The sequence below is a fragment of the Quercus lobata genome, chromosome 9, assembly GCF_001633185.2.
Source record: "Quercus lobata isolate SW786 chromosome 9, ValleyOak3.0 Primary Assembly, whole genome shotgun sequence".
Lineage (NCBI taxonomy): Eukaryota > Viridiplantae > Streptophyta > Magnoliopsida > Fagales > Fagaceae > Quercus > Quercus lobata.
Genome location: NC_044912.1, coordinates 4,780,812 through 4,852,371, shown reverse-complemented (window position 1 = coordinate 4,852,371; position 71,560 = coordinate 4,780,812). Strand labels below are relative to the sequence as shown.

The window sequence follows — 71,560 nt, the reverse complement described above, 5'->3', positions numbered from 1 at the left end:
AAATAATAGGCTAATTGAACTACGGGCCCGTTCGAGGAGAAGTCATAGCCCAAACATTATTTAAACCCAATTGCGGTAAAAGAAGCCTGTCCGAGGAGTAATTCCTCCTCGGACATTACGAAGCCTGGATCAAAAGCTCGCCCCAACCATTGCAGTTCGTCCTCCAAGCATATAAAAAAGAAGAAAACCCAAAATATCTCACGAAAAGCTGCCACCACCACATTAAATGTGTCACAACCACTCTCTTGGCCGCATTAATGGGGAAAAGACCCCTGAACAGTGCTACCTTGGCCACTGCAACTCACAAAGGAGTGATAAGGGTGTCTGATAGGACAGGTGCTCAAGTGGGGGTTTAGATGATCAACAAGTGTAAGGTTCAGATAATAATAAGAGACCTATATAATGTAGAGGAGTCCCTCAAAGAAGAGGACGAAAAAATGTATGATCTGTACCTAGGAAATATAGTCTTTGGTTAGATATCCATTTTTGTGTTCTTATTTTCTGCAATAATATTGTCCATGCACCAGACCGACTAAGTTCACTGAGGCTAAGTTCTTTGACCCATCCTCTACAAAGATTTATTGTGTGTTGCACCTTGGGCCAAGGCCTGATCAGTAGGATTTGGACCAGAAAAATCGTGCAACTACAATTGGCGCCGTCTATGGGAAGAACTATAGTATCAGTAAACACGACGGTTGAGCATGGCAGAACTGGGCCCACCCCTTGAGAACCCTCAACAGACGAAACCTGTCGAGTCCCAAAGGCAAATCAATCCCGCCAACCCCGGAAGTAGGAGAAATCGCGAGGGAAGTATACATACTACCCAGACAAGCCAGAGTCACACCCAAGGAGGTAGTCACGTATCCCAAAGGCGAAACAGTCATCAGGCCATGCAGCGGGAAATAGATGACCTGAAAAGAAAGTTGCGACGGGCGCAGCAGAACCGATCTCCCTCCAGTTCAGGTGTGTCCTCTAATGAAGAGGACATAAGTTATTGACGGAGATCGAGAACACCCCCAAGCGAAACTTTTTCTTATGAGAAAGAACCTCGCCCCGTACGAAAGTGTGAGAACCCGTCCAGTAAAGGTTTAGGAAACGATGCCATGAACAAGGCCTTAGACCAGATTTCGAGATCACCTTTCATGTACAGAATTGAAGGGGCTAAGCTGCCTTGACGTTTTAATCAACCGACGTTCGCCATGTACAACGGCCGAGCAGATCCGGTGAAACATATGAGTCAGTTCAATCAGAAAATGACCATTTACTCGCAAAATGAGGCCCTGATATGCAAGGTCTTCCCGTCCAGTTTGGGGCCAATGGCGATGAGATGGTTCAACAGCCTGAAGTCAAACTCCATCGGATCATATAAGTAGCTTACACAAGCTTTCTGCTCCCGTTTTATTACAAATAGCAGGGTCCCCCGACCTCTGAGCTCGTTATTATCTTTGTCTATGCATGAGGGAGAGACCCTGAAGGCGTACTCGGATAGGTATTAGAAGATGTATAACGAATTAGATGAAAATCATGACGATGTTGCTATCAGCACCTTTAAGAGCGACCTCCCCACCGAACATGGCTTAAGGAAATCTCTTACTGGTAAGCCAGTGTCTAATGTACATCAGCTGATGGATAGGATTGACAAATACAAAAGAGTAGAAGAAGATCAGCTGCAAGTAAAGGGAAAAGAGAAGGTCATTCCCCCCAAAGCAAATGATTTCAGGACGGAACGGTATAACCATAACCAGCCGAGGAGAGATTTTTCGCGACAGGCTGGATAGAGTAACACGCAAACGGTGAATGCCGTATTCAGGGAGCCAGTACAATAGGTGTTGGAGAAAGTAAGGACCGAGCCCTACTTCAGATGGCCGGGAAAGATGGCTGGAGACCCTTCCAAATGTAACCAGAACCTGTACTGCCACTATCATCAGGACCATGGGCATACCACTGAGGATTGCAGGAATCTATGAAATCACCTAGATCAGTTGGTCCGAGAAGGGAAGTTACGTCATCTTCTGCACCCCTCGAGTGGCCATCTTGGTCAAGCAATGCAAGAGCCTCGAAAGGATGTGTCCTTAAGACCCCCCACCGAAACGATACATGTCATCCTCGCCGCGCCAGGAAGAACTGGGCCGCCACTCTCCAGGGTACTGGCAGTTGATCGGCTCCCCTCCGAGGACAGGCAAAGGGAACCCAAAAGGTCAAAAAATGGAAGCTCTTTGATACTAGGATTCTCGGACGAGGATAAGAGAGGAACTATCCAACCTCACGACGATGCCTTAGTAGTTACGTTAAGAATCGGAGGTTTCGATGTGAAAAGGGTATTAGTAGACCCAGGAAGTGCGGTAGAGATAATGTACCCTGATCTATACAAGGGGCTGAACCTGAAGCCGGAGGATGTGACAGCTTATGACTCCCCCCTTATCAGCTTCGAAGGGAAGACTGTTACGCCAAAAGGGCAGATCAGACTACCCATACAAACTGGATTGGAGGTGGTGGAGGTAAATTTCGTCGTGGTCGACGCTTACTCACCCTACACCGCGATAGTTGCCCGGCCATGGATCCACGCCCTAGAAGCCGTATCCTCCACACTTCACCAAAAAGTAAAATACCCATCCAGAGGACAAGTAGAAGAGGTTCGTGGAGATTAGACCATGGCCAGGCAGTGTATGGTGGCCGCCATCTTACATCGGTCCCATGCCGAGTCCTCGGCCCCTGAGAGCTTATAGCAACCAGCCACCTCGGCAGGGCAAGACGATGGGCTAGCCGAGGAGATAAGGTGTGAAAGTTTAGATAAATTCGCTGTTAACAGCGATCCGGAGAAATTTTTCCAAGTCGACTCCGAGTTGCCTTCTCAAGAAAAAGAGGAACTGGTCGGATTTCTCAGAAGAAATGTCGATGTGTTTGTATGGGACGCCTACGACGCCCCGGGAGTTGATCCTAGCCTTATTTGTCACCGCCTGAATGCTAACCCCTCTTCCACACCAAAAAAGCAACCACCCCGACGCCCCTCAAAGGAACATGCTAGTGCCGTAAGAGACGAAGTGGCGAAACTGAAAAAAGCAGGGACTATTAAAGAGGTCTTTTACCCCGAATGGTTGGCAAACACAGTGGTGGTAAGAAAGAAAACGGGGAAGTGGAGAGTCTGCGTGGACTTCACGGACCTAAATAAGGCGTGCCTAAAGGACCCATTTCCCTTACCTCGAATCGACCAATTGGTGGATGCAACCATGGGTCACCCTCGAATGAGTTTCCTAGATGCCTTCTAGGGCTATCATCAGATACCCCTTGCGTTAGAAGACTAGGAGAAGACGGCTTTCATGACGCCCATCGGAAACTATCACTATAAGGTGATGCCGTTTGGACTAAAGAACGCAGGGTCAACCTACCAAAGAATGATGACCAGGATGTTCGAGCCACAGCTGGGCAAAATAATTGAGGTTTACATAGACGATATGGTTGTAAAGAGCAAAAGGGTGGTCGAGCACGTGAAAGACCTTGAAATAACCTTTGCTATCTTAAGGGAGCACAAGTTGCGGCTCAACGCGTCCAAATGTTCATTCGGGGTCGGGTCTGGGAAGTTCTTAGGGTATATGGTAACCCACAGGGGAATCAAAGTAAGTCCCGATCAAATCAAAGCAATTAACAGCCTACAGGCTCCTCGGAATCCGAAAGAAGTGCAGAAGCTGACTGGCATGATCGCAGCTTTAAACAGATTCATATCACAATCAGCAGATCGGTGTCGACCTTTCTACCTCTTAATAAATAAGTGGAAAGGGTTTGAATGGTCGGAGGACTGTGTTCGAGCTTTCCAGCAACTTAAGGAATACCTATCACAACCACCCATCATGTCCAGCCCTGAGGCAGACGAGGTGTTGTTTGCATACGTCGCTGTAGCTCCCCATGCTATAAGCCTGGTACTGATACGGGATGATAATGGGGTGCAGCGACCCGTTTACTATGTGAGCAAGTCATTACATGAAGCCGAGGTGCGATACCTACCTTTGAAAAAGGCAATTCTGGCAATAGTGCACGCCACCCGGAAGCTCCCTCATTACTTTCAGGCTCATACGGTCATCATTCTAACTCAACTTCCCCTTCGAGCGGTGCTTCGAAGCGCCGACTACACAGGAAGGATCGCCATGTGGAGTGCGCTTTTGGGGGCCTTTGATATTAAATATATGCCCAGATCCTCCATCAAAGGTCAGGTCCTCGCAGACTTGGTCGCGGAGTTTGCTGAACCCTCTATAGAAACAATAACCGAGAAGAAATACATGGATGGAAAGTCGGTTGGTACAATTTCAGCAGGGGGGACCTTGCATTGGAAGGTCTACGTGGATGGCGCGGCCAACCAGAGAGGATCTGGAATTGGGATAGTTTTAATATCGTCGGACGGTGCAGCTATTGAAAAATCACTAAGACCCTGGTTCTCGGCAACGAACAACGAGGCCGAGTACGAAACCTTACTTCAAGGGATAACGATGGTTCAAAGATTGGGCGGAAGGATAATAGAGGCATTCTCGAACTCTAAATTGGTCGTCGGCCAAGTGATGGGCGAGTTGGAAGCCAAAGATGCTAGGATGCAAGAGTATCTAGGACAAGTCAAACGCCTACAATCGAGTTTTGAGTCCTTCAATCTGACGCACATTTCCATGAGCGTAAACACCCATGCAGACTCGCTGGCCACTCTCGCCACGTCCTTTGCGCATAATCTGCCGCGAATGATCCTTGTCGAAGATCTAGTCCAAATGAGTCCCATTAGAAGAAACCCGGCCCAGGTCCATCAGATCAGAAAGAGTCCCAGCTGGATGGATCCCATAAAAAACTTCCTCCAAAACGACGTCCTACCAGAGGGAAAATTGGAGGCCGAGAAGATACGTAGGAATGCTCCTCGATTCTGGTTATTGGAGGACCACAAATTATATCGGCGCTCCTACTCTGGGCCATACCTACTCTACATACATCCAGAAGAATCCGAGTCTTTACTTGAAGAATTACACGAGGGGATTTGTGGAAGTCACACCGGAAGGAGGTCGCTAGCACACAGGGCACTCACCCAAGAATACTGGTGGCCGAACATGCAGAGAGAGGCCCAAGAATATGCCAAGAAATTTGATCAGTGCCAGAGATTCGCCCCAAATATCCACCAACCCGGAGGGGTCCTCAACCCACTCTCTAGCCCTTGGCCGTTCGCACAATGGGGTCTTGATATTGTCGGTCCCTTCCCCAAAACTGCAGGGAACAAGCGATACATAATAGTCGGAACCGATTACTTCACCAAATGGGTGAAGGCTAAACCTTTGGCCAACATCAGGGACGTGGATGCCCAGAAATTCATCTGGAAGAACATTATAACCCGCTTCGGAACTCCACACACACTCATTTCGGACAACGGTCTCCAATTCGACAGCAAGAACTTTAAGGAGTATTGCCGCGAGTTTGGGATCATTAACCGATACTCCACTCCCGCCTACCCCCAAGGAAATGGGCAGGTCGAGGCCGTGAACAAGGTCATAGTAAATGGACTGAAGAAAAGACTGGATGAGGCAAAGGGGAGATGGGTAGAAGAGCTCCCACACGTCTTATGGACCTATCGGACAACGCCGCGACGGTCAATCAGGGAGACCCCCTTTTCGATGACTTATGGGGCTGAGGCCGTGCTCCCAATTGAGAACAACTTTCCCACACTGAGGTCTAACTCATTTACCCCAAGCAGTAATGACGAGCTATTGGGAAGGAGTCTAGACTTAGCCGAGGAAAGAAGGGAAAAAGCAACGATCTATATGGCCTATTATCATCAGAAGCTGAGACAAGGATATGATGCCAATGTTAAACTACGACCTTTAGGCCTGGGTGATCTCATGATGAGAAAGATTCTCGGCAGCGCAAAAAACCCCTCTTAGGGCAAGCTAGGGCCCAATTGGGAAGGACCGTATCGCATCACGTCTGTGGCCAGGATAGGCGCTTATTATCTAGAAAATTTGGATGAAAAAACTGTACCTCGACCGTGGAATGTAAATAACCTAAGAAGATACTATTATTAATGAAAATGGCTTTGCCCATGTTTTATCTTGTGATTATCCTGTGCCCACTGGTCTATTTACAACTATTCATAGTTTTAAACAGAATCTAACTACTGCATGGCTCCTCGGACCACAGACTTAGGGGAAATTATTACTTATGACAATTTATCCAAGTTTTAAACAGAACCTAAGTACTGCATGGCTCCTCGGACCACAGACTTAGGGGAAATTATTACTTATGACAACTATTCATAGTTTTAAACAGAACCTAAGTACTGCATGGCTCCTCAGACCACAGACTTAGGGGAAATTATTACTTATGACAATTTATCCAAGTTTTAAACAGAACCTAAGTCCTACATGGCTCCTCGGACCACAGACTTAGGGGAAATTATTACTTATGACAATTTATCCAAGTTTTAAACAGAATCTAAGTACTGCATGGCTCCTCGAACCACAGACTTAGGGGAAATTATTACTTATGGCAACTATTCATAGTTTTAAACAGAACCTAAGTACTGCATGGCTCCTCGGACCACAGACTTAGGGGAAATTATTACTTATGACAATTTATCCAAGTTTTAAAAAGAACCTAAGTCCTGCATGGCTCCTCGGACCACAAACTTAGGGGAAATTATTACTTATGGCAACTATTCATAGTTTTGAACAGAACCTAAGTACTGCATGGCTCTCAGACCACAGACTTAGGGGAAATTATTACTTATGACAATTTATCCAAGTTTTAAACAGAACCTAAGTCATGCATGGCTCCTCGGACCACAGACTTAGGGGAAATTATTACTTATGACAATTTATCCAAGTTTTAAACAGAACCTAAGTCCTGCATGGCTCCTCGGACCACAGACTTAGGAAAAATTATTACTTATGAGAAATCATTTCAAGGCATGCGCGCGGTCTAATATCATTGCAACCCTTATTCAAATTCGCTGCATGGCATCCTCTCTATCTCGACCGTTTACATTTATTTATATCGTCGCAAACGTTAAATAAAGGGATGGTACCATCACACATACATAGAAAACACAACATTCTATATTAATATTCCGAGGTCAATACAAAGAGAGGTCCTTACAAAAGAACACAAAAACATGACGACTCTCATTTAAAAAAAAAGGGGTACAAAAATTAAAAGCCTAAAAGCTAAGCCTTGGCAGGAGGATCCTTCTTCTGCTCTGGCTGAGGAGGAGGAGCCTCGGAGTTAGAGTCCATGGCGGGATCCTTCGCTTTATCAAGCACAAGGACGGCATCAGGCGCCGCCAAGTCCTGCTAGCAAGCTGCTTGAGCGCCGTCAGGATTCTCTCGGATCTCCTGAGGATAGAAGACGTTCTCAGGCAGTCTCAGCGCCGAATCCGCAGGAATTCCTGCAGCATCAAGGGCGTGAGCCCATGAGATGCTGTAGTATTCCCTACACACCTCGGGAATCTCCTCGGATACCTTGGCCTCCACTTCTTGGATCCCGAGCTGATGAGAAGCTTTCTTTTCAGCCTCCGCAGCCTCTCGGATCAGCTGGGCCTCTTCTTTGACCCGTCGTAGCTCATCCTCGGCTTTTTCTAAGGCAGCCTTGAGATCCAGCACTGCCTGCTTCTCGGTGGCAAGGTTGGTCTGAGTCACGTACAGCTCTTTGTGCTGATCCTCTCGGCACTTTTTAAACCAGCCTCTGCACTCTTGCGCCGTTTCTCCGATTCTTTGAACTTCTCTGTAAGTTCAAGGTGATCGTGCTTGAGGGACCCCAAGGCCTTCTCCATCTCCGTCCGAGACTAGGTCTCAGCATCAGCCCGACTGCGATTATCACGACAAAACTCCTCAGCCACGAATACCTGCTGAGTAATCTGTTAACAAAACAAGATTGGTTTAGAATTCAACAGGGTTAAATAAATTAATTTAATAAAATAGTAAAAGGGTCACTCACCATGGCGAGATCCCTTTTGAGGGATAGGAAAATCTCGGGCTGAGAGAACCGCCTGTAGGCCTCCATATCCCGAGGAAGGAGTAGGGGTTGCTCCAAGGCATTAGCTACGTACCCTGCTCGGCCCCGGTTATAGTCTCGGATCGATGCATTGTAAGGGATAGCAACCCCATCTAGCTCCAGCTTGGGACTTCATGTGCGTGGGGTAGCGCGCACCTCCGCACGGTTCTCCTCATCCCGGCTTTCCACGGAGTCACCCCTTCTGCTCCTCGGCGCTCGGGTAGTTTTTTGCTGCTTGGCCGGTTGGGCAACCACCTCACCTTCCTCAGGAGCGTCAACCGGCCTTTTCTTCTTTAGGTCCGGGTTAACCTTGAGGCCGAGGTCCGAAGGAGCCTGAAGGACCACAAGAGGAAAGGTCTGGGCCTGCGACTGAGTTGGTCCCTTTGATGACTGACCTTTCAATGATTGACCTTTCCCTCGGGAGGCCATCAACTCCCGTAATGTTTTTCCCTTACTGGCCATGGGGTCTGTCTCTTCGTCCGAGGAGTCGTCCGAGCAGGCTATGACTAAGGGAGTGCCAACTGTGGAGTTTCGATCCTGCTCTCCTTCAGGATCCGAAAGCTCAATCAAGGGGGCTTGCTGAACCTCCTCCTCAAAATAAAACTAGTCTATCTCTTCCTCAAGGGAAAGACGAGATGATTCGGTTCTCCCTTCAACCGGAACGACAACGTCAGGTAGCACGACTGGTGGAAGATCACGTCGAGCTAAGAACCCAGGCTTAGACACGTCAATCCTATCCAACCTCGGACTGCCAGCTCTTATGGCGTGACCAATAGCTTGGAAAGAGCGGCTTAAAGGTTGATAGCCCAGAACCAGATGAGCTACACGTAACTGTCCGTCCGCAGTAACGAAGATTTCCGACCTTAGAAGGTAGTTCAACGCCGGCACGTTCACGTGGCTTAGCCGAGGAGCGACATGAGCTTTATCTGCAAACATCCAAGAGGATTAGAATTAGTTCACGAAATTTTTCAATTGTAAAGAAAGCCAGAAAAATAACCCCCCAATACTAAACCCTTTCCCGAAAAGGATTGGCCCTAAAGACGCCGCACCTGGGATTCCTGCCCAAGTTGGACAATGAATACCATCGCTCCACTCCCTTGAAGCAATAAGGAAATCCTCCTTCACGGTCTTATTGGATATTGGGAGACAAGAGATCAACCTAACGACCTCGGATCGGGATTTAAGATAATACCCTCCTCTCTCGACGTGGTGACACTTGTACAAATGAACCACATCGTGCCAGGTAAAGCCTAGGTTCATCCGCTCGTTTAGGACATCTACACAGCCTAGTATCTTGAACATGTTTGGGGCACACTGATACTGCGTCAACTTATGGTTGTACAGGTAATCCCTTGTAATCCTACGCATGGGAAGTGTCATCCCTCCCTCTATGAAAGCAATCATGGGGATAACAACTTCTCCCTCGCCTCTATCTGTCAATACTCCTTCAAGAGGACAGTACTGCAGCCCCACCCTTGGGGGAATGTGGTATTTTGCCCTAAAAGCCTCCATAGCAGTCGGAGTATCTACTAGTTTTTTGAATCTACCCATCTGAGCTGAACTAGAGGAATGAAAATAAAGACCGAGGAGAAAAGTAAAATTTGAGGAGGAAATCGAAACAACGAGATGAACGAAATTTACTGATACCTTCACAAAACGCTCAATAAGATGCCTGGAAATCTCTCTTGGAGGAGACGCTTCACGAAAAACGACTATGGAGGCTTAACGGATGGAAATATTCGTAGATCTCTGGAGTTCGATGGAGTTCTCTGGAATCCTCTGGAGTTTATGAGATGCCGGTAAAAAGAAAACTGAGCCTCTCTGACGTCTTATATAGCCAGGAAGAGAGAGAAAAGATCGCTCTCGCCTAAAAGTTCGAGAAAAAATGCTGGCCATCCGATCTACGCCTCATCATTGGATGAAGGGGACATAAAGCCTCCAGGAGTAAATGGCCGCGCCTCGTAAATTGTAGCGCGTCCAAAGTAAGTGCCCGCACTCGTGCCCCTAAGCCTTCTTACTTCCATCCTCTCACTAACATCAAAACCCCGCTTTTCTCCTCGGAAGGAGATCAAAAACCGGAGTTTTGAGGGGCTATTGTGGGGCCCGGCCCAAAATAATAGGCTAATTGAACTACGAGCCCGTCCGAGAAGAATCCTGTCTGAGGAGAAATCATAGCCTAAACATTATTTAAGCCCAATTGCGGTAAAAGAAGCCTGTCCGAGGAGTAATTTCTCCTCGGACATTACGAAGCCTGGATCAAAAGCTCGCCCCAACCATTGCAGTTCGTCCTCCAAGCATATAAAAAAGAAGAAAACCCAAAATATCTCACGAAAAGCTGCCACCACCACATTAAATGTGTCACAACCACTCTCTTGGCCGCATTAATAGGGAAAAGACCCCTGAACAGTGCTACCTTGGCCACTGCAACTCACAAAGGAGTGATAAGGGTGTCTGATAGGACAGGTGCTCAAGTGGGGGTTTAGATGATCAACAAGTGTAAGGTTCAGATAATAATAAGAGACCTACATAATGTAGAGGAGTCCCTCAAAGAAGAGGACGAAAAAATGTATGATCTGTACCCAGGAAATATAGTCTTTGGTTAGATATCCATTTTTGTGTTCTAATTTTCTGCAATAATATTGTCCATGCACCAGACCGACTAAGTTCACTGAGACTAAGTTCTTTGACCCATCCTCTGCAAAGATTTATTGTGTGTTGCACCTTGGGCCAAGGCCTGATCAATAGGATTTGGACCAGAAAAATCGTGCAACTACATATAAATATTTTTTTTGTAGAACTCCGAGTGTGTTGTGTGCCTTAGAAGCTATAGTATATATATATTAATATAAAATGAAAGCATTGGACTATTGTTAATTTATTGTAATGTTGTCATATGAGCTTTTGAAAGCACAGACTTTTATACATTATAATCTATATATAATAAGAGGTGAAGCTGAGAAAAACTTAAATTAGAATTTTAAATTATTTATTTTTAAAGAGTTTTATTTCTTAATTTTAGAATCAAACGTAAGATTACATTATAAATATTCATCTAAGTGAGTTATTTAGTGCAATGATCAAAGAGTTTAAAATAAATGAATCAAAAAAAAATGTTTCACAATAATTTTTTTTTTTTAAATGGACAATTTACATTTTATACTTAATAATATCCTTACAAATTTTTTTAAAGAGTTAATAAAATATAAAAATAACTATTAATAGTATTTAAATTATATATAAATTATATTATGTATCTTATTATATATTTTTAAGTATATTCATGCATATGCATGGGGTTACAAGCTAGTTTTTAAATAATACTAAACTAAATGTTAGTTTAAAATAATTAGAACTCGTCATCTTTTTAGGTAAAAGAAACTCCAACAATAAAAGAATTCTAATTAAATTAGATTTTTTTTCTTCTCTAAATAAATTCTAATTATTATTATTTTTTAAAATGCAAATTCTAGTTATATTAGGTGTAGAGGTAAGGGACCAATATCATATATTGGGTTTTGGGCTTCATCTGGGACATTGACAAGTCCAAGGAGGGGTAAATAGTTGTTAAGGGATTCTCAATTAAAGCCTCATAAGCAGGGAATGAATGGAAGATTATCCGAATACGACGAATGTAGCTCAAATGTGTACTTTAGCAATTAGAGTGACCCTCCAAAAGGCCTTAGCGATAGAGATGTGCATCATGAACATACGAGAAAGAAGGAAACTCAAAATATCTAAGGAAAAGCTGCTGTCATCGCATTAAATGCGTTGCAACTATTTTTCTAGCCGCATTTATGTGGAAAAGACCTCTAAACAGTACTACCTTGACTTCCACAACTCATAGAAGGCTGAAAGGGGTGTCTGATGGGACTGACACTCAAGTAGGGATTCAGATGATCAACAAGTGTAGGATCAAGATAACCCAAAAGAAGCTATATAATGTGAGAGACCCTCCATGAGAAGGGGATCGGAAAATAGAGAGAAAAAATACTATAGCAATCTAAATCATTTTGATATCAAAGAGTGATCATTATATACAGGTTTAACCTCCTTGGACTAAAAGTCTATTGATATTAGCATCCTTTATTTGTGTTTGACTGTCATACAATTCAGCACTAGCCGTTGTCCAACTCATTAGAACCTAATTCTTTGACTCATTCTCTACAAATTCATTGTATTGGATTCATTGGATCAAGACTTTATGCATTTTGAGTTTGGGTTGCAAATTGTGACCATACATTAGGTAAGTTATTTTCTACAAAATTTCTAATTTGACTTTCTATTTATTTTTACTTATTAATTTCATATGCATTTGAAGTGAATATTATTTTCAAAAATTATTCTTTTCATAGTGTGAGTTAGTAACTAGCCTATATAATAATATAAACATAAAATTTCATTTAACAACCTCATAGGGTACGCACAATAAACGTGCTTTTTTTTTTCTTTTTCCTGTGTGTGGATAATTCTATAAGTAAGGAATCTGAAATGTTGAACCATAAATGCCATGAATGCATTAAGCGGTGTTAACCAGTTAACTAATTAAGTTACAAGGTTAATTATTGACTTTTATTCCCTTTTTAATACCATACAATTTACACACAAAATGACATATATAAAGTTTAAAGACTCTAAATATGTGCATGTTAACACCTGAATTACATGTTTAATATTATTGTTTTTCTTAAGACCAACCAAAAATAGTAAATTTATTCAAAATGGTTGCATCCAAAATTTAGATAGAAAATCAGAAATTATGGTTTGAGGGTTTGATATCCTTATGAAGCAGGGGAAGGATATCCTCACTAGTTGTCAACCTTTGAACTATGTCTCCATCAAAATAAATAAACAAATAAAATAAAAACAGAAACCATTGAACTATGTCATTCCAAATTTTTTATGTGGACAATAAGGAGGTTCTTACTTGTCAGCTTTTGGACCTCAGCGACAATTTATTTTTTTATTATTATTTATAATAAAAAAGTTGTGCACCTTAATTTACAAATATTGATTGGGATTTCCAGAGCCTTCACAGTCGCATGTCCCAATTGCCCAAAAGTGGCACGACAAAGGGCATTAAGAGACAAGGATATTTGTTTAGAGGCTTTATTTAGAGCTATTGCAATTGAAATCTTCTAGACATTTTGACAAGTGAGGTAAGTCTCGTGATCCAGCAACAAATGAAATCAAAATATATATTTTTTTATAAAAATTTAATAGATGATGAATTTTTAAATTTTTTTGAAAAATAAAATCCGGAACAAAAGACTAAAAATAAAAAAAAATAAAAAGCTTTAGCTAGGTATCAGTATTCAGTAGCCTTGTTCGAAAACATTTTAAAAACTCATAATTCAATGGAGTTGCCATAAAAAAAGTTATTTTATCTTTAGGTTTCTTTCTCTCTTTTTTTTCTTTTCTTCTTTTTAAAAGTAGATTCAAATTTAAACTTGAGCCATGTTGAACCCAAACAGAAGACAAATTAATCAACCGATTATTTAGAGTTTTTTTTTTTTTATTTATTTAACGTATAACTCCTAATAATAGTAATACACTAAGTAGAATGTATAATTTTTTATAATAAAAAAAAATCACCTTAAAATAGAATGTATAATTTCTTAAAACATCTCATATTTTAAAGCAGAATTGTACATTTTAACCTAATAAATAAATGCACATGTTAACGGATACCCTAACCCCTAAGTGCATTTGTTAATGACAATTTTAGGAAAATATTAATATTGCTTTCATAGAAAATGTAAGGACTCAATTTGTAACGATCCCAAATTAGTATTGGGTTCGAATATTAATGGCTCAAACAATAAATTTGTAAAGCGTGGATGTCAAAGAACTAGGTTAACTCCAAAAGAAAAATGATTAAATCTTACGTTTATAGATGGATTAGCACTGATATAACAATCAATTTCTCCTTAAAACAAGTTCAATTCTTTAGTTCATAAGGTTTTCTTCTAAGTACTCTTTGTTCAGAAGTTCCGATCCCCCTCTCTCAATGTATTCTTTCATGTTATATACTGCCCTCTTGATGTCATCTTCACCACACACGTGTAGGTTGGGTTCGGTGGATCCCTTTCTGTCCCATCTAACACCTTCTGGAACCTCCAACTAGCAGCTGTAAGGCTGCTTCATCATTGTTCAAGCATCATCTCCACATTAATGCGGCCAGAGTGTTGGTTGAGAGGCAATTAATGCGGAGACAGCTGTTGTCAAAAATATTTGTTTACCTTTTCTTTCCTACCCTTGGTCCCGTGTCCCACCTTCAGTGGTAATGTAGCTCTGAGGCGTACATGTAACAATGTGGCATTCAAGTAGTCCTCGGATTCATACTGTCGAGATGGATTTTATTCTCGGACGAGTACTGAACTCACCTCACGTGATATCTACTCTCCTTTTCATTTGGTTATCCTTATAACTTGATATGGGCCTCCTCGGACGATTTTACGTCCTCGGATGGGCCATAAGCCCAGTTAACACGATTCTAATGATTTATTGATTAATTGGCCCCCACAGAAAATAAAATAAAAAAAAGTTGTCAAAAAATCAATTATTTTTATCTTTTTCAATAAAAATTTCTAAAAATATTTTATACTAAAAATAGTTTCTAAACCAATACTATACGAACCACGGCTATTGGCCTGTACCGAGCTCATGACACGTTTCCTGGATGGGCCCATCCCACTCTACTTACTAACCGAGCACCTAGCCCATTCCCTAGACGGACCTAGCCTGAGCTCACAACCTAATTGAACATCTTCTATTATATCAAGATCAGGAGATAATACCTAGGGGGAATCCACCTGTCGAGCATCAACTGGCGCTTGGTGCAAGTCCCAAGAGGGTCATATCAATCACAAGTGGTAGGCCCCATCTAGTAAAAAATATAGCACAGAGGGGCCCACCAACATGGGGAATAACCCCTTCATCATGATGACCCCAATAAAGGGAGTCTATAAATAAAGACCGACAGGTAGGAGGCAAAGGGTTGGGAAAATTGGGAAAAATTGGGGAGAGAAGCACAAGAGTAGCAAGGAGATATACATCCCAGGAAGGAGGAAGTCCAGTCCGGATTTCATAAAAAGGGATTAGTTACACTGTGACCATCTCGAGAAGGGTAGGAATTCGAGAAAGGAAACCAGACAAAAAGAAAAACCTTCGTTTGTCTCCTACAAAAACTTGCATCACCATCTTTGGGGCCTCCCATTGTTGGATATTCCTGACCTGCAACACAAGTAAATTGGAGACCTCAGCCCAAAACCTTCATCACATTGGGCTGAGCCACCACAAATACCTTTCTGTTAACTTTTTCCATAAATAAAATAAATTGATGAAATTAAGTTAAATAATGCTAGAGATACGAATTATTTTACAAACTACTAATGTGGTGAGTAATAATTGGTAAATGAAATAAGTGATATTAATGGTGTTTCTAAATGAAAACCAATAAGAGATTGGTCATATGAACATTTTGTAAAATTGTTATAAAATAGTTCGTGGTTGTAGCATTACTCAATTAAGTTCATTCAAACACATGTTACATTGATAATTTTTGTTTTGTTCAATTGTGAAATTAATATTGATCTAAAGTTGAACCTGATTAATTTGAATTTTTGATAGATGTAAAATCAATTTCTAATTTCCTATTTATAATTCTAAGAAAATCACATGAAAAGAGAGAGAGAGCCTTAAAAGGGACAATCAAATGCAAAAGTATGGATTCTAAAAGAAATCCTTTGAGACTTATTGTGGCGAATTGACTATCCATAATCTATTTTATTGATAATAATCTATAATTTTTTTTTTCTCATGAAATAAATTTCTATTGATAATAAGAAGTAATTATAGTAGGTTATCCAAAGAAGCATTAAACCATGCACGTAAAACAATAAGTGTTAAATTGATAGTATGTCAATTTTGTATCGTATCGAAGAATACAAATCATTTGTACCATATTTTGTAGTTTATTTTATATTCCATCAATCACAATTTTATCATATGTTTATTATAAGGACCAGATTTAGTTCCTTAGCCCAAAAGGTGGATGGATTTCGGTCCAAAAAGCCTAAAACAATGAATTTGTAGATAATGAGTTAGAAAACTAGGCTTTAATGAATTAGACAAACATTAAAGTAGATCCAGATGACAAGTGAATGAAATTAGATAGGTTTATGCTGATGAAAATCGTTCTCGGCACAATCCGAGGAGATCAGTTCTTATATATTTCTTTCGGATTTGATTACAAAACTAGCTCTTGATTGCTACAATGTTTCTCTCTTTATTTCTCCCTCTCCATTTTGATTGCTTCCTCTTCTTTTATACCATTTTCTCTTTTCATCTCTGCTCTCCACGTGCAGGCCAGATTTGTTGATCTTGATACTTGTCCCATTAGCCCCTTTCCAAAATCTTTAGGTAGTAGCTGTAAGGCTGAAGGCTACTGTTCAAGTATCACCTCCACATTAATGCGACTAGTGAGTTAGCTGCAAAGCATTTAATGCGATTGTAGCAGCTTTCTCCTTAGATATTTTAGGACTCCTCCCTATCAGATGTCTCTGCAATGCTTATCTGTCCCAACGGAATTTCCTAGAATGTTACCATGGTCGATAGACTACCTCTTCGAATCTCATCTTTGTCCAGCCGAGAATGCATTTATCCTCAGCCCACCTTCTTGAACCATTATGACCAAAACTAACCTCTTTGTTCATTAACGCAGTCTCTTCTAACAAAGATTTCTCCTCCTCGGACAAATCCTAGTCCTCGGCTTAGGCCACAGGCCTAACATACAAATAAATAATGAACTCCTAGACCCAATATCTCTATATTTATTTATTTTTTTTTTCATTTTAAATTTTGACTATTTTATAAGGAAAGTTAAACAAATACATGACAAGTTATGATTAGTGGAATCTAAGTTGTGATTAGTAAAATATAAAGTGGAATACAAAAAATGATATAGAGAATTTGTATTCGTTAGTGAAGTTCAATGTGTGTACGATTATGTGCAACAAGTGTGAAATAAAAATTAAGTCTTGTTAATGGGTGTCATTATGTCATTTAATAATAGACAGTTATAAGAAAATTTTAATGCTATACTTATAAGAAATATAAAAAGGTATAAAAAAAAATCTTTTTTTTTAATAAAAAATTTCTAAACAAATTTCATAAACAAATATAGAAGCTTTTAATAAACATAGCTCGTTTGTATTTTATCCCTCAAATGAAAAATAAAAATAAAAAACTGTCCTAAACAATTTCTCCCAAGTACCCCACGAACTCTATTCGGTTTTTTTTTTTCGAGTTGACATCAGTTATATATCCTCAAACACCAGCAGTAAAACAACAGAGAGACAGAACTACATACAGACTTGAAGACTTGTCTCTGTGTGTGTGTGTGTGTGTGTGTGAGAGAGAGAGAGAGAGAGAGAATTGAAAGTCTTCCACAACCGTTGAAACTTTGAATCTAAGCATTAAATAAGGTCCTCAAAATCAGTTGGCTTTGGTTGTTCACAATCACAGTCTGTTATTACTACTAGAATTTCTATTTATTCTTTTTCTTTTGCATTTAAAACTAGCACTTGTTTCTTTCTAGTTTTCTCTCTCTCCCTTTTACCTACTCTCTACCTCTCTCTCAACAACTCTCATCTTTGGCACAACAGAGTGAGCAACGAGCATACAAATGTTAAAAAACACCCCATTTTCCAGGCACAGTTTGTGACTTTCTGACACTTTGGTCAAAATTGGCTAAAAACTTTTCTGGGTTTTGTCTGAAACAAGTTTTGGATAATGGGTAATCGTTTTATTTGCATGGCAAAGAAGGATGTGAAAGAAAATGGATCCAGAAGCAAAAGAATTGGCAGGTCTCAGAGGAAACTATTGGCTGAGGAGGAGTTCTTGCACAAGCAAGCCTTGTCCATGGCTCTTCATCAGCACCAGTTGTCTCAGAGGTTTGAGGGATCCATGTCAAGGAGAATCGGGTCCACCAGTAAGAGACGCAATCTTGGTGATGAATCATTCTCAAATGGAAAGCAGGTAGGACTTTAATTTGATTGAAGCATAAAAAAGAAAGAACTGATTTTGCTCTTTTTCTTTTTCTATTATTTTTTTTTTTGTCTGTCTATGTGTTTTTGTGTGTAATCATTCTGTTAGTTACAGTTTTTGATGATTGCATCCGTGAAGAAAAGTGGGTTTCATGATTAAGATCTGTAAGCTATAGGTTAAAGTGAAAAAGTGCTTAATTGTGCCTTGAAATTGCAGCAGTCAATGGTCCAAGTAGGAAAAGCTGTGTGTATTGTTGGGAAAAGGTGGAAGAAAAGAAAGAACTTGATCTATTATTCACTGGAATAATTAAAAAGTGCATCTGGAAAAGTATGAGTAGCAATTTTTTAATACCAAGGCAGTCTTTTTTAGCTTTAATACACTTATGTTTACTCCCAGAAGAAAAGTGATGTTCCAAGACTCACTTTTTGTTATGATCCATGCTTGCTTTATTAAGGATTGAGTTCTCGTACACACTGAGTTTTGTAGTATTTTAATTGGATTGTGACATGGCAATTAGGATGGAGATGGTGGTCCATGAAACTTGGTAAAGTGATTAGCAATTCACTTTTTTTATGCATCTAAATTTTATTAATGGCACAAGGAATAGGAACTGTGCCAAAGCTGTGGAGGGAAGTGGAAATTGTGGTTGAGATGTTATAAATCTTGAACTTGAAGTTTCTTCTAATCATCCTATGTATAATCGTGATTCCAATCATCCAATTTGAAAGTTCTGTAACAGTGATATTAAAAAGCTGTTTTTAGAGGGCAAAGCAGGATTTAGATTTGTCTCTGGAGCTGATAAACTTTGCAATATATGTTAAACCGGACTTTTTTTGTGAACATTATGGCAAAAGATGGTGGAATTGCCATGAGTCGTGGTCATACTTTCATCTATTTGCTTTGATTTGGGTCCCCTTTTGCTGTTGGTGTATCATAGAATAACTATCTTTTTGAAAGTGCGCTTAATATATGTGTTTTCTTCTTGAATGTTGTTAATCTTGACCTTGACTGGGTCTGTGTCTTATGGAACAAAACTTGGTCATTATCACCATTTTTTTTCTAATTTAAAATGCTGAACCTTTGCATCATTCAGGTTTTTATACAAGAGCTCCTCACTTTCCTTTTTTTGTTGCTTATACACCCCCTCCTTTTTTTCCCTCTCTCTTGCCGCAAACAGGTTAACATGAAGCTATATTTAATTGTATTTCATATCTTTTACAGGTGCCAGAAATCCTAGGGAACATTCAAACAAAAAAATTTATTCTTATAAATGGAGAAGGCTTTGGAGCATGGTGTTGGTATAAAACTATTTCTCTGCTGGAGGAATCAGGATTGCTTCCTACTGCCTTGGATCTCACGGGTTCTGGTATTGATCTAACTGATACAAATTGTGTTGCCACATTGGCAGAGTATTCAAAGCCATTGATTGATTATCTACAAGAGCTTTCCGAGGATGAGAAGGTGACTATACATAATTTTATCATCTTGAAGCACTTTGCTGGCTTTTGTTTCTCCGTATTTAAGGATCTATGTGGTCCTTTTGCAGGTCATTCTGGTTGGTCATAGTAGTGGTGGTGCATGTATTTCTTATGCATTGGAACATTTTCCGCAGAAGATATCAAAAGCAATTTTCATTTGCGCTACAATGGTATCTAATGGCCAGAGGCCTTTTGATGTCTTTGCTGAAGAGGTATGTAATCAATATAATTAACATATTATGTTTAGTGGTAAAAAACAGAACTATGAAGAATTGTTGGTCCTGTAAGGAAACTATGATGAATCAAAATTATGCCACCACTTAGGATCCCATATAACTAATATGAGTTCTGTCAACTGAATTCATTATTAATGTTGTTAAAGGATTATAATTATTTGTTCCATGATTTCCTATGCACCCTCACACCCAATTCAAGTCGTGTCAACAGTGTTTGTATACATGCATGTTTAAGTATATATATGTATACATGCAAGCACATTTTTTGTGTAACCTATGTTGAACAGCTATAAGGCAATAATTGTGTCTTTCTTCTTATAACACAATACAGTTCCATCTTTTCCTATTATTGTGAGATGTGATGTTTTCATCCACTCAAATTGATTTGGTTAAGAAATGAAATGAAATCCCTACCCCTTGGAGGAGGTCTTAGGAGTTCCACCTTGCCACTTGGTGGTGCTGGCATGGGATTGGAAAGTGAGCAGTGGAGTCATGGGCTCAGTTTATACCATAACTGTTGACTGCAAGAAATAAAACTATGTCTAAAGGATTCCCCCCCACCCCATCCCTCTCAACATCCTAAAAAAAAAAGGTCAAGGCAGTTTATGTCTCTGAGCTATGTGTTGCAGTTCTTTCAGGCAGGTATCATTGCTCTAACATAAGATATTTGTATTACAGCTTGGTTCTGCAGAACTTTTTATGAAAGAATCAAAGTTTTTAATTCATGGAAATGGAAAAGACAAACCTCCTACGGGATTCATGTTTGAGAAAGAGCAAATGAAAGGGTTATATTTCAATCAGTCCCCAACGAAGGTATGGTACAATTCAAACATATCATTTCATCCAAGATCTTCAATCTCTCTCTCTCTCTCTCTCTCTCTCTCTCTCTCTCTCTCTCTCTCTCTCACACACACACACACTAGATATATATATGTATGTATGTATGTATGTATGTTTTTTTAAAAGGTCGTACCCGATGCACAAAGCTTACACTTTTGTGGGGCCTAAGAGAGGTCATGATATTCAGCCTTACCCCCTTCTTTTTTTCTTTTTTTCTTTTTTGAGGCTGATTCTAGGACCCGCCACCTATCGCTTTTGGTGAAAGGCACTTGCTAGTGCACCAAGGCCCAACTTCTCATTATAAATTTTTTTTAAAATAAATTATCATCCACATTGTTTTGTAGATGTGATTTCTGCTTTATCATTTCAAAACTGATGTATATGAAAATTTAAGGTTAGAAACCTGTTTTGACCTGTTGTATACTATTTCATTTGTCCTACTCTTTTCCCTTCTTTTAGCTATAGCATGGTCGTTTTTACTCAAATCTCCAGTGGCTGAATTCATTAGAGTTTTTCTAAGGAAAATTTACTTGACTTCCTAGTTATTCTGAATAGACCTCTCAATAATTTTCTTTGCGGAAAACTTATTTATTTGTAGTCCAAAGCACAGTTGAATTATTCTTCTACTGATTGGTTTGTTGGTACCAAAGATCATAGAACACTTTGAAGCACATTTCTACATGTGCAACCTAGCAAATGATCTGGACAGCATCTTTCTCAATATATTCCCACTTACTGTTTTATTCTGAAATTCGTATGTGTGTCTTCTGTTCATCAGTTCTATGTGCACTTTGATATGTTGTTAAGTTCATGTCTTGTTTCCTGTTTTGATCCCATTTACTTGACTTTTAAAGCTTAGGAGACCTAGTCCAGTGAATGTCCTTTCTTAAGTCTTGCCCATGAGTATATGTTGTTGGCTGTCTCATTTTAATTGAGTGCTTGTTTCATTCAGAGCCAATTTCAGACAACATTTTTCTCAAAAAGCTTTTAATCTTCTCACAAGCTAATTTTCTGAGTCCATTTTCCTTTGTGAGTTGTCTAGGCATTTGCTTGGAACTGTTTTCTTCCTCTGTTTGTGCCTCTTTTTTTTCAACTCTATATTTACCCTAATATATCAATTAAGACAACATGATTCTCTGCTTAATTTTTACACAAATTTACGGCAATTTTTTTATCCAAGGGACTCACCTGAGAATATGTCTTGGCTCATATATTCATACTGGATTGTGCAATCTATTAAATCTTTTAGACAAGGTGTTTCTTATATATTGTGAAAAGTAGTGAAAGTTGTATATGATGTTTGATCCTACTTGGTAATTATTTCTTGTCAGAGAAAAAAAAATTGGTTTTCTTACTTGGTAGTCAATTGGTAGTATTCCCTACCAAACACACATAAGAGAAATTTCTATTTTCATTATTTTGTTTCTCTTTTTAGTTAAATATATCCTACTGATATACAAGATAAATTTCACAATGGACTGTGATTCACTCCAGGATGTTGCATTGGCCATGGTTTCCATGAGACCCACCCCACTTGGTCCTATCATGGAGAAGCTGTCATTATCCCCTGAAAACTATGGAACAGGCCGGCGGTACTATATTCAGACTCTGGATGATCGTGCACTTTCACCAGATGTTCAAGAGAAGCTAGTGAGAGAAAACCCACCAGAAGGAGTTTACAAGATAAAAGGCAGTGACCACTGCCCATTCTTCTCAAAGCCACAATCACTGCACAAAATTTTGGTTGAAATTGCGCAAATTCCTTAACTTAATTATCAGGAAATGTTTCTTTTCTTCTTTTTCTTTTTTTTCCCCCCACTTCTTACAAAATGCAAAAGTAGTTAATTAATTACATGACTTTACAATTGGAAAGCCATTGTTGTACGTAGATCATAGGGGCCCTGTTTATTGCTATATTCTGCTTTTACCGTTTTGAAATATGGATGGAGGTAAAAACGTATTAGCTTATTTTTCCAGACACAAATGGAATGTCATGTTAAATGTGGTTCGAAATGGGTTTGGCTGCAATTTGTGAAAATGAGACCATCACTCACGAGCCTCCGGGCTTTACTCGATTGAATGATATTCGATGAATTGCCAGTCTCCCTTTCTTGCCCCAAGCGAAAAGGAAAAGGTCTCTGCTCAACAATTTTTCCTATCCTGCAAACATGTATGCCAGCTCTGCATATATGCTCTTCAATATCTACATAATGCTGGGTTTCAGCGCATGCGTCTCACAGTCAATAGTTCACAAATCTGAACGGTATCCATCAGATGTGTTATTGAAAATACTTAAGTCCGACTATGATCAAAAAAAATCTTAAGCACATCTTATAACTTTACGCAAAATGTGCAAAATAATATTATTTTAATAATTGGCATTTAAATTAGTATTGTTTTAAAGTTACTTTAACTGGCATTCAGAATCCTGTTTTAAAAACAAGGTTTCAAATTAAATGGTGGCAACTTAAGTAAATGAAAACACCATTTCAAGTCTTGAAAACATGATTTTGAGAATATATATATATATATATATATATTAGATTTCCAAATAACTTCAGAACAGTTCCAATTAAAAATTATTAACATAGCATTTTTTTTTTTTCCAAATTTACTTCAGAACAATTGCACAGACATTTGACTGATGATGCAAATAGGTTGTAAATCACCCGCAAAATCAAATTGTACATTAGAACATGCTTGCCATATTTCCATACCAAAATAAGTCAAAACAACACCTTCATAATCCATCCAAGTTCTTTGGTTACTATCATCATATGATACATTAAGGTGAAGACAGTTCTGACATACCGTCTGGGTCAAAATACCACAAATTTTCGTCTTTCATACCACACACTATTACTTTTCCTTTTGAGATATGCGTCAGAATAATGAAAATTACATAGTGAAGAAATCAAATCCTTCTCCAACTTGGGTATTGCGTCACTTGGATATGTTAACTCGGCATTTTTCTGAATGAGCATGCCTGTACTTTTCCCGTTGGGGGTGCAAATCAGGTCCCTGTACCGTAAGAAATTTCCACAAGCATAATTGGTCTACAATCAAAGAATTTTCTTATTGTCAGAATGCATTCCACATCTAAAAACTTTCCAGCTAAATATCTCAAGGCATATATATACACGTACCCTACAATTGGCAAAACCATAAAATCATCTTTCTGGAATGTCGTCTATACGATGTCTTCAATGGAGGCCTTAGCCTGTGGTAACAGATACGGTCCTTGGACACATGATGAATTATTGCTCTTACAGAATGCCACACACCTGTTTAACAGCCATCAATTTCTAAACCATTACAACAACTATGATCAATGTTTACATGACATAAATAAAGCATCTTACACAGTTATAAATCATGGTGCAGTTGATCATATTTCTTGAAATTATGATCATGGTTTCTGAGTTTCTCTGAGATTTGAGATAATTAGAAGAAGAATCTTTTTGAGCAAGAAAAAACCACCAACCACCCCCCCCCCCAAAAAAAAAAAAAAAAAAAAAAGGCAAATAAAGGGAAAGACTTACCAAATTTTAGTATTCTAAGAACCTGAAGATGGCTTCTGCACCCAAACTTGTTTCTGTAAAGACAAGGGCAAGGGGAGAAACTTAACAACTCAAAATAAAGTGAAGTAACACAGAAGATTATGTTACAGTTGATTTGGCAAAAACTATGCAGACCTCATGAGCACTATGGCCACTAACACCTCTTCTAGAAGATTTCCCCTCACTCATATTAACAGAGCCATCATCCTTCGTTATGTGGGCAGCTCCACGACGGCCAAAATGTCTTTGGGATCCTAGGAAAATTCAAACATTGGGTAGCAGAATAGCATTAGTTTAAAAAGAAAAGTGGGGGAGGGGGAGAGAGAGAGAGAGCAGCTCACACCACATTTCAGTCCTTGAATAAAAAACTAACCATTCTCAACAGAATTATTACGTCCACTCATAGTGGCTGTAGCCTCTGCATTCCTACTTCCATAAGAAATATCTTTCATTTCTCCACGGGAAACTGGAAAACGAAGGCAAACAGTCAGTTCCTGGTCCCTGCTTAAGTCCTAACAGCTGCATTTGTGATGAATGATTTGATACTAGAGTCATGGTTCCCCAGCATAGCACCAGTATTTTATGGCACTCAAAAATCCATGCACTAAGATTAGTAGTACCTTCAACTGAATCACATTGTGATTGAGTAGGATGCAACATGGAGGATGACAAGTTCTCATCACTCGTATGTGAAACATCAGATCGGCGAAGAGGAGTCCAAACACCACGATCAGGTCTATCCCTGTTTCTTGTACGTTTTTCTTGCTTCTCACTGACATTACCCAAACCTTGCAAGTCCTTTTTCGTAAACTTATCATCTGCAGTCCTTTTTGTATCCCCTTCAGAACCAAAGGAGTTTGTCTCATTTTTAGCTACAAGACCATTCGGCCCTAAGCGTGCATTGACTGGCCGTGGTGGTCGCTTACCACTTTCTGAATTCAAGATTTGAATTTTCTGATGAGGCTGAACTGCTGTTGAAGATTGACTATGACGAGCATCACTATTTAAAAGTACGTTTCTAATCAACCTCCCACCAGCCTCCCGCCTCTGATTCTCTTTTGGCACAGTTGAAGATGGAGAATTACCAGCCGGCAATGTTACACCCTGTTGTAACAAACCCTCAGGAACCTAAGAAGTGTCATAAAATACATTGGACAATTAAAACATGTAATATTAAGACAATCAGTAACGAGATTTTGAAATTGTAAAAGAAATTTACAACATAAATGATGGCGATGACCAGTAAAGTACAAAGAAATAAAGAACAGAGGAGAAAAACATTACGTTAGATACTCCTCGGTCTTTCCCTTTTAGAAGCAGATACTTCTTCTTTACAGAGTCAGCAGTCACAGGGATTCCAGAAACAGAACCTTCAATGGTGAGAGACAAAATCCAGTTAACATATGTGAAATATGACAGAAACAAATATATATTCTTTTTTTTTTTTTTTTTGCTGAAATATATCAGCAACATCACATGTTTGCATCCAATGAAAAATGGTAACCTATTCCCAGTTTTAATTAATCAACCTACATACACTTTTTGATATATACAAGCATAAATATGAATGGTTGCACCCCAGACATGCTCCAACGTACACACTCCGAAAAACACACATGATAAAGTAAAATCACAATGGACCTAAAAACAGAGAGGAAAACCCAGGTGGCCTATAGCCCCCCTTGGCCCACTACCATGACAGCCAGTACCAGCATCTATAAAAATTCAGTAGCTTGGCAAACACATCAGTAACCACTTAGCATGTCCATAAAAGCAGGAAAACATTGAAAGGAATGTAAGCAGGTCTTTTTCGGTACTTGTTTAGTGCAGCCTATTGTCTTGCACTGAAGTTGGTAGTAGAAATTATATATATATTTGGCAACAGATAAAAATGACACTGTAACTGAACAATTCACGCTTAGAAAGATTCATTATTGGCAGGAAAAGGAAAAATTTACCTCTCTCATCATATATTTCTTTTCCACTTGAAGTAGTTGCTTGATCCTCTCGCCTAGCCACTACAATGAAATTTGACTTGTCCTTTTGAGTGGTATTCTTGGCACTTTCCTTCAATATATACTGTCAATCAAACAGAAAAAGTGAGCAAATTAACCATGTCTTTCAGTTCAAGAACAAAGATAATGCATGTGCACAGAGTAACACGAAAGCATTGGGAAACATAAGGACAGCAACCACAATATTGAAATAATCGACACAGCTGCTAGAAACTGACATTATCCAAAAGAAAATCACTAAAAGACAAGTTCCAAACAGAAGGGGGTAAATGATAACAATAAGATTATCAAACATAGAGATATTATTGATTTGTCCAGAATGTATTTGTGCTAAATCTTTCAATTAAGATAAGCAACTTCCAACCCTAACAATTGGAGATAACTTACTTAAACCAGTGAAGACTTCACCCTGCTCAAAAGTATACAGAAAACATAAACAATAGAAAAATAAAATTTACCAATAAATAACCCAAATAATATCATATCAGAAATAAGAATGGGATAAAAATTAGCATTATTTTACTAGAAGTAATGATCAAAGCAGATCATTTAGTTTTAATGGGATGCAACACCTATAGACTATCTATTCCTTCTTCCTTATCTTGGCCTCTGCAATTTTGCTATTGCTTGTTTACTTAAATCTTCCATTTTCACATCATCTCTTACAACTCATTTCCTAACTTTCGCCTAGTGTATCATAATTTTCTGTCAAAAGCATGCAGTTTCCTATTTTAAGAAGCTTTCCAGCATCACTTCAGGTCTGACCTGCATGAATTCCACTACAAGAGCTTAGGAAAGATAGCAGAATGCAACATGGGGACTCAAAAGGAAGACTTGACTAATGATAAACAAGAGGATTTTTTTTTTTTGTTTCTGCCGAGAGTCTGTAGAACCTTGCAGTTAAATTAAGGAATAGGAGGCAATGGAAATAATCAAAGGACTGTACTCAAGATGTTGAAAACAATGCTGCTGTGAGCCTGTGAAACACAATGCATGCTTAAACTTCTGTCACTGTTGAAAGGATGCACAAGCTAGCTAGTTTACTGGTACTGCTACTGGAAAACAAAGATTGCATAAGTAAGCATCCTAAGATACAGGCGAGATTAGGGACAATATTCTAGTGGGGGGGAAATTTGAGCAGGATCCTTGGGGGGAATATCACCGCAAGAGTTCACGATGATGTACCGGCTTTAAATGGAATACTGGCTCAAACTTTTCTTAATCAGCTTCAAGCAATAAAAGAATACTTTTATTAGCACAGCATGAATGATGAGATACAAGGAGATTGCATAACAATCCAGTGTTCTACTTCAATTATTCATTGGTATATATATAGGAATAAAAAAATAAACCCTCTATATGCTAAGCTAGAGATATTCCACCAAAAACAAAAGATCACACCCAGCCACACAATATGAATGATGATTTTCTATGAGAGTTTGGATGAGAAATACAGCTTATCCTTATATTTTTGACACACTGGGAACAATACAGACAAGTTGGTTGCACTTGAAGTGATGAAAGTAACAAACACGTCAAAAGTAGGAAAATGAAACACTTTCATGAGTGATTAAAAAATGTTAAAATATCTAATCGAGAATTTTTACGTTTCTCACACAAACATGCCAAGAGTATGAGAAAATTGAGTACATAATTGAGCGGCAAACCTTTTTCTTCTCAGAGCTTCGTTTGGTATTAGATGAGCCAGGCTTGCTCGTGGATGCAGCCCCAGTTCTTCTCCTAATCTTGCCACCAACTGATGAACCCTATCAACGATCACAAAATTCAATACAAAACATGAACTCATAGATTCAAAATGATAAAATCTACCTTATAACAAGGATACCTATATCTTTATATATATATATATATATATACACTCCTAATACAAAAATAAAAATATTCCATTATTAATATATATTAAAAAAAAGGATCTTAATTTATTATATATAAAGGCCAAGAAAAAGAAAAAGGGGGGGGGGGGGGGGGTTACAATGAATGCAGAATAATATCTTCAAAAGTTACACTACATAACTCACATATAAACTAGATCTTTTAAATCACCAACTAACTAGCCAATGAGCCACACAAACTGGCTTATGACAATCCAATATGGTTTTAGAAAAATGAACAAACAAACTACATTTCAATTAATTGCCATGTACTACAAATGAAGAGAAATTATGAAAGGACATTCTAAAACAATCTTTTCATAAGGAAAAATAAAGTCAATGGATATAAAAAGTATATGCTAAATAGCTTACATTAATAGAATAGTCTCAAGACCTCAAGAAATAGTAATATTCTTTTCTTTTTGTTGTACCACATTAAACACAAGTACTCAATCTCAATGGAAATCTCTCAAATTTTTCATAATTTTTTTTTGATAAATAAAGTAATTCATTGAAAAAAAAAAAAACACAATGTATACAGGACGTATACTAGAGACCATCAATCATGGTGTAGAGTACAATGATCAATGAAATCTAAAAGAGAAGAAAAAGAATAAAAACCCAAAGAAGGCAGCCAAGCAAAAAGAGAAGTAGGAAAAAACATCTTCAGTTCTGGAATAGTTCTTTCTTGGTCCTCAAAGCTTCTAGCATTTCATTCACGCCATAGGCACCACATAATGTAATGAGGGACCGCTTCCCATATACTTGCATAATTGCATAATAGGGAGGCTTGAACCTCTGACCTTGGAAATCTCTCAAATTTTGTAATATTCTTCATACCACCAAGTTCCTAAAAGATTTTTTTTTTTTTTGAGGAAAAAATATTGCTTTCAGTAAGCGAGGGCTTATCAGAAACTTGTCTAACATAAATTAAAGATAGTATAGTCTAATTCACCTATAAATTTAACCATCCACGTATTTAATCTTTCTTTTTCTTCTTTTTTCAAAGATAGAGATTGTCATAAAAGAACAACAAAAATAATCTAATTACATCACAAAATCAGTAACAAACAACTCTGTTGAACTAAACCGCAATAAAAGAATATCTTTCTTTAAGATAGACAGTCAAGGTAATGAGGAGAAGATATGAAAATATATAACACATTACCTGGACTCCACTCTCAACGGCTCGTTTCTGACGAATATATTCCATAAGTGGCGTAACAATAGGAGCTTCTTTTGCAGCACCTAGAAATAAGTATGGAGAAACTCATAAATCTATAGGAAAAATATGTCTCTTAAACACAAATAATTAGTTGTGTCCACTATTCGTTATGACCAAACACACAAATTTACTCCACAACATTTGGACACAACCTTATGTGGCACCAGGGTGGCATCAAAATAGGAAACTCAAATCATTACATGCAATAGGCACCATGGTGGCCTAAAAAATTAATAAATAAAGGGAGCTTGGGCGCAACAAAGTTATGGGCCAAAATTATACACGTCTATATTCCAATATGAGATTATCTAACTAATACACACACACAAACATGCAAAGTCATTAAAAATAATTACAAACCAGCTTGCTCTGCTTCTTTTCTTTCCAACTGTATTTCTGCACTAGGTAGATGCTCAGCCGGCTTTGCAATAATTTTGAGGAACTCTAGATAATCAGGATCTACTTTCATAAAAGAAAAAGGTAGGTATTAATAACAAAATCTAGTACAATGGTATTCCAAGTAAAAGCGAATGCAAACTGAACAAATACCTTTATATATGGTCCCTTCACGACCATCCTTCTTAGTAGTTGACTTCGGGGCCTTCTGTGAAGGAGCATATTCAACTAAAACCTTATACTGAGCACCTGAGATGAATGGCACAGTTTAAACTTTTGCAAAAAATACTATAGATTCTAAAGTAAGATGAGTACGATATAGACATTGCAGTTTTTACCATTATCAAGTCTCCCCACAATCATATAAACACAATATTACAGTATTGCTTATACAAGAGCATAACTAGCTAGGGAACCCAAATCTTAACTTTAATTAATTCATACAATGATATTCACTGAATCAAACCACTTCAACAACATAAAACGCATCTGTTTGTGAACTTGTAATGTAAAGAATAAGGCATGTCATTATTAGTTACCCTTCTCATTAACAAAAACATGTCCATCAAAAAACTCTGCAAACTCGAAAACATCTTCAGGCCTCTTGAAGTCTATGTAGGCTCGAGAATACCTCTGATTCTTCAGGCTGCAAATTTTTTTAACAGAAATTCTTCAAGTTAGAAAAACCATTAACCCATGGATAAGTGCCTAAAAATAGAAGAAAATAAAAATAATATAAACAATTAACCCATTAAGTTATAGTGAGCTTAGAAAAGTAGTCTCTCTAGTTTCTTTAAGTCACAGAAAGTAAAAATTAATCTAATATGCAACAATGTGATTCTTTAATTGTCCCTGAATACTCTATCAGCAACCATGCAGTGCATACAACAACAAAGCCTTAGTCCCAAATTTTTTGGGATTGGCTATCGATCCTCAACAGATTAGTCATGCCACATGTGCATGCACATTTTTTTCATCGCAAAAAACCTAGAACATTTTGAATACACACCATAACTCTACACGACTTCCTGGTTGAAAACAACTCTGTAATCCTGATTAATGAAGTACCTAACAATCTATGTTTCATTCTATGAATCACATACAATATATTTTTTTTAAAAGTCAAATTATAAATTTACCTATAAAAAGAAAAAAGACAAATTATAAATTTGCACGAACTTTGGTAGATCAAATGTGAAATAACTCAATTGAAAATGTTGATTTTAATACACGCTATAACTAAATTTCATTAACTCTATGAACGCCAAAGGTCCAAAACGGATTATAAACTTACAAAACATGCTCCATTTGCATTAACATTAAGTATTGCAACAAGAACTATACTTTTGATGGATTTTTTTATATAAGCAACCAAACAAACTTTACCTATTGAACCAGACCTAATTTTGCTATCAAATTATAACTAAGCGGAGATTTTCAATTTCTAAAAAACCAATCTTCAACAAACCTCATTACTCATAATATCAATTCGATTTTTCCCTAATTTCTCTCACACCAAACAAAGCCTTAATTCAATTCAAGTACTTTTTTTTTTCTTTTTAAATAATAAGCAACCAAACACACTTTACATATTGAGCCTAATCTAAGTTTTCTATCAACTTATCAAATAACTAGATTCGCCGAGCTTTTCAATTACTCAAAACAGTTCCATTTTTCTCTAATTTTTATCCTCTACCAAACAAAGCCTTAGCTAGACCTCTAATTCAATTTACTTTTAAGCTCCGTTTGGCAATTTATAACTGTTTTTTCTTGCTTTAAAAGCAATTAATAAATACTTTCAGAAAAATCGCTACCTCAAAACGATAACCAAATACATTCTACCATTAAAGCACAAATTACAAAAAAACAAAAACATAAATCAAATCCTTGTTTATTTATTCAAGGTACTACGAAACAGAGCGTTGAGATAAATAGAAAAAAAAATTAATAAAAAAAAAATTGAAAACCTGTATTTTCCGGGACGGAAAAAGAACCAGTTGTAGCGGCCGGAGAATTTTTCGTCGATGTTGACGGAGAGATCGGAGTGCGTGAGCGATGGAGGGAGGTGCCGTACCACCACCTTCGTCTTCTCCGATGGCTCTTTCATCGATTTCGTCCCCAAATCTCTCTCTCTCTCTCTCTCTCTCTCTCTCTCTCTGTTTTCTTTTTTCTGTGTGTGTGTGTGTGTGTTTGTGTTTTGGTTGCTTTCTCTTTCTATAGAAAGAGAGAGGAAAGAAAGAAAAGTTTGGTTAGTTTTGGGGAATTTTATTGGGATTGGATTTGTTGTTGTATGAATGAGGAGACTGAAAGAAAAGAATGATGGCAATTTCGGCTTGGGGTGGACCTGAATTGGGCTATAAGCTGGGAAGGCCCATGAAATTTTTTTTTGCCTTTTATTTATTTATTTATTTATTTTTAAAGTTTTTTGAAACAAATTATTAATTTGGTACTTTAATTAATAGATCAAATTTCATTTGATTGTTCAATTATTAATTTTAAAATGAACGGTGATTGATGAAATTGAATCAGGAAATTGATATTATAGATAGGGGGGCCAAATTGAACTTTTATCAAGTAGTTGAATGACCAAAATGATAATAATTAAAATTAAGGTTTGAACTTTATTTGATTGAAAATGATTAAGTCATGTGTCGATATCTCAACGTTTATTGAGTGGCTTTTTATGAGACAACTAGAAAATTTTATGAACCAATAGTGTGGTATATGAAATTTAAGATATTTAGATTTATGATATGTTATTTAAGCTTATTAAATTCGCCACTCGAGCGTGTCACGAAAGATCGTTTGATAAATTGTTGGACCAAAGTTTTTTTTTTTTAAACAAATTATTCTAATCTATATATATAATAATAGGTGAAGCAGAGAGAAAATCCAATTAGATTTCAATTGGATTCTCAATTTTGCGCCACTTGTCCTAACCAAAACTCAAAAAAAAATTTAATTAGATTATAAATTTGACTTCAATTTTGTGTCATGTATCTTATCTATATATATAATAATAGGTGAAGCAGAGAGAAAATCCAATTAGATTTCAATTGGATTCTCAATTTTGCGCCACTTGTCCTAACCAAAACTCAAAAAAAAATTTAATTAGATTATAAATTTGACTTCAATTTTGTGTCATGTATCTTATCTATATATATAATAATAGGTGAAGCAGAGAGAAAATCCAATTAGATTTCAATTGGATTCTCAATTTTGCGCCACTTGTCCTAACCAAAACTCAAAAAAAAAATTAATTAGATTATAAATTTGACTTCAATTTTGAGTCATGTATCTTATCTAAATTTTCTAATTGTTGTGTCCAAATAAATGATGCATTAACATTTAACACAAAAGCCAATAAAACCACAATAATAATGCTCATTGGCCTAAGCAAAAACATCTTACCTGCACACTTTCATGGAGATTATAAATTGGACTCCAATTTTGTGTCATGTATCTTATCTAAATTTTCTAATTTTTGTGCCCAAATAAATGATGTATTAACATTTAACACGGAAGTCAAGAAAACCACAATAATAATACTCATTGGCCTAAGCAAGAACATCTCATCTGCACACTTTTATGGGTGATCTCAATAGAGTTTGGAGCTCTTCTAATCCCACAACCAGAACCAAGGAGTCCAACGAGAAAGACTATAAAAGTAAAACATCATCTCCTCCTAATTCCATATCTTCATCCCATGTCTCCTCCTCTCTCAACCTCTACCAACTAGATCCACACACTGCCCTCTCCTCCTTACGGATTTTTTAGAGCAAGGCCGGGTTCAAACACAATGTTCAATCCCACTCTTCCTTGCTTCACACTCTCATACATTAGCGCTTCATTGGCGCCTCCAAGAAGATTCCAAGCTCAATGATTAGTTCTTATTTTTTAATAGTTTTTAGTGTGTCTGGATTAAGATTTTGTTAATTTGTTAAAAGTGACAAAAATATAATCATATATATTATATTAAATTGAAGTTCAATTTTAGAATTCAAATTGAATCAAATTGATTTCTAATTGTAGTTTAATTTTGTGCTATGTGTCCAATTTGATTTTTAAATGTTGGTGTTAAGTTACTTCCATTCATAATGCTCATTGTGGAAATTGAATTTACTAAGATAAACATCTTATCATCACAATTGTTAATATATCCGTGCGTAAGCACGGACTACATGCTAGTATTATTGAAAGTCAGGCACGTAACCATTATGCTAAGTCAAGTTGGACATTCTCTGGTTTAGTATTTATATTTAATTAGCTATTTTATATATAACTATTATAAATTTGTAGTCACCCAAGCATAGTACAAGTGATAATAAATATATACATATACAGCTATCAAGCTTTTTACTAAAAAATATAAAGCTTCCAGTGTTTTAAGCGAAGAAATCTAGGATTTTATATTCCCCACCCCCGATTATAGATGTATAATAATAGAAGAAGTATCGAATCTTATCATATAGAGTTGGACTACAACGAAATAAATTAATCATTATTCTCTATCTATATCTAATTAATCTATATATATAATAATAGGTGAAATTGAAAGAAACTCAAACTGGAATTCCAAATTAGAGTTCCAATTTTGCACTATATGTCTCAAATTATTTATTCTTAAAGAGTTTTATTTCTTAATTTTATAATTAAATATGAGACCACATCATAAATATTCATCCAAGTGAGTTATTAAGTACAAAAACAAAAGATTCTAGAATAAATGAACTGTAAAAAAAAAAGAGCTTCACAATAATTTTTTATTTTTTTTAAAACATGGACAATTTACATTTTATATTTAATAATATCCTTACAAGATTTTTTTAAGAGTTAACAAAATATAAAAATAATTATCAATAGTATTTAAATTATATATATAAGAATTATATTATACATCTTATTGTATATCATTAAGTGTATCCATGCATCTTATTACAAAGCTAGTTTGATCATAATGTTTCAACTTCAAATTTTATTTACATTATTCTCAAAATTTAAAAAGACTTCCCATTTAAAGCTCGAATTATGGATTGGTTTGTTTAAGGGCACAACTTGATCCATGGCTCCAAAATGACTTGGACAGTGGCCCAATAAGCCCACCACAATAGATTTGTTAGAGAATGGGTTGAATATTGATCACTCAATAAGTTAAAGTTAATCACAATGAGATAAGAAGCAAATGATATGACTAGGGCAACAAATTATGAAAAAAGAGGTTCCTTGGTCAAGCCCGAGGAATGTTTATTTTATATATGTGTGTTTGTTTCTCACCTATACAAATATTTTAGTTCTTGGTTACAAAGTCCTCTCTTCTTCCCTCTTTTTTTTTTTATCCCCACACATGGATCTTAATTTTTCTTTTATATCTAAACACAAATCATCCTAATCCTACACTTGGAGGGATGAGATTGCCTTCTTAGGACTTCTATCTCATCCGGAACATATTAGTAAGTTTTTATTCTGCAATCTTAGTTATGCCACCACTATTTATGGTCATTTCCTCATTAATGTGGTCAGGGGAGTGGTTGTCTTGTATTTAATGCGGAGGGGATGGCTTCTGCACCCTTCTTCCTTCATCCTTCTCGTATTTTGGGCCGAGTGATGTTTTAACTTCATGCGCCTCACATAACTAATGCTCATCCTTAAAGTCCGAGGCGTATCCTCGGAAATAATCTTGGCTGCCCATTTAAATTGGATTAGGGATCCTCGTTCTCACAATTTAGATCCATCACCTATCTGTTTATTGATTTTGTTTTTTATTTTTTATTTTTATACTTCTGTCAACTAAATTTGATAATACTTCAATCAATAATATTATGTCAATAATCACAATAAATGAATAAAATTGCAAGCAAATATAGTAGGTAACCACTTAATTGCATTCAATTGAATAGATCAAGTTCTCTGTTGCATCACAATGACTATTTATAATTTACTCATTCGGTTGTGGAACGGTTAATTCACTAATATTGTCCTTAAGTCATGGGAACAAATTCTTAATATTCTCCAAACATTTTTTTTTACTAAAGTTTAAGCCAATAGCCAATAGTTTTATAGTTTGACTAATTGACACCTCTTGAAATTTTCAATAGAAACATTCAAGTTTCAAATCTTCCCACCCTAACTATTAAAAAAACTAAAATTTTTAAAATTGATATTAAATTATGAGATCAATCTAATATACAATTTAAAAAAAAAAAAAAAAAACTAATGCACCATACATAGAAGAAAGTGAAAAGGGAAAAAAAGTAAAAAGGAGTACTATGCTTTAGGAAAAATAAAAATAAAAAGAGTGTTTATTAATTTTAAACTCCAAATGATATTTGCTCAATAATGAAGATAACTTTTCTAATCTTAAATAAACAGAAAAACAAAGAAGAAAAGAATAACTTAGTTTTAAAAAAATAAATAAAAATTCTTTACTTATCTTTTTATTATTATTTATTATACCTTTAATTTTCTTGGTTGAAAAATACTAAAGCCGTTCATCAGAACTTAGCCCACAAGTAAAATAAGGTCCCACCTAAAAATCAAGGTTCCATATTTCACTCCAACACTGCCTTCCCAGTTACCACATCGTACCTTATCCACACAACACAACCCCTCCGTGCGCTTAACAAGAGTCCTATGTTTGTCGTATCAACGAAATTTCATTATATAAAAATCACAAATCCAACTTTACAAGTCTCCTCCTTCAATTAATAATATTCACTTTCCTCTCTCTCTCTCTCTCTCTCTAGCTTCAGAGTCCCTTGCCCTTTTAATTTCTCAGGTAAGAAATTCTACACTTTGGGTATTTCTCTTTGCATTAAATTTATAGAGAAAAATGAAATTTTTTTGTAACAAAAGAATGGGCGTTTTGAGTCTCAGATTTGTTTTGATTTATTCAAACTAGTTTTTTTTTTTTTTTGGGGGGGGGGGGTTATTTTCCTTGGTTTTCTGGGCAACCAAACAGAGGGCTGTTGAATTTCCTGTATAGTTCTGTGGGTTTAATCTGATTTGATTGCCTAATTATGAAATTGTGTGGATATTTATTGCTGATCAATACTGTTCTCTGTGTGTGTATTTGTTACTCTTTTGGAAGGTTTGATTGCTTGTGGCTGATCTTAATTTAATTGAAATCTTAGCTTTTTAAAAGTGTGGGATTTGGTCATTGAAAGTTGTATTATTTGAAATTTACCTGTTGATGCACTGAAATTATTTGGTGGTGCAAAAAGAAGATATTTTTAGGAGGAGAATGGGGTTTTAGTAATTGTATAATTAGCCCAATAAAGAAAGAAAGAAAGAAATAAAAGGAAAGGAAAACTAAAGGGTTTTGTGCTTTGATTGAATATATGAATTTGATTGAATGAATTCAAGTATTGTATATTGGAGGAGCTTAAACTTAATGTGATTGTTCATAAGATTGGTATCTTGTATGACCAATTGATAACTAGAGTTGCGTTGGTGCAGCTGACCCCAAATATGTTCTTTGATTGTACATTTTAATATTACATTTTTTACTAGGGATGGAGACAGGAATCATGGTATTAATACATACATATATATATGTGTGGGAAAACATACAAATTTTTCTAAACTCTTAACGATTATACAAAAGTTGTCTTGTTTCTATAGTTATGTACAAAAGGATCCAACAAAATAACTTAAGCATTGATAATCAAAGTTATGCTTGATGAGAATCTTTCATAGAATAACATTCAACCATTATGATCTCCATAGTGAAATTCTTAGCAAATTTCTTTCTAATATAAATTACCAATTTGTTTGTCAAAAGTGAATACAAGAATCAATGCTACTAATGAACTCTTCAAATAAAAAAAAAAAATATTGGGGGGTCATGGTCCTCCTCCCCCAAAGGATGAACGTGTCTCCGCCACTATTGTTTATTGTAAGAAATTGTTTCTTTTTGTGGTTTCTGTTAATGGTAATCATCAGAGTTATTATTAGCATTGTTTTGAAGCTAGTGTGAGCTGAATAGCAATTATCATGAGTGGACACCATAGATCTCAAATCCTATCATGTTTATCATAAAAGGAATATATAACTTCTGATTGAGATAAAGTCAGTTAACAAAGTATCAGTGCAGGAGGTAAAGGAAGGGATGTGCACCTAGTACTGAACAAATCTGGAATTTAGTTAAATTCTAGTCCCCAAATTGGCCTTTGTCTATGCCCCCTACTCCCCTTCCCCACCCCCCCCCCCCCCACACACACACACACACAAAAACTATATATATGATAAGATATTCCGGAAATCTGAGATGGAGAGCAGACAAGCCATAGAATGTTACAGATGCCATACTATAAATATACAGTTGTCTAGAGTTTTAATCTTGTTGGCATAGATGCAAGTGATGTCTATTATTATATATGTTTTTATTTTATTTTATATAATAGAGAACTCAATGACAGTTTACATCAATAATTGCCTGCAGGTTTTCTGATTTTATATAATGGGTGGGAGTGTAATAGATGATGACTGGGAGCTTACCTCCCCATCCAATGGAGTTCGAACGGTGGTTTTAGTTGGACGTACAGGGAATGGCAAAAGTGCAACAGGGAATAGCATTATTGGGAAAAGGGCCTTCAAGTCCAAGGCAAGCTCCTCTGGTGTTACAAGCACTTGTGAACTGCAGAGAACCGTACTGAGAGATGGACAGATTGTTAATGTCATTGACACTCCTGGTATAAATTTACCAGTTTGTATTACTAAATAACGTATGGTTTACTGTATTTGAGAGCTATGTTATTCGAGCTTTCCTCTCCATATTTGTTGATATTGGGGTACACAATGACTAATGTGAAAATCATTGCAGGGTTGTTTGATTTTTCTGCCGAATCTGAATTTGTTGGCAGAGAAATTGTGAAATGTATTGACTTGGCAAAGGATGGGATCCATGCAGTTCTAATAGTTTATTCAGTTAGGACCCGCTTTTCACAAGAAGAGGAAGCTGCACTTCGTAGCTTGCAAACTTTGTTTGGAAGCAAAATTGTTGACTACATGATTGTAGTCTTCACTGGGGGGGATGAACTTGAAGATAATGATGAGACATTGGAAGATTATTTGGGTCGTGAATGCCCTAAGCCTTTACAGGTTACTTTTAGAGCTGTTGATAACTTTACTTCTTAAACTTTGGTTTAACTTAGGCTTGCCTGTTTGTTGAGTTTTTGTTTTTGAGAAATGTAGATAGACTCATGAAATACTTAGCTTACTGTAACTAGTTTGTATCAATTAGCACACATGTTTTTTGGCTGAACACCTTGGAATTTTATGCCTCTTCTGCTTGACCGTTTCTGTCTTGAATGAGAAGGCTCACATATGCTAATTGTATGTTTGATTTTAACATTTATACAGGAAATCCTTGTTTTATGTAAAAATCGGGTTGTGCTTTTCGATAACAAGACCAAGGATGAAAGCAAGAGGGTTGAGCAGGTTCAGACACTTCTTTCACTTGTAAACATGGTTATAGCACAAAATGGTGGACAACCATATACAGATGAGATATTTGCTGAACTGAAGGTCATTGTTAAGTTATTTCTCACAGTTTCATCAAAATTCCTATGAAAGTTTCATTCTAACAAATTTGATCATTTAACAGAAGGGGGCCATGAAACTCCGCAATCAACAGGAACAGGTTGATTCTCTGAAAGGTTACTCGAAACGAGAAATATCAGAGTTAAAGGATAATATGCATCGTTCATACGAGGAGCAGCTCAAACGAATTACTGAGATGGTATCTTCAATGCTCTTCTATTTTACATATTTTTGCCACCTGCATCTGTGTCTTCTTACACTTGGTATAATTTTGTCATCAATGTGTAAAAATAAGAACCTGGGTAAGGACTAAGGAGTGCACTGCTGCACTCTTGATCCATGACCGTGGAAGACCACCCTTTGTCAATGCAAGGTTCTTTTTGTACTTTCTAAGAACCCATATCTTACCTTCAGCAAAAATGTCTTATCAGGCTTGATTAATTTATGCAGAAACATACTTATCCAAAAAAAAAAAAAAAATTATGCAGAAACATATTTTGTTCTTTATCTGCTTGTTAGACATGAGTGTGAAGCTGCTTAAGTTAATATGATTTTTTCCTTCATTTTTTACATGATTTGGTCACAACTCAATTAATTAGTAAGAGACCTTTGATATAGGTAACAACTTGTTTGTAACTTTTGTTTTTGAATTTTTCTTAAACTCTTGCTCAGCTGGCACATCCTCTCACTATAAGTGCTAGGTCGAAGGTGACCATGACACCAATAAAAAGAAATTGTATGTACATGAGGTGTATATAACAGAATAATTGCTGAATCCATCCCTAGCCAATATAGGACTTAGATGAATTCACCAAAACATGTGCTTCACTTTGTTCAGGCCCACCTTTGCTTTATGCTTTGCACCTATGCTCTATGATAACTTTGTGATTGAGTGCCTCTTTTGCAGCACTGGGCGCATGCTTTCCAAGTAAAATTTTACTCTTCTTTTCTGCTAGTTATACACTTTTTAGACTTGTGGTTTATTTGCTGAAGTGGACCTTGATTGAGTCTGTCTGTCTATCAGTAATGACACAAAGTAAAGTGCTAGACACATCTACGCTATACCTTTAAAGGATTAGTCTAGTCACAATTGAGGCTCCTTCTATGTTTATAAGCCCAATGTGAGGCTCATCACACGCCCACACAACAACACACAATTAATTCAATAACAATCCGGGGCATCATTATTATCAATTAATATGAAATGGATGACATGGTGTTGGTGTCAACTTCAGTGATTTCACAAATAATAAATTGCATTTTGAGTTGGTGTGTTTGGAACTCTGGAGAATGTGGACTTGTTAATAACATAGAAGTTGGTGTAGGATTTCATTTAAATAGTATTTGGTTTTTACCACGTCAATGATTTTTGGTAAAAGAAAATAGTAAGGATCAGTGCTTATAACTTAATATCATTCTCTTATGCACTCAAGTAGCTTATAATTTATGCTCTTATTATTTGGTTCTGGTTGTCCTTTCTTGTTCTTTTATCTTTAAGGATTAATTGGTAAGCTGAGTAGTTGAAAGATTTCTCTCTCTCTCTCTCGTGCTCTCTCTCTCTGTATATTGGTTTTGTCCTATTTATTTTGAATATTGGAAGCCATTTTCTAGATGTTTTTAAAGATATGTAACTACATGTATCTGATGTGGTAATCTAAAGTATTTAGCAAACTGCTCTGCACAACTCATGTGTGTCACAGGACCTTGATTTAGGTGGTAAATGGTTAATGTAAGCTGTAAGGTGGGTTGGGCTTGTGGTAGTGTGTTTAGTTTTCAGGTTCAAATTTTGCTTTGCCTAGAAACTTACTTTTGGATTGTTGCTTTATTCTGTCTAGTAATGAATGATGCATTGTTCTGTAGGTCGAGACAAAGCTTAGAGAGACAACTAATAGGCTTGAGCAACAATTGGCAGCAGAGCAAGCTGCACGTTTGAGGGCCGAAGAGCTAGCACATTTAGCTCAAATGAAATCAAATGATGAAATTCGTAAGCTCAGAGAACATCTAGAGAAAGCGGAGGAGGAGCTCCGTAAGCGCAGTGAGAATCGGTGTGCCATTCTATGAGGTAAAGATTATAAAGAAAATGTGCTGTGGAGTTCAGATCATCAAGAATATATTTTTTTCCTCCCTTTTCTGTTTTGTGTGGAGTTTTCTTAAGCGAATTTATCTAATCATCAAAAGATTTGATCCCTATGTATATGTTTACAATTCCTACTTAGAGAATCAAAACAAGAATATATAATATAGATATGTTTTATTGACCTTTTAACTTAGCCAGTTGAATCTAATTGTAGTCTTTCATAATACTATCCTACCTAGTTCTGGGGAAAAAGGACCTATACTACAGCCCTTTGCATATCCCACCAACTGATGGACCTTGTTAGAGGCAGATGCTTTGAGACATTCCTGATTGCCTAGTAAAATTTTGTAGCTTCAACCTTGAAACCCATAGCATTCAACTATACTGGTACCCTTGAATTTTAATGCAACCACGGAGGGCCTTTTGGCTTTGGGTGCCATAAGTCATGCACTTGAATTTTCTACTGCTAGCAACTATTTTTGAGCTTCAGTAGCTTCATGATTCATCTACAATAACGAAATGGTTCTATTCTATGATTGCATGCCAAAGCATGATTCAGATGCCGGAGCACTTTTCATAACCATTTTTTAGCTAAAGGTTTTGAGGTGACGTGGACTGAGTTCTGGATAGACCTCGCTCTCTCCTATGAAGTGCAGAAGATTAACATTGGATAAAAGGGTAGTGTTTATTATACACACCCTATTACACACGCTTGAAATGTACTAAAATTTTGTGTAAGAGTGTGTAATAGGGTGTGTACTAGTAATTTCCCTTGGATAAAAATTTATATATGAAATTATGTTTTGTAATTGAACTTATTATCGACCAAGCCCAATTAAAAAAAAAAAGTATTTTATACCCCACTAAATCTAGTATTACTTCTAAATTGGACCATGAAGTATACGGTGATGCTAAGGTATTCATTTCATTTATCTCCTATTCCATTTCATTTATCTTCTATTATATTTTTGGTAGGTACAAAAGTTGACATTGTTTTTACAAGAAAAATAAAATATCAATCATAATAAACAAAAAAATTAAGATCTTTTTTCTCTCTGCATGTTAAAAAAATACTTAGTATTAAAAAAAAAAAAAAAATGTGACAAGGCCAAAGCATATTTCAACAGATCATTTATCATTTATACATTATTATAGGATGCTAATGTGGTCTATTTGTTTTTCCTTAAATGGCAAGATTGCATCGCAATCTAGCATCATTTGTCCATTCGTAATCTGACAATCAACAATGGCAACTCTCTGGCATATCTTGCTCTGGTGGGCCTCATATATAATTTAATATTTATACCAACTTTATACCACTTGAAATATATATATTTTTTATAGGAAATGAAAACTTTATTGATAAGAAAAGTACAATGAGTTTACTACGGAAACTCATTGCAAAAAAAGGGATACAAACAGATCAAATTCACTTAAAATATATGATATCAGGGTATCAGTTTAATTTTAGGAAAATTTTTAAGTATATATTGTATTAGCAATGTAAGATTTACATTAATAGTACAATGTAAACCTATAATCAATTTGTATCTTTAATTCATCTGATTATTAAACCCAGATGATGCATTTTAGAGATCATAAATAATCATTATCAACTATTATATATAGTATCTTTCAATGCTTTCCAAGCTTACTTGCCGCCACCATAAAATGTCTTGGTTGGTTTATTATAATTACTAGTAACTAGTAATGAAAATGCTACATTTGAATGGAGTCCGAGAATTGCCTTTTTCATGTATAACTTAGTCTCAATAAAAGGCATCGAGACAGGCAGTTGTAATGAATACGTTGTAACTCTACAAGGTCAATTATTGGAAATGTTTGAAATTGAGTTAATAATGCTAAGAGATAAGAGCGTAGTTCAGTGATTGACATTTTCCTTTTTTTTTTTTTTTTTTTTTTTTTTTTAATATATATTTTAAGGAGAACCATAATTCAAATCAACTATCTTCCATTATTGTACTATCCCATGATCAATTTTGGCTAAAATTGCACAAAGATTTGCAATCATGGTCATGGAGTTCACCATAGAGTGCAACATAGAGTGGTCGTTGTTGGTTTGGTTAAAAATAAAAAAGCAGTCCTATTTAAAGGAACCTGCTTGCCAACCGAACATAATTCTAAAAAAATGAAAATTTTAAGAATCATTTCTTATTACAGAAACCAAATTACCAAAAACAGTTTACCACTCAAAAAATTCACTTGAGCTAGGAAAGTGGTCAGTATTTAATGGTTAAAGTAAACCACACTATGGCAACCCATTGCCACTTATCAAGATCACCGCTTTCCTCCTTAAGACCCCTCTAACAAGCTTTGTGGTCTTCTAACAAGTGATTCATTGTGGTCTTCTAATGAGCGATAAAAGAAAAATGTTGTTTGCACAAGAATTCTACACACAAAGAAACTTAAATTTAAACTAAAGTTAAGTCACCTTTACTATCTAGATTATGCTCTTGGCATACCCAATATCATTGGACTAACAAAAAGAAAATTAAATTTAAACTAATTCCACTACTTTTATATATATAAAAAAAAATGATCATCATGTGCCTGGCTCTTAAGCAATAGAACCTCTGGTAGCATAAGTGAACTAGTGAAGGTAAAGGAAATGAGGATCACAGGTTTAATTATCTTGTGGATAACATGCATGTCTTGTGCATTGTATGTGTCATATTGTCTTTGCCTTAAAATGATTGACAAACATTATGCAAAAGTAAACTAATATGCGATCACTGGTAGTAAACCATAGTAAATACGCTTGGCAGAGATAAAAGCACACCAATATCTTATATACTACTAGGCAGAGATAACACTACCAAAAACGCGCTTTGGAGCTGCGTTTTTTAAAAACGCAGCTTCAGGGTGCTGTTTGAGCTGCGTTTTACTCTAAAAAGCTGCGTTTTTTGATGTTGGAGCCGCGTTTAGGTGGATAGGAATGAAGCTGCGTTTTCAAAAACGCTGCGTTTGATTAATAAATGCAGCTTCAAAATGTCTGAAGCTGCGTTTAATAAACGCAGCTTAACATTTTTAGAGCTGCGTTTGAGTAAACGCAGCTCCAGATATGTTCAAGCTGCGTTTTAGCAAACGCAGCTCTAGGCTTGCTATAAATTGGAAAAAACCCTAAATTGAAAAACACAATTGAACCCATTTCAACCTAGCTCACTCTCAACCTAGCTCCTGATCCCTAATCTCGCCGTCGTGCTCTCAACCTCACGCCTCCCTCATCAATCGGTAAGCTCTCTCTCTCTCTCTACTTGTAGGAATCGTTTTTCTCTTTGCTTATTCTAGAGTTTGAAGATTCTTTCTATATTTTTCTGGGGTTTTTGTTTTTTGTTTTTGTTTTTTGTTTTTAAATGGTTTCGACCGTTTGATGTTTGTTTCTTCGTTAGAAACAAAAATAGGTCTGAAATCACTGCCTGATGAGATGCGCGATCTCTCGTCTTTACAAATACTGGAGATTAGGCGTTGTCCCGAGTTACAGAGAAGATGCGAAAAGGAAACCGGTCAGGATTGGGACAAGATCGCACATATCACTGAGGGTACGCATTCTATATACCCTTTTTTTTTTTTTTTTTTTTTGGTATTGAATTTTTGCTTGCTAGCTAAGAAAACAGTTGAAAATGAAAGAACGTGACCTTTTTAGAATTCTATTCTCTATCATTTATTGATTTCAATACAATTTTTTGAAAAAAGAATGAATTATTTCTTTTGGATTTCAAAAATATAGGAACCAGTGTAGATAATTGAATGGGGCTCACTTTAGCAAAGCTTTTGGCTTTCTAAAGTTTTCTAATAATAATAAAAAAAATTCTGAGATTTATAGAATCTTGGCCAGTTTGATTGATTTCAAAGCAACCAAACTGTTGGAATTGTTTCAAAGTTCTATTATTATTAGCATTATTTATTTCGATGACTTGTGTTCTGTCAACAGTTTATATAGTGGGTGAACCTATGGAGTGGCAATATGCCCCGCCTGAATACTTTTAGGATTTTGGATGGTGGAGTACGAAAGGTACTTGGCTACACTCTCTATAATCAAAGGTTATTGAATATTTTGAATAAAATTTCATTCCATATATTTGATTCACACATTAAGAAGGACCCAAAAGGAAAAAAGTAATTAAAATGAAAGATGCATATATCCCTATTTCCTTCAATAAACTTTGAATAGCTGGAAGAGGGTTATTCAAATGTGAATTCCTTTCCTCTTCTTCTTTGTTTTTCTTGTATTATGACGATTTCTCACTTGGTTTGATCCTAGATGCAGAACAAATTGGAAGCACAAAACAAGACTAGGCGTAAATATCTGAGCCTATTCAAAACCTTTATAAAGAACATTTTTTCTTTATTATGATCTTATTTTCTACCATAGGTTAATGGTCTACAGCTTAACATCAAATTTTTTTCTGTGGCTGGAAGCATACACAGTGTTAGTGGAATTTCTTTGTACATTGTGTTATGTTCCCATTGCTTGCTGTTACAAACTTGGGAAAAATATTTTTTTGGCCATTTTGTCTCACATCTTATTTCCAATTTGCTTCAAAGTCTTTACATGAAAAATGCCTTGCCCAAGCGACACCCGTGAGAAGCAGGTACAACTTATAAGTGCCAGTACAAGATGACCTCATAGAAAGAAATGTTGGATGCTACATAGCAACAAGCCAAAGTGATTCAATACGATATAACTTAATGAGAAAGTAGACAATGAGATCTTTATTTAGGCATTATATAAGACCCCACTTGCATAATTGTAGTTGAACAATTTACCTGCATAAATACAATGAAAAATTTAAAGTTAAAACATGTATCCTTCTCTTTTCTAGTGTCAGTGATCAAGAAGTCAAACATAAAGAAATTTTGCATTGCTAAACTTATAACACAATGAAGAATTTAAAGTTAGAACGTGTATATCCTTCTCTTTTCAATTGTCAGTGATCACCAAGTTAAACATAAAGAAATTTTGCATTGCAAAACTTGATAACAAAATGAAGAATTTAAAGTTAGAACATGTATCCTTCTCTTTTCTAGTGTCAGTGATCAGCAAGTCAAACATAAAGAAATTTTGCATTGCTAAACTTGATAAGAATAGTATCTTAGATTCCCATATTTGATAAAAAAAGGGTATTAAACTTTAAGGAAAAAAAAGTAATTCTAAAAAGTGTAAGTCAAAGAATACCAAGATAGATGTTGAATGCCAACATTCATATAGTTTGTGACAAAAAATTTGAGTCAGAGTACATATGGACCATATGGTGTATTTTTACTTGTGTTAACACTTATAGGCGCTTGTAGTTGCATTTAGAGAGCTAAGTATTTACAATTACTGATGTATTAAAATTTTGTTGATTGCAAAGTTTTCAATTGGATCTTATAATTAAGTAAATAGAAGTAGAACTAATTAGTCTACATATAATTGTTAAAAATGATGAAATAAATGGAAGTAGATAAATCACCCTAGACGAAGTATGTTTTGTTCTGGCTGTGAGTAGGAAGTGCTACCCTCAACTGCAATTGGAGTAAATGAATTGAGAGATAATGCCTGAAATGCATTGAGATCTTGTACAGACATATTTGAATTTGCTTGCTTAAGCCTTTCAACTTCTGCTACCTGAAAAGTAGAAAAAAAAATTTAGAAGTGAAAAGTAGAAATTTGTACACACAATGTCTATAATTTCACATGTGATATCTACATTTTTTAAACATATTCATGTTTATGATGTGTATAGACGGTGTACATTAACGAGTGTGCAATAATTAGTGCTCTATAATTTAGTCTAAGAAGTTTAGGAAATATACATTTGCTTGAAGATAAGCATTTTCATTTTCGAGCTCCATCACCTAGAAAAAATTTTGGATATCAATTAGCCTATAACAAAGTTTGACAAATTTATATATATATATAATACGTGAAGTTGAAAGAAACTCAAATTAGAATTTCAAATTAGAATTCTAATTTTACGTCATGTGTCCTAAATTATTTATTCTCAAAGAGTTTTATTTCTTAATTTTAGAATTAAATGTAGGATCATATCATAAATATTCATCCAAGTGAATTATTAAGTACAAAAACCAAAGAGTCTAGAATAAAAATATATAATAAAAAAACTTCACAATAATTAAAAAAAAATGAACAATTTACATTTTATACCTAATAATATCCTCACAAATTTTTTTAAAGAGTTAACAAAATATAAAAATGACTATCAATAGTATTTCAATTATATATATAGGAATTACATTATGTATCTCATTGTATATTTTTAAGTGTATCAATGCATATACATAAAGTTACAAGCTAGTAATAATATAGAAATGAATAAACAGAGTAAGATATGATTCAGTTAGCAACATTTCATGCTGTTGCAGTGAACTAGTAAGAGAATTAGATTACATTACATGAGCAGAAAGTAAAATGAGATAGACAAGGAGCTTTTAAGATATTGGGTTGTAGAAGTTAAGAAATCAATGATATATCAAAATGTGGTTGTGTTTGGTCTTCCTATTGTGTCTTGGAATGCATCTTAACATTTTCTACCTTCTTTGACTTGATTTTAATGAGCCCTTGTACAATCTTGCTCTCTAATTGCTCCTGATCTTTGCTATTTAGAGAACTCACTTCCTCACCCAGTAAATGCCTTCAAGTGGAGAAGAAAATTATAATAATCTCTTTGTTATGATTCATGAATTTCAGTCTAACATAAATGCATTCATATAATTAAGTAATAAAAATATTCACATAAGATAATAATATTTTTTGTGGTTCTATCAACTTCAAATTTATGTTCACTGTTGTTACCAACCAAAATCCATTATCAATTATATGTTTTACAATCACACCCACCAAACCTAAAAAACTACACTCAAAAGGCTTTCACAAAAATAAACTAATAAACAAATCTCATACGTACAAACTCGCAATCCAAAAGTCTCAATACTCCAAAAAATCCCTCATATGATTTGGTATTTTCAACCGTAAAAACATTACCACACCACTCCTTACACAAAAGGACTACTTTAGACAAAAGTCTCACCTAAGACTAAAGCAGCCAAATTATAATAATGCATATTTAAAATCTTCAATTATATTCCTTGATGAATAATGAATACTATATTACTTTTTTAATAAGGAAAACTCTTTCCTTTCATATGAAGGAAAATAATTTTTTTAGCACCAAAGAAACCAAATCCAAACAAGAATTTGAGGCAGTTTTTAAGAGCCTCTAAAGTACCTTCAGTCACTAAACTTATTTATATTATTACATCATCCATCAATTCATAAAGCCAACATATTATCGACACATAAAGCTAAACATATTTATTGAAAAGAATTCCCTTGATCTAACTCATTTGAGTTCTTGTGGTAAAAACAAAACTATGGTATGAAACTTCTTATATAACTCCCATTTACATAAACATCCACATATATATATTTGCATATATCCTTAGTATAACTCATGCCTAACTGCCTAAATGGTTTTATGGGTGCACATGTAATGATAAATGAATGATATAACCTCTAGATTTTCATCTCTTTCATGACAAGGCTACAAAGATATTTACTATCCGGTAACTTTGATTGATTGATATCAATATCACATGCAAAATAGATGAGGCCTAAAGTATTAAATGCACTTGAGACAATGTCATTGCCAATTGTGGGACCACCACTTTTTAGTATTAAACTTAGATTTCCAACTGTAATTCAAAATATTAAATTCTAGGATTATTTGCATGTTTTATCTTTTCTTTCATTTTCATTCTTGGTTGGTTGCCATAGAATAAACAAATGTTCAATGTCTTTGATAAATTAAGTATAAAGAAAAAAAATTTTGAAATTTTTTTTTTTTTTTGATCATTCTTTTGCCATTTGCATTTAGAAACAATGACAAATGAAAATCACCTGTTAGAATCCTGCATATTTTGGATTAGTAGCCTTAGTTTTGCAGATTCTTGTTGATAGTACTGCATTCATTCAAGGACATAAATAATATAAGAAGCATACGTCAGCCTTGTCAGTTCTATAAATTCTATAGTACCTATGCCAAACAAGAATAATTAAAAAAAAAGAGTAAGTAACAACTGACAAAAATATTGTTAGTATGAAAAGAGCACTACACCCTAAAAAAAATAGTCAAATTACAAGTAGAATCTCACAACCGTTCATATAGTATAGATCGATCGAATATGCATATGATTTGTGACTCAAAACATGTTCGCGCAATATGTGCTCATTTAATCCAATACATTTAGGGTATTGCCGTTTAAAGTTAGAAAATATCATAACTCATTATAATGAATACATAGAAATGACTCCCTAGAAAATAAATAAATAAATAAAAGAGACAAGAAAGGAAAAGGAAATATAGAGAAATAGCTTCATTTACTTGAGTATTTGTTTCTGCAATAGAGCTTGATTCTGCGCTGTCCAAGCATGCATTCTTGTACCTTTCAATGGTTGATTTTGTACTGTTTGTTAAAAACAAATGAAGTTTCTAATGTTAATTGAAACGCAATTATAAGTTATACACATGTAAAGACATAAATGAGGAAACAAATGTCAAATGTAAACAAACTTGAAACAACGAATCAAGGAAGTAATGGGTGCTGAATGCAGTACATGTTAGTGGAGCTAGCTATCTTTAGTGATGTGACCTGAAGATTGATAAAAAACACTATAGAGCATTCACATCCGGAAAATGGCAAAATATGGTATATTTTTGCATTAAAGCACAAAAAACATGTATTACCCGGTCTTCTAATTGCGAATTTTTTTACAATATTGCTACAGTACTGTCTTAGTGGCACTCAAGTCTGTTTCCTTTGTGACATTTTGATGGATCAGAAAGGGTTATACTTGTGCAATCACAAGAACATTATATTCTTACTATGTCTTCTTTTTTTGCGTCATTCTCTTATGCCAAAAAATACTAATTGAAAGTAAAGGGACCAAAGACTCTTTGCAAGTCTTAAACCCTTCATGGATGGCAAAAAAAAAAAAAAAAAAGATATGTTTTACATTTTTTTCACTTAAGAAAGAAAACAAAAGATGGGGGAATGTAATTCCCAAAGCTAGAATTGGTAGAAGGTAACCAAAGAAAATAGATCCTGAAAAGGAAAGGTTCAGAAACAGCCTTTCCATTATACTGTGCTAATAGGCCAAAGATTCTCATCTATAGTAACACTAAAAAGAAAGAAAAAAGGGAGAAAGAGAGGCAGCAAAGGATAGTTCAGAGCAACCACAGTATGCCATATATGTAGCTAGAGATTATTCAACGCCTGTTTGGATTGAAGGGGGAGGGAGGAAGAGTGGAAAGGAGTAGAGTAGAATTGGCTGAAAATAAATTAATCTTGGGCCAATTCTACTCTACTCCCCTTCAATACAAATAAACCATTAGAGCTGACACCCTAGATTTATTTCTTTCTTCCAAATAGGTTAGTCATTTCGGTGAACTGAGTTAGTTTTCCTTCTTTGATAATGCTTAATTCTCTTGTTATTACTAGTATTATCATCATTATTATTTGGCTTGTAATTATTGTCATTAGTTGTTGGGATATACATTGAACAACTTTGATTACTTGTGATAAACCCCTCACAATTTCATAAGTTTATTATTTGTGAATCGATAAAGGGTGTTAAGCTTAACTAGATTGGAATTAGTGCATAAATACAAGTAATATAAGTTATTTCGCCCAAAGGGGTTTCCACCTAATTATTCTAACAACTTGTATGGTATAAACAACATATAGGGAAGCACTTATGCTTGTTAAGTCAGTTTTATGACTCCTAATTAGGATCCATTTACTGTTGTTATTATTATTATTATTTACATGATAACGTGTAGGTGTAGCTGAATCTCTTTAGTTATAACATGGTTAAGGTTGTTTTACCAACACAATTTTGTCATGCCTAATAGCTTGCCTTTTCTGAATAAAGTGTCAGATTAATGATTGAAAAATTGATTCCACAATTTTCTAATAACTTAACCTTTTAAAACAATAGTCAATAGGTAATAATTTATTTTTATATTAAATCAGCTAGCAGTATTAAGTTTGAACCCGACTTCAATCTCTTCTTATTTTAAAATGTTAAAATGCAAAAGTCCGATATATAAGAGAGAGAGAGAGAGAGAGAGAGAGTAGTTGAACCAAAATGAATAATTAAGTAAATGGAAACTAAGGACACCCATTTTTTAAGGTCCAGAAACAGGTGGATATTTCATGTCAGAAACTTATGATACGTACCACAGAAAATCAGAAACAAAAGGGAAACTTTCAGAATCACTATAGTGTTTCACTTGTTTTATTAGAGAAGAGAGTAACGGTAAACCCTAAAGCACTTGTAGACCACGAGCCAACCATTAAAAACTAATAGAACATAGTCTGTGACTTTGGCATTAGCTCTTAGCATGGGATTGGTAAAAGAAAGTGAGACCAAAAACTTCACTAATTCTTTAGAACTTTCCTTGTGAAGTATACCAAACGAAAGTGTACAGTAAACACACGGTCCATAGAGTATAAAATATCAAGCAATTGGCTGTCAGTCAATAAATATAAAAGAAATGATAGGAAGATTTGAGAGCAAAAAGTGGAAGTAGAAGACTACTTCAACTGAGATACCACAAACAGCAGGAGGAAAAAGGATCAGAACCTCTGCAACCTTTTTATTTACACTGCTAGATTCTCAAAGATCACAAATCTAAAAAGTGAAATCAAATAAGTGTAAAAGACATCTAGCAATGATTTGTTTCTTATGGTTACTGTTGGTAAACATATGTATTTTTATGCAAAAGTGATGCTAGAGCTGCATCTGGGAATTTGTTGCCTTTTCTTCATGCATCTCAATCTTATAAAACAACTTAGAGTACATATAAACACACTGTGAGATGCAGCAGTGCATTATTTTCATCAATGCTTGGATGGATATCTTGCATTTGTATGTAATTCTCTCGTTGTTTTGTTAGCAAAACCAATTGGTTTTCGTTTATAGTTTAATCCATATCTCTGAGTATATAAAATGAAGGGTCTCTCTCATTTTTCCTGTAGACGACAAAGCCAAATCTGAGAGAGTGAGAGTGAGGAGAGTATGTAAAATGTCTATTTGCTCTCCAAGTTATAAACTATTAATCGAGGTGGATGAAGCGAAAAGGTTTGTGTCTCGAATGTGGACATCGATACGGGTACAAATACAGGTACGGGTATGACACAGTGACACAAGCAATTTTTGAAAAATTATAACATAAAACGGCAAGTATGACATTGGTATAATACGGATAAGACATGGATATAATACGGGTATGACACCCTAAATGAAGTGTCCATGCATCCTAACTCAATTGTTCCACGCAAGCTCAAACGGTATCAACCAAGTTCTTGGCATAATAGGCATCACAACTCAACTGCCTGTTTTCCAAGTTAAAGATACCTGTTTCTAGATCATCTCATGGGATTTGAAACTCCTTTTTCCATATTAATATGCACACATTAATGCAGACATTTCTTAAAAAGTACTTCAATTCAAAGAATATCATATAAAAATTCTAATATATTGTTTTAAGAGATAACTGCAACTTTTTTATTTTTATTTTTTCCTTTTTTCTAGGAAGCAGCATGAATGATATTGCATAAATCATTGGTAGTCTCCCCCGCCAAAAAAACCCTCTCTCTCTCTCTCTCTCTCTCTCTCTATATATATATATATATATATTAATTAATTAATTAGCCATGTTTTAAAAAAAATGGCTTCCAAAAATTTCTTTAAGCTCATAAAATGTCATAATATAGTATTTAATTATAACTCCATGTTTGTATCTTCACTTTCATTTACCTACTTTGAATATATTCTGCCCTCAACTCTTCTTTTAATTAGATCACATTACACAAGTCATGACACAAAAGAAACCATAATTTCCACATATAAAATATATATACTTAGAATTTATTAATTTTTTTATTTGTAGAAATACCGAATAAACATAAAATTATAAAGATCCATGGTATCAATGTCAAAAGAAAAATAAATAAGTACATGATCTATAGATGAATTAGGAAATCCCACAAGACAAATATATATGTTTGATTTAGCTATTTTCACCCAATGAGCAGAGAAACATGACAAATAATGAAAATGAAGATATGTGAGGTTAATTCACCTGTTGTTTGCATACTCATAAAGCCGTCCACGACTGGAGAAGATGAGAAGAGCCACTTCTGCGTCGCACAGGACAGAAAGTTCACAAGCTTTCTTTAAGAGTCCATTTCTCCTCTTGCAGAAGGAGACTTGGCGTTTTGTATTGTCCTCAATCCGCTTGATCTCAATCTTTCTTCTCCCCATTGCACAACCTGAGAGGCCTAAACACATTAGCAAGTGACATCATGTAGTTATATGTTACTTTCTTTAGCAAAATCAGTAGGCTTTATATGTTCAGTATGAGAATATTGCACAAATATTGTCTTTGATGTGTGTAATTAAACATTTCAACTAATGTAGAGTTGATTAGTTTGAAAGTTGCAACAGAAAATTGATGCTTGCCAAAATGGGTTTGCAGAATTGCCAAAAGGTATTGGTTTAATGTGTTGAATGAATGTCAAATATTAAGAAGAAATGACGTCATAGACAGTGAACAATTGCTTCAATATTAAGGTGAAGCATAAATTAAGGGCTATAAACTACTGTTGAAGCATGCACTTGACCTAATAACAAAGCCAGATCCTACAGTAAAATGACTAAGATTTTTGTTTAGTACTTTATGGGTGCATTATTCTTTGTTTGTGTTTGTGTTTGTGTCTTTGTGTGCAAGTGTTGTGTGTGTTTTTAGGGTTTTATGGTTACACTAACCAAATCCATGATCTTCATGAGATTGAGAAGCTCAAAGACTAGAAAAATGTCAAAATCAACTCAGATCAGCTCAAGAAAATTGAGAATTTTTTGTTGTAAAAATCTGAAATATATATATATATATATATATATATATATATATATATAAAAGGACTCAAACTTGGCATGAGACTTGAACCCATGGCCTAATATTTTCATTAATCATTTGAGGGGAAAAAAAGAAGAATAAGGAAAAGAAACACATATCCATACAAAGCCGAGGAAATGCTAGAAAATAAGTTTAAGAAACAACACTGAAATATAAAGCACCATCATGAACTTATTACATAAAACCGTGAGTTCTAAGACCCAAAAAAAAGTATATAAAAACAACAAAATCAATAATATCAAGCAAATTTTTCATTGATCATTATGTGGAAAAAAGAAAAAAGAAAAAGAAAAACTAGAAAATAGACTTAAGAACTAGCACCGAAATATAAAGCACCATCATGAACTTATTACATAAAACCGTGAGTTCTAGAAGCCAAAAATATATATATATATATATATATATATATATAAAGAAAAAAATCAGTAACATCAAGAAAATTTTTCATTAATCATTTTGAGGAATTTTTTTTTTTTTTTTCCATAAAAAGCCATGGAAAAGCTAGATCAAAATAAGCTTAAGAAACAGCACTGGCTTTGGACAAAATATTCTTTTGTCTGAAAACAGATCCAAGAGATGAATTCAAAACTACACCTACTTTGAAATAAATTCTACAACTAGAAGAGATGTAATGAGGTAGGCAAGCACAGACCTGGCTTTGGAACTCACTCCTGCTAGTTAGTTTTTGGAATTTTTTTTCTAATCCCAAACAAACTTTGCTCATAGAGCTCTAGTACTACTTCTCTTCTCCTTTAATAGCTCTTTCTGTCTTTGTGTACCAATATAGAGAGAGTGAGAGAGAGAGAGAGAGAGAGAGGGGGAAAATGACGTGGGGAATAGTGATTTGCTAAAATTCCATACAAGACGTAGTAGTTTTTGTGCTAAGCGTGGATGCTTTTGCAGGTGCAATTGAGCACCAAATAGGGCAAAAGCTTATCCAATATTTTTGTTTTTTATTTTTTGAGTGACTAACATGCCCTTCAGGAATCTATCTCATGAATCTAACTTCAATATGTGTCTCAGGCATGCCTTATTGCATATGATGGTGTCTGTGTCTGAGACTGAGAGAGACTGACTGATAATGTGTGAAGGAAACAAAAATGTATCTTCTGCATTAGATTAGGACATGTGCAGTCCAAATATGTGCACTAGGATGTCAATGAGGAAAAGAAAAACAAATTATGTATGGTCATTTTGATGCCAATCAGTCTAGGGAAATAAATTTTTGTCGCCTATATTAGGGATGTTATAAATTTTACCATCTAACTTTTACAAAGCGATTGATATCTTGCCAATTAGAAAATAGCAATTCAAACAGTCATATGTGTGATGATAGATATGTTACTAATTTTACCATATAATCTATACAAATTTATGTACAGGTTACTAATCACAAAAAAATTATTCGTACTTTATTTTTTATGTTTTTAAAAATTTACCAATCAAATTCATTTTCACATAATTTGCAAAGTTATATAGTAAAATAAGTTGTATTTTTTGAATTTTTCTTAATTTACTATGCTAACAAAATTCCCAAATCAAATTTATTATCACATTAATTTATGTAATAAAGTTTGTAGGATTTTTATCATTTTTTACTACTACTACTACTAACATAGTGTGATGTGATTGATACAAAATAAAAATAATACCATTAATGAGGGACCCAGTTAAAAGTGATGTTTCAATCACAATAAGGCATTTAAATTATTATGAAATTTGTTGCGTTTTGAGGTGGTGATAAAAGTTTGGCATATTATATTTATCATTTAATCACTTTTTCTTATTTTAACCAAGATTTAGTATGTCTCAATAATAGAGCTCAAATACTATGGTTTAGGGCCACATTTTCCTTGCATATATGGACGTTGTTCTTAGGCACAGTTTTGCCTTGATAAATGAATAGCTCATGTGGTATGGTTTAGAGAAAAAAAAAAAAAAAAAACAATTTAATCATCTGATGCTAATTGAGGGAGTAATATTAGAAGGTATGATTTAAGCATAACCCCACTGCCAAAGTCTAATCAACATGATTTACTTGAATGATGGCTTGATTGTATAGAATACCAAATTGGAAATGATCATGAAATAATATTACAACAAAAAAATTCAGTAATTTTACCTATAAATAAATTAAAATAAAATAAATTATTCAGTAACTTTAAATAAGAATAAACTGACGAATTCCACGTTTGAACATCTTCAATCTTCAAGCACATATTTGTTTCTTCTAGCACCAAAAGCAAATCTATATATAATAAAGCAAAGGGAAGAATAAAGATTGATGATACCAATCTTTCATATTAGTGTTATGCAAATTTGAGTTCATTGTAAACGAGGAAAGAAAAAAATATGAATTGGTGTTTATGTCTTAGTATTTATTTGGCAAAGATTAGTTTTGTCAACTTATTTTACTATTCAGTTTATTTTTTTTTTTTATTCACGGGTTTCATTGTACTTTTTTGTACTATTTATGAATCACATTGTACTATTTTAGCTAACATTTACCTTTTATTTATAATACTTTTAATAAAAAAATTTCAGTTTCAAAAAATAAGTAAATTCTAAATGGACCCTTAGTTAAAAGAAATATGAGGAAGACAAAAGTTTTTCATTTTTTCATTTTTCACAATAACTAGCTAACATAGTGCGATGTGATTGATTCAAAGTAAAAGTAATATCATTAATATTGAAGAACCCACTTGAAAGTATTGTTTTAATCGTAATAATACATGTCAATTATTATGAAATTTGTTGAGTCTTCATACTACTCTTTTGATGCTAGCCTTTGTGGTAATAAAAGTTGGGCATGTAGTCTTATATTTATCATGTGTCACTGTTTATTTTTTAACCAAGATTTAGTATTTGTCACAAATAGAGCCTAAATGCTATGGTTTAGGCACATTGGCACCATGCATAGATATGAGCTTTCCCTGGTGGCTGGTATTTCGTTTTCATAGTCAATGCAGGGTTTGGCCTAGTATGGGAAATTAACATGAATGGAAAAATTATAAAAAATAGATTACAAAGTAGGTTTATTTTTATCATTTAAAACCGATCAAGACGCAAGTTCTACACTCTAAGAATTTATGTTTTATTCTGGTTTTGAATTTGTGTTGTACACTCTTAGAATTGTGTTCTATCAATAAAGGTTTGGTCACTTGGCTTTACAAAGAGAAGATGAATTCTTTGTTAGTTTAACTAGTAAATTCATTTATTTTTATTGTGGGATAGCATATTAAATCACGCCTATACTAAAATAAACTTATATTAATGTCTTGGCCTAATAGTATAGAACAATTATTATAAATCTATAGGTTGTAGACTTTTAGCACCATGGCTATTGTCAATTTGCTGACATATTATATCTATGGTCTAATGACTCTAATCTCCAGTTTAGAAAAATCTGCACAATTCTACAAAATGGACCATGCTTGCCTAACTTAGGGCCCTCTTGAATTGAGGGGGTAGGGAGGGGCTGTGGAGAGGAGTAGAATAGGGTTGGCTAAAAACAACGTCTCACTCTCCCCTTAATTCAAACGGACCATTAGGTTACTAGTTGAAAATATTAAGTGCAGTATTACAGGTTTTAGAACTATTCGTTCAATTGTAATCTTGGTTTTAGCTAAAGAGGAGACTTGTAAAAGGAAACAACTATTAAAAAAAAAAAAACTCTTGGTCTCTAGGTTTTTTTTTTTACTACCTCTAGAAATTAAAAAACAAAAAGACATTCATTTTTTATTAAAGAAATTATTGTAGAGATTGATCCAGCATGATCAATTAAGATGATTTGGCCAAGATTATTCCCTCTCAATAGGTTAAGGAAAAAAGAAGAAGATAATAATAATAAATTGAAATATTATATGAGCATTATATGGATGCTTGGAAAGTTGAGAAATTGACAAACTTAATTATTTTGAAGAAAATATTTGTATTTCCTAAATATGTTTTTTTTTTGGGAATATTTTCTAAAAACAATTTTTTCTTAAAAAAAAAAATCACTGACATGATCTATTGATATAGAATACAAATAACATCAATATTGATTCATAATAATATTTACTCTAATCCATATGAATAAATATCATGATGATAAAAGTTGTACCCCTAATATTGTTGCCGTCTAAATAACGGAATGGGGCAAAATGCGTTAGTTAATGCCTTAATCGACAAGTATTCTCTTATATATGGAAAACTTTTCAAGTCATAGACACCAATTGAAATTTTCTGCCACTTATGTGAGGCATGTTAAGTTGGTCAAATAAAAAATAAGATCATTAGATTATAGACCTGTGGTAGAACTAGTGAGACAAAGCTCTCATGAAGGCCATGTAGGTTTGGCAACGTGTGGAATGGTCTAATAGGACTTGAGTACACTTGATTTGAGAGATAATCTCTTTGTTTTGTTTTTGTTTTTTTTTTTTTAAGACATTTATTTTTTATTAAAGAAATTATTGTAGAGATCGATCCAACATGATTAATTAAGATGATTTGGCCAAGATTATTCCCTCTCAATAGGTTAAGGAAAGAAAAAGATAATAATAATAAAGAGAAATATTGTATGAGCATTATATGGATGCTTGGAAAGTTGAAAAATTGACAAACTTAATTATTTTTAAGAAAATATTTGGGCTTTCTAAATAAGTTTTTTTTTTTTTGGGAGTATTTTCTAAAAACACAATTAAAAAAAAAAAAATCACTGACATGATCTATCGATGTAGAATACAAGTAACATCAATATTAATTCATAACAATATTTACTCTAATCTATATGGATAATTATTATGATGATATAAAAGTTGTACCCCTAACATTGTTATTGTCTAAATAACGGAATGGGGTAAAATGCATTAGTTAATGCCTTAAATGGACAAGTATTCTCTTTCATTTTTGTTTTTTGTTTTGGTTTATATTTTATTTTAAAGACAATGAGTCAATGGAAAACAATTCAAGTCATAGAAACAATAGGCCAATTAATAGACATTTTCTACCACTTATGTGACACATGTTAAGATGGTCAAATAATTATTAAAAAAAAAAAGTCATAACACTGGGTGATGTAAATTCCCTTGAAATTTACTGTGTAATGTGAATTGAAAGAATTATGATGTTGGGGTTTTGTGAATGTACGATTTTGAGGATTTTCACACTATGTTTGACATTCCCTTAAATTAATTAAATATATTAGTGTGAAATAAAGGTTCTGAATTGAGGTGCATGAACCTTCAATATGGTGGAAAATAATAAGATCATCATTAATTATAGAATTGAATATATTTTAGGTGGTAAATTTAGCTTATGAAATTGATATATCTTGATCTATGATTGCATGAGATGTGACCATCATGTGATGAAAATAAAGCAGGCTCTTCTTTCTTTGTAGACTGGGTCCTAACATCAACATGAAAATTGACAATGATGGGAATCCATAACTTACAAAGTGGTGGAAAATTTCGATTCAAGAGTCATGAATTTTCATATCAAGACCTATTCAGTTGCTATGAAATTTACATATCAAGTGCCATACATTTTTAGAGCTTTTACACTAACAAAAATTACAATTCTCAAAGGTTGAGAATTCTATGTGTTTATATATTGTTTCAAATAACCTAATACAAAGTTTACAAATTTATTTAGAAAATAAATAATTAAAATTTTAACTATTATTATCACGGTTAATTCTTAAATGACAAAACCACCCTTCAACATGAATAAATATCTTATGTGGATGAAAAATATATTTATTTTCTAAAAGGTTTTTGTCAAGGTCACCCATTGATGAAGTAGTTGTAATGGCTTCTTATATGAGACTGCTTTTTGATAATTACAATAATGAAAAAGGAGCATTAGAACCTAGAAGATAGAGTTAGAAGAACATGTTATGTCACTTGACTCTATTCTTTTAACTTTTTTGTGGAAAATTAGAAACATTGATAAGACACTTTTTTTTTTCTTTTCCTTTTTCTTAACAAATTATTCTAATTATCAAAAAACAATTTTATTTAAATATGTATTAAATTTCTTAAAATGATTCATTAATTTATAACTTAGAGGCTAGAGTCAGAAGAACATGTTATGTCACTTGACTTTAGTCTCTCAACTTTTATGTGGAAAATTGGAAACGTGGAAAATTGGAAACATTGATAAGAGGTTTTTTTTTTTTTTTTTTGGTTATTATTTTTAACAAATTAATGGCTGAATGCATTTTTCTGGTTTGGCCAAAATGGCTGAATTGCCCTCACAATTTTTTAATGAGATGGAAATACATATTACCTCTCTATTTCATATTTCATCTCCCAACACTTGTCTCACTCTATCAATATTTTTTATTCCACACTTTCCTTTACAATAGGATGAAGTCCAGTGACTCACAAACACAAGATCAAATTCATATGTTATCACCAATAGTGATATTTTGATGTACTTTCTAACAGTAGCTATTCATAGTCTATACAAATTTAGATAGTACATAACACATAAATAAGGAAATTTATGTGAGGGGGGAACTCATGTGAATATGTGATGGCTCATCACTTTGTTTATCTATTTTTATTATGAAAATGACCCTTTGTTTCAGTTTGAATGTCCAGCTCTATATGTGATGGAGTATTTATTACAAGAAACTTATTGGTTCCATGTTTCCTGTGCCAAATATACCACAAGAGTATACTACCTTGCCTGTAAAACAAAATATGCTATTCATTCAAGCTAGAACAGTTTTGAAGCCAAGTGTATGGCTAATTGGCTATTATATTGGATCATCAATTATTAAATTTACAAAAATCTAACTTTTAGAAAAATTTATTTTGTGAATTGAGTTATATACCCAGAACTTCAAATACTTTTTATTTATTTATTTATTAGATACAAACAATTCATAATTCTAAAGTAATTGAAAGACGGATTAAAACAAAACGGATAAGGCAAAGGATTGATAATTCTAGAGTAAGTTTGGGCTATTTAAATCAAATTGATGATAGATTGGTTTTTGATGCTCAATATAACCAAAGACATTATTATTTAAATATCCACTTCCTCTTGAAGCAAACAAAAAAAGATATATATATATATATATATATGTGTGTGTGTGTGAGTCTATCTCAACTATCAAAGTTGTTTGGTGCAGCTTGCTTAATCATAATTTTATTTGTCAATTTAGCTCAATAATCATATAATAGACTTGCCATCTTCAACCCTAGTGAATCACTTTCAACCCCAGTTTTCCTCTTAAAATACCAAAGTTCGGTTAGATGCGCTTTAATAATTGCTTATTTGTTGAAAGTATGGTAACCAAATTTTTTTTTTTTAAAATGGGGGTGGAGATTTTCTTTTTCTGAGTGGAGCTTGCCAAACCCACTTGCTAAATCAAATTTCATACTTGTCAGACTTTTATTTGAATCCAAAATATTTAATCACAGAGGGCTTGTATGAGTTTTGGGACCATGAAAATTTGATCTCAGTCTGCTATAGTTCTTACCAAGCTACCACTCTTTTTCTTAAACATCTCCCAATTCGGTGGTGAATCAATTGATTCAGTGTGGTATTCATCGATTTAATACCAATGTAGAACTTAATTCATTTAATGCCTAAGTTAGAAGTAATTTTTTAGTACAATAAATGTAATATATATTACATTTAGTGATAAAGAATTGTAATATATATATATATATATATATAGATATATCCTCCCCCACATAATAGAGAGTGCATTACTATAAGAAGAAAAAAAATATTCATTTTTGATAGATTATAAGATGGGATAAAAAATTGCTCATCTAATATAAAATAATTTTCCCTAAAGGCTTTAATATCATAATATGTATACTCCTACGGCTAGGTTTGATTAAACGAAGTGTTTGACTTTACTTGTGGAGTTATATTTTTATATTGTCAAGTTGATTCTAAGTAATATATTAAATTCCCTCTTCTGTGTCAAAAAATAAATTGAGAAACGCATGGGGACATGTAAGTTTATGACAAGATCAACATTCCCTATTTGTTAAACGACATATACTATTTTATGCAAACAACATGACATTTTTAAATATACCATTTAATGCAAGCATGAAGCAACATGACATTTTTAAAATAATATGAGAAAAACATAACTTCAACACGGCGTTTGTTGTTGAATGTCATTTTTCACTCCAAAAAGCATACCATATAAGATTCAGTTTATGTCTAGCGTCATGTTGTTTCTGCCCAATGTCATCTTCTTGACAAGAAAATTTTAGTCTCTCTTCAACCAGGGATATCATATTTTTTAGCTAAGTAATTGAGGTAAGACTTTTTGCAAGCCTAGGATGAAAATTGGCTAGAAGAATGTAATAGCTACAAATTCTAGAGAACTACAGAATGCATTTCAAACAGACTGTCCATTAGAAGAGAACCTGAAAAACTAATATAAAAAATGAATGGCTAGCCTACTTGATCTATGATGAGAATAAAACAACTTTCCAGGAGGGAATCTGCTTGAAACTCACATATTCCATGAGATTAATCTCGGGGGCCTGCAAAGAATCTTGCATTTAGGGAAGCTAATAACAGGTTGCTTTCCCCTCAGAAATCACAGAGTTTCCAACATAGCTCATGAACCACCAATTTTCTGCATCATAATGGCTGAATTCCCATGTACTCACTGATTTCTTGGGCCTAATTTTAAAGTTGATCTTTACACAACCAATGGCAGGAGACCAGACCCTGTAGCTTCTCTCTGTGGTGAGCTAGATCTTGAAGTATATAGTCCTATCCATTGGTCAGTCAATAGCTTCTAAAATCCCCTAAGAATAAGTAATAATGATATGAAATGCAGACTTCTAAAAATATGCATTGAGGCTATTTACATCTCACGGGAGTGCTCTAGTGCAGCTACAGCAGCAATAATTTGAAAGGCCTTCCAACTTGATCTTGAACACAGTGACTAAAAAATTATATTTACGTTTAATTTAATTACGGAACATATAGCAAAATATTCATTTGACTTTCCTATAGTATCATCCAACTGAATAAAAAAACAAAGACAAACTCACAAACCATATAGCTCATTATGGTAGTCCTAAACTTTCAAAATGAAAAGGCAAACTGCCAACATCATCATCACTCATTAAACCAATTTAAAATGCAAAATATGCATCAGATTTTCGTATAACTACTCTTTTTCTTGTTTGTCTAATACTCTCTCTCTATTTTTTTTTTCCCCAGCAAGACCAGGACTGCTTACCCCCATTTAAATGCAGAACAAAGAGAAAGAAACTAGTTGATGTTTTGAACGAACATAGTGAAGGGTCACCAACATCATCAAAATCACTAATCATGCCAACAAGAAGAGAAAGGATGTCCTAATCAAAATAAATATTAATTTCCACATCAAAATAACTGTGATATTGCACCTAACTAACTACTCCAGCATTATTTTATTTCATTTAGTCATAGACTGTCATATTGTTTCTAACCAACTTGGCCCACATCCTATTTGGCCTAGCTTTTGTTTCAAGTTAAACCATGACATTCATTTTCTTCATAATAATTAATACATGCCAAACTATCTCAGACAACTTCCAGTCATCTTGTTCTCAAACATGTCACCTCCAGATTTTTACACACAGAAATCTGTTTCAAAAACACAATTCTGTTTCAAAGGCAATGTTCATAGATATAATATAAACTCAGGGTCCCCACAGATAATGATCAAAATCCTTAAAAGTCTTAAATACTCTCAATCATATGACAGAATATACCATTTCCTTCTCAAATGCAAGTTGAAAGTAGAATTGCTTATAAATCACCATCATGCAATGTATCCAAAAGCTTGGTGAGGATAGCTTAAGGTTATAAATGCTGAAAATGTATCTGGAAGTTGACCAATTAGTGAAAAGGGGTGAAATCATCCATTATCTGGGATGTAAATTTGGAAGGTGTTTATACTTTCTCCAATGTGTTCTCCAACAACTAATTTTACCCTGCTTGTCCAATGTCCATATACAGTTCATGGGTTATTCTTACAAGCTAGATAGAGGTGGTGCATTTATATTCTTACATTGTATTTTAATTTGTATAAGTATAAAATGATAGACCTTGCTGATTTGCTATCATCGTGCAAATATGTGGGGTGCAATAACATCATTGTTTCACAATAAGATGTACTAGAGGCAGGAAATGATAACATACAAAAATGACAGTAACACATAGAATGGGGGGGGGGGGGGGAGGGGGGGATGAAGTGGAGCTAGTAGAACCGTAATGCCAAAGCCTTGAAAAATCTAAGTTCACAACAAAACTCATTTCTTGGAAAAACCAACAATCCCTTGGAATAGATCACCTATAAGTATAATCAGTATAAGATCTACAAACCAGTATTCAATAAAGATATAATGCAGAAAAAGCTATAAATATAAAGTTTCAAACAACCTATATCAACAAAGCAGTGATTGCTACTAATGAAAGGCAAAACAAAAGCCATGAGGCGCACCTCTTGATTACAGTCAATACATGAATGAGAAAGGATCTCAGTCCCGAATACCAAGTTCAACCTCAAGCTCATCATCATCCTCAAACAGCTTTAGAAGACGAGCATGCTGCTCTTCTCTCTTCTTTTTCTGCCATATCTTGAATAAAAACACAGCAAAAGCAAAAACTGCCACCAAACCCAGGCATACAATAACTATCTTGATACCTACAGAACTACCCGAAGCACCATGACTCCCAGCATTATTTTCATCTTTTGCACTTGGAGAATCATTCGCAAAGCCTTCAAATACACACAAATTGTTAGATAAATCACGAAATAACAAATTAAACCCTTTGTTTAGATATTGATGAAACTGAAAACAAAGAAAACAACTTTGAGTTTTAAATTAAACTTCTTTTAATGTAATTTTCATTTCCAAACAATACATATCACCTGAACCAAGCCCATCTAACTATAGAGTAACAGAATGAAACCAAGTCATGTTACTAGGTAAATTGTATCTACAATGAGCAATTAGGTGATGTCTGGTAAACCACGGAATTGGTTCTGTTCTGATATAAGCTGAACCAAAAATATAATTGAACTGGAATTTTATTTTATATCTAATTCGTCTACATTCATTTTCCCAAACTAAAGTTGGTCCCAATTAGCTTAACTAGTAAGATCTGTTATCATTGAATGAGGAACTAGGTTCTAATCTAGTTCATGGCCTGATAATAAAAGGCAATTATCATGGATGGAACCATAAGTTTCAAATCCTACCGTATCTATCAGAAAATAAAATCCAAATTAAAAACAACTAAAAAGCCAGTTATATTGTCCCTAATTGGCAAGGTTCCATAACATGCAAAACACCCCACCTATATATTTGATTGCAAAGAAAAAGTAGAAAAAGAAAAAGAAAAATCAAATCTTTAGTTTTATGCATCAGTTAGTTCGAATTCTAGAGCTACTTTTTTATGCTTTCACAAGCAAATTTGCGCAGAAAAGCAATGAAATTAAACATGCTAATTACATAGAACTAATAAGAGAAGAAGAAAAAAATCAAAACTTTTCAATTCCTTAACCATGCATTTCCTACTTTTTCTATTCATTCCAAGAAAACCCAAAAACAATTGGCCAACGCAAAGCTAAAAGTAGTTGATCTGAGACCCAACTGAGAGATTCTTGTACAGAACAACATAAAAGCACCCACTACTCTCTATGTTCTTTGGTTTCTAATTCTTGTACGGTTTTGTCTTTTTCATCATAAACAAACAAAAAATATATATGTTTGAACAAAATAGTGAAATTCAGACATTGAAATAATAATGACAAAGAGAGAGAGAGAGAGAGAGACCTGAAATGAATTGCAGAGAGATCAAGCAAAAGAGGAAAAGGGATTGCAGAGATCTTAGGTTTGGAATTCTACTCATCTCTCTCTCTCTCTCTCTCTCTCTGTTTCTCTCTTTTTCTCTGTTTGGGAATAAAGAAAATTGAAAAAAGGACAACGACCTATGTGCCCATTTTGGAATTCTTTCTTGTTACCATCAGCTAATAAATATGTAGTTACGTTATGTACAACAACTGCAACTCCAAAGTCGTGATGGGTCTCGGCGTTACAATGTTGACTCTCCCTGGCTGCCTACAATGTGAATTTGACTCGCTAGTGGGCAGAATCTAAAGGAGTAAATAGTTATTATGTACTTGTTTAATTTATATATATCTTTTTGGATATATGTTTAATTTATTTTATTATTGTGTAAATAAAATTATGGTAATAGAATAACTATATATATTTCACCTATTTCAACAAATGGCAAGAAATTTGGAATATATATTGCATACATACTCTGCTTTCAAAGCTCAAGTTGTGACTTGCATTTTTTAAACATTATTTTATATTGAAAAATACATAAATTATTGGATTTGGTTATGTGATTAATAATATAAATAGATATTAATATAGTTATAATCAAATTTTGTTTAAGTTGGATTTTTTTTTTTTTTTGATGAATTTTAAGTTGGATTTAAATGAATAGGAATCCACAAGGATAATTCTCCTAGAAATTTTAGATGATTCTCATCTCGACATAATCAAGGATAAGGAAGAGGAATCCACATCCACTGGCCTAAGTTATGGATTTGCCTTTAAGTTCTATGAGAACACATAATGTAGGATACCATTTAAAATTTTAAACTTTTTAATGAAAGCGTCTCTTACAAAAGGCAATTTTCTCCAAAGAGTAACACATTAACTTATTGGGAGTAAAATTGTTTTTGCCTTTGGTTCCTGGTACAACCTTGTTTTGTCTAGTTTTGAGGTTTTTACTGGACTGGACTAGTGCCTGAACCGATCGGATTAGTTGGTCCGGTTTTTAAAACCATGCTTTTAAGTTCCACACTTATCACTTTAACTGTTTCTAGCCCCTCATTCATTCATGCCAATTTTTTATTAATTGGATCTCACAATAACTCAACCTTAATGAGAATCTCCCGGTTCTTGTTAACATTTTCCTTAATGAATAAAAACTCTACAAGAACAATTCTCCTAGAAATTTTAGATGATTCCAATCCTGCATAATCAAGGACAAATAGAAGGAATTCACGTCCATTAGCCTAAGTTATGAGTTTCCTTTAACGTCATGGAGGGCAACATTTAAAAGCCTAAGTTATGGGTACCTTTAACTTCTCTGGGAATGCAGAATGTAGGGCTTCATTTGAAATTTTAAACTTTGTAATGAAAGCATCTCTTACAAAGGCAGAAATTTTTATTTTTTATTTAATTAGTTAGGTAGTTAGGTAAAGTTGGATCCTCTCTACATCTCAATCATTGCACGTTATTTCGCACTGTAACACTGTTGTCATAACAACCATAGAGGCACCACAAAGCACTGTTATAGTATCTATGAGAAACCCACGTTACAAATTTAAAACGATTACATAAAAGAGAAAAAGGCCTCATTTTTAATCATAAATATGCGTGTCTCGTGCAGAATTCTCAGTGACTGTCATTGCAACCTCTCAATGCAATTATAGGAGAGCAAGGTAAGCTCCAACATGATTAATGGAGGAACAATAACCTGAGCTTGCTCTCCCAGATGTATTAACACATAGCAACCGCTAAATGAACTAAAAAAAAAAAAACACAAATATAAATGTAAAAAAGCAAAATAACTTCATATGCTAGAATTAGAAAGAAGATGGGTGTTGTGCTAGTCCCATAAAATTAGAGTTGAACTGCTTAAGACCTCTTGGATCAGTGTGCTCTGATCCACAGCTTACCATTAATGCTTTTAAGCTTATTACAATGAGCTAACACCATTACCGAATATAATTCAATGCGCCTACCGATATCCCATTACATTGTCACGAGACCAAAAAACGTAAGATGATACCAGTGTCATTTAACAACTAATGCAAACATGTGAGAAAAGAACCAATTTTGTCTGGAGCAAAAACCTAGAAAATTTGAATTGAAGCTTGTCATAAAGAGGACCCTATAACATTAGATCTACTTCTCAATACTCAGTCGTATATCCTTATCACTTGAAGCACTTGGCATCCAGTAAAGCCTCCCCCTCAAAAGGCTCACAATCTTCAATCATTTGACTGACACGCTCCTTCTGGGCTTCGTCATTAATGTCAACCTTCTTCCATTCATACAATTCCATATCATAACACTCATCAATAATGAAATGAGGAATTTCTGTTCCGCGGAAGAGCCACAACCCTTGCACCTTGAATGGAGGCTTTGAGCCAATAATCAGCATCTTCCCAAATGCATACTTACGAGCCAAATCCATACGTTGCAGGAAACCACCCACCTTGTTCAATGTAACAAACGATACAGTATTCTCATCATTATACTTGTAATCACAGAACCAAAGGGAGTAGCCTTCAGGATCAAACATGTCCCAAAACCCTGCAAGAGGAAGTAAAGATGAAAAAACACATACAGCAATCCAATTATTATATATCACACAGACACACATGCACTGCTTAACAGCACTAAATAACCAGAGTTCTAAAACACACACAAATGTGAACTAACAAGACTGCAAAAGGATTAAATTATTAAATCTCATACACCAAGAAGGCCCAGGAGTGCATAAACCAAGCAAACAGTTATAGAACAGGTGAATAAATTATAGTACTAGTATGAAAAAGTAGAACTGCTAGAATAAAGGAATATATATAAGTAGGTTCAAGAAACGATCAAGATTGATTGATGGAAGTTCCAAATCTCAAGTGATATAATATGAAGTATGAACATCTCTGAACTATAGACTACATAAAAATCATAATAGGGGAATTTTGAATTGGGAATAAAACATTGCAAGTAGCCAAAAATGTCAACTTTTAAAATTTTATATTAGATATTAAAGCCCAACCAAAATCCCACTTCGGCATTTCATTCAGGGGTCTACTTGGAACTGCACAAGGAGACTACCCACTAAACCTTCTTAAATAACCTTCATTACATCTCTAAAAAAAGCATGCAACCAAACTTTTTTTCCTTAATATCATGCATGACAGGTTCTAATAAATTCAGCCTTATCATGCTGGTTGGGTTAGAAATCATAAAGGTGGATAGGTATGGCTGCAGTAGATTCTTCTGGCCAAGTCGCAATTTTAGTCAAATAATCAGCTACTCTAATATGCTCCTAACTTACCCTTTGCTTTAGTTGAAAATCAATATTTGTTTTCTATATGCTTTATTTGAGTTTATATTAAGAAGGGCAATATTGGAAACTAGTGATTTTTAAATATAAACAGTATGTATTAAATGATACCCCTTAAAAAGTTTGATTACTAAGGTGGACAAACAACATGGGACAAAGAAAGTATAATTTTACAAATACAGAACCTAAATAAAATTAATAAGACAAAGCTCTGAATAAAAAAACAAAGTAAAGGGAAATAGAAAAAAAAAAAAACAAAACAAAACTAACAAACAAACAAAAGAGAAATGACAAACCACTTCACACCGGCATACTCATAACTATTATTACCAAAAGCAACCACATTCATAAACTAACATTAAAATGAATCCACTCATATGCACCGGCAGGAAAAGGCTTATATACGGGATATACCTTTAATTGCAACTTCACGAAAATTAGTCTTTGTGTTCGAGTACAGCCTTTTCCATTCATCCAGAATCATCTTGCTAGGAGGCAAAAGATCAAGAGGATTCTTTGCTTTGGGCTTGGGTGCCTCTTCCTCCTCAGCAGCCTCTTCTGCTTTAGGTGGTACTGCTTCTTTCTTGACCTCCTTAGGTTTTGCAGGTTCTTTTGGCTGTGAAGGCTTCTTTGTGGACTGAACAGGTGGAATAGATTCAACTTGCTTAACCTCACCCAATATCTCCTAGAAAGTTGGCTGATTAACCAAGGTCCAAAAGTACCTCTCTACATGAGGGAATTCAGAGGTAAAACTCTTAGTCAAGATCAGGTCAAATCCGGTATACAAGTTACAAGTCGTAATGATATCAGCCAGTGTCACAGAATGTCCAACAAGGTAAGTGTTGGAAGTAAGATGCGTATTCAAAGCATCTAGTAGTGCTCTCTTCAGTGCAGCAATTGCAGCTTCTTCAGCCTTCATGCAAATACCAGAAAGTTAAGAGCTAAATTATAAATGAAAAAGTTCCACTATTTCCAGATAGATGAAAATATATTTAAGTATGTTAAGAGAACAAAATAAGCAAAAGCAGAACTTGACTAACCAGTGGAAGGTACGCCATTAAACCCCATCGTGGGTAATACCAGCGTGCTATGTTAGCAGCAATTTCCATTCAAGAAAAATCAATCCACTGTTCAATATGGGCCTGCCAAAACAAGGTTGCAAAACAGAAATGTCAAAAGTGTCTCCATTCAACAGGAAGCACATGAAAAATTTACAAGAATGGTAGCATTATGAAAACAATAGCAATAATATAGGGGGGGAAATCTAGTTGTGTGATATGGGTGCTCTTATTAGAATTAGAATCCAAATCCACAAACTTTTTTCATTTTTGAGTAAACAATTGTCTTATAATGATATTATTAATTGAACAAAGTTTATGGAACAATATTATCTTATAATGCTATTAGTTTGTAGGCAATGGCTACAAACTTCCTCTATATCTTTTTATTGGATGTGACTTTTGACAAATTCATCATTAGATTGCATTTTCTTATTATATCCTCCATACTTGCAAAATTTAAAAAAGATCAAAAATCAATAGTTATGTTATCAATCAAATCTTTAATTTTCAAGTTTTCATAGTCTTAAATTATGCATAAAAATAAGTTTATGGATCAAATAGAAGATAACATCCAACTTGAATGAAATTTGACATGCATGTTAAGAACATTAAGAATGTGTAATTTAACGATTAAATTTTCAAAATATGTAGCTATAAAGACCCCACCCCAACTGTGTAAATATTGTCTACTTCGGGGTCCATACCCCTCATGGTTTTGTTCTTCCCCCAAAGCACACAGTAGTAGGGGAAAAGGTCTCTACACATTGAAAAAAGATCACTTCTTATAAGCACACTTTGATTCCATCTGTAACGATCCCACCCTCATTGTATAAATATTGTTTACTTTGATGTGCTTATAAGGAGTGATCTCCCTTTAATACGTAGAGATCTTTTCCCCCATTACTATGTGCTTTAAGAGAGAACAAAACCATGAGGTGCATGGGCCCTAAAGTAGACAATATTTATACAATTGGGATGTGGTCATTACAGTAGTCATGTTGATTTTTTAGTGGGAGTTTGTAGGGAAACTTTGTCCTTATTACTTTTCCT

The 71,560-nt window shown here is 34.7% G+C and overlaps 5 protein-coding genes, 1 long non-coding RNA gene and 1 pseudogene across 11 annotated transcripts; 3 read left to right on the top strand and 4 right to left on the bottom strand.

Annotated features, from left to right (window-relative positions):
- Positions 1-17,357: 17,357 nt before the first annotated feature.
- Positions 17,358-22,621, top strand: LOC115960556 (putative methylesterase 12, chloroplastic). Its single transcript, XM_031079498.1, has 5 exons — positions 17,358-18,045; positions 19,276-19,515; positions 19,601-19,744; positions 20,447-20,581; positions 22,103-22,621. The coding sequence occupies exons 1-5, from the start codon at positions 17,800-17,802 to the stop codon at positions 22,373-22,375; spliced, it is 1,038 nt and encodes a 345-aa protein (XP_030935358.1). The 5' UTR covers positions 17,358-17,799; the 3' UTR covers positions 22,376-22,621.
- Positions 22,622-23,290: 669 nt separating this feature from the next.
- Positions 23,291-31,980, bottom strand: LOC115959742 (regulator of nonsense transcripts UPF3). 2 transcript variants are annotated; one of them, XM_031078272.1, is made up of 14 exons: positions 31,664-31,980; positions 30,236-30,342; positions 29,850-29,945; positions 29,661-29,762; positions 29,244-29,323; positions 27,851-27,949; positions 26,127-26,247; positions 25,453-25,538; positions 24,789-25,296; positions 24,542-24,634; positions 24,304-24,422; positions 24,151-24,203; positions 23,755-23,892; positions 23,291-23,664 (listed from the first exon to the last, which is right to left on the bottom strand). In XM_031078272.1, exons 1-12 carry the CDS (start codon positions 31,801-31,803, stop codon positions 24,165-24,167), a joined length of 1,590 nt encoding a protein of 529 aa, XP_030934132.1. In that variant the 5' UTR covers positions 31,804-31,980; the 3' UTR covers positions 23,291-23,664; positions 23,755-23,892; positions 24,151-24,164. The 2 variants fall into 2 exon arrangements, with proteins under 2 accessions (XP_030934132.1, XP_030934133.1); XM_031078273.1 differs by having other exon boundaries at positions 29,661-29,759.
- Positions 31,981-36,271: 4,291 nt separating this feature from the next.
- On the top strand, positions 36,272-41,506 carry LOC115959744 (immune-associated nucleotide-binding protein 9). Its single transcript, XM_031078274.1, has 6 exons — positions 36,272-36,471; positions 38,137-38,386; positions 38,518-38,795; positions 39,057-39,221; positions 39,301-39,435; positions 41,097-41,506. Exons 2-6 carry the CDS (start codon positions 38,155-38,157, stop codon positions 41,295-41,297), a joined length of 1,011 nt encoding a protein of 336 aa, XP_030934134.1. The 5' UTR covers positions 36,272-36,471; positions 38,137-38,154; the 3' UTR covers positions 41,298-41,506.
- A 2,851-nt stretch (positions 41,507-44,357) lies between these two features.
- Positions 44,358-45,853, top strand: LOC115959747. 3 transcript variants are annotated; one of them, XR_004084980.1, is made up of 4 exons: positions 44,358-44,565; positions 44,724-44,873; positions 45,266-45,346; positions 45,602-45,853. It is a non-coding gene; the product is annotated as an uncharacterized LOC115959747 (long non-coding RNA). The 3 variants fall into 3 exon arrangements; XR_004084979.1 differs by having other exon boundaries at positions 44,359-44,565; positions 45,596-45,853; XR_004084978.1 differs by having other exon boundaries at positions 44,363-44,565; positions 45,266-45,853.
- On the bottom strand, positions 45,832-55,218 carry LOC115959745 (agamous-like MADS-box protein AGL11). Of its 3 annotated transcripts, none has more exons than XM_031078276.1 (7): positions 54,970-55,218; positions 53,484-53,673; positions 49,719-49,800; positions 49,235-49,296; positions 47,870-47,969; positions 47,131-47,172; positions 45,832-46,942 (listed from the first exon to the last, which is right to left on the bottom strand). In XM_031078276.1, the coding sequence occupies exons 2-7, from the start codon at positions 53,663-53,665 to the stop codon at positions 46,784-46,786; spliced, it is 627 nt and encodes a 208-aa protein (XP_030934136.1). In that variant the 5' UTR covers positions 53,666-53,673; positions 54,970-55,218; the 3' UTR covers positions 45,832-46,783. The 3 variants fall into 3 exon arrangements, with proteins under 3 accessions (XP_030934136.1, XP_030934135.1, XP_030934137.1); XM_031078275.1 differs by lacking the exon at positions 54,970-55,218 and having other exon boundaries at positions 45,832-46,101; positions 46,788-46,942; positions 53,484-54,212; XM_031078277.1 differs by lacking the exons at positions 47,131-47,172; positions 54,970-55,218 and having other exon boundaries at positions 53,484-54,212.
- Positions 55,219-64,543: 9,325 nt separating this feature from the next.
- On the bottom strand, positions 64,544-66,333 carry LOC115959746. Its single transcript, XM_031078279.1, has 2 exons — positions 66,125-66,333; positions 64,544-65,064 (listed from the first exon to the last, which is right to left on the bottom strand). Exons 1-2 carry the CDS (start codon positions 66,198-66,200, stop codon positions 64,823-64,825), a joined length of 318 nt encoding a protein of 105 aa, XP_030934139.1. The 5' UTR covers positions 66,201-66,333; the 3' UTR covers positions 64,544-64,822.
- Positions 66,334-67,964: 1,631 nt separating this feature from the next.
- The window catches only part of LOC115960592, a 5,091-nt pseudogene continuing 1,495 nt past the window's right edge, over positions 67,965-71,560 (bottom strand).

What these genes read in the sequence shown, in the direction of transcription:
- LOC115960556 (XM_031079498.1), top strand. Translation starts at nt 17,800, where the DNA reads ATGGGTAATCGTTTTATTTGCATGGCAAAGAAGGATGTGAAAGAAAAT. An exon ending in CATTCTCAAATGGAAAGCAG is followed by an intron (nt 18,046 to 19,275) that starts GTAGGACTTTAA and finishes TATCTTTTACAG; the next exon opens with GTGCCAGAAATCCTAGGGAA. An exon ending in TCAATCAGTCCCCAACGAAG is followed by an intron (nt 20,582 to 22,102) that starts GTATGGTACAAT and finishes GATTCACTCCAG; the next exon opens with GATGTTGCATTGGCCATGGT.
- LOC115959742 (XM_031078272.1), bottom strand. Translation starts at nt 31,803, where the DNA reads ATGAAAGAGCCATCGGAGAAGACGAAGGTGGTGGTACGGCACCTCCCT. An exon ending in TTCCGTCCCGGAAAATACAG is followed by an intron (nt 30,343 to 31,663) that starts GTTTTCAATTTT and finishes AAAAATTTGCAG; the next exon opens with CCTGAAGAATCAGAGGTATT. An exon ending in CCGTTGAGAGTGGAGTCCAG is followed by an intron (nt 27,950 to 29,243) that starts GTAATGTGTTAT and finishes GATCGTTGATAG; the next exon opens with GGTTCATCAGTTGGTGGCAA.
- LOC115959744 (XM_031078274.1), top strand. Translation starts at nt 38,155, where the DNA reads ATGGGTGGGAGTGTAATAGATGATGACTGGGAGCTTACCTCCCCATCC. An exon ending in AGATATTTGCTGAACTGAAG is followed by an intron (nt 39,222 to 39,300) that starts GTCATTGTTAAG and finishes ATCATTTAACAG; the next exon opens with AAGGGGGCCATGAAACTCCG. An exon ending in TCAAACGAATTACTGAGATG is followed by an intron (nt 39,436 to 41,096) that starts GTATCTTCAATG and finishes ATTGTTCTGTAG; the next exon opens with GTCGAGACAAAGCTTAGAGA.
- LOC115959745 (XM_031078275.1), bottom strand. Translation starts at nt 53,692, where the DNA reads ATGTGTTTAGGCCTCTCAGGTTGTGCAATGGGGAGAAGAAAGATTGAG. An exon ending in AATATGCAGGATTCTAACAG is followed by an intron (nt 47,970 to 49,234) that starts GTGATTTTCATT and finishes CTCCACTTGAAG; the next exon opens with GCATTTACTGGGTGAGGAAG. An exon ending in TTAAAATCAAGTCAAAGAAG is followed by an intron (nt 47,173 to 47,869) that starts GTAGAAAATGTT and finishes AATTTTTTCTAG; the next exon opens with GTGATGGAGCTCGAAAATGA.
- LOC115959746 (XM_031078279.1), bottom strand. Translation starts at nt 66,200, where the DNA reads ATGAGTAGAATTCCAAACCTAAGATCTCTGCAATCCCTTTTCCTCTTT. An exon ending in CTCTCTGCAATTCATTTCAG is followed by an intron (nt 65,065 to 66,124) that starts GTCTCTCTCTCT and finishes GTGTATTTGAAG; the next exon opens with GCTTTGCGAATGATTCTCCA.